The 71,668-nt window shown below is 40.4% G+C and overlaps 10 protein-coding genes across 10 annotated transcripts in view; 5 read left to right on the top strand and 5 right to left on the bottom strand.

Annotated features, from left to right (window-relative positions):
* The window catches only part of MELLADRAFT_67606 (uncharacterized protein), a gene marked incomplete at both ends in the record, with an annotated part of 445 nt that extends 438 nt beyond the window's left edge, over positions 1–7 (bottom strand). The window contains one exon of the mRNA XM_007415930.1: positions 1–7. This exon is cut by the window's left edge and continues 63 nt beyond it. Coding sequence (XP_007415992.1) covers positions 1–7 — 7 coding nt within the window.
* A 1,073-nt stretch (positions 8–1,080) lies between these two features.
* Positions 1,081–1,525, top strand: MELLADRAFT_67605 (uncharacterized protein; the record flags this gene model as incomplete). Its single annotated transcript, XM_007415959.1, has 3 exons — positions 1,081–1,150; positions 1,216–1,233; positions 1,290–1,525. 3 exons carry the CDS (start codon positions 1,081–1,083, stop codon positions 1,523–1,525), a joined length of 324 nt encoding a protein of 107 aa, XP_007416021.1.
* A 12,248-nt stretch (positions 1,526–13,773) lies between these two features.
* On the bottom strand, positions 13,774–14,258 carry MELLADRAFT_67604 (uncharacterized protein; the record flags this gene model as incomplete). The annotated part of the gene is made up of 3 exons (XM_007415929.1): positions 13,774–14,045; positions 14,106–14,123; positions 14,189–14,258. 3 exons carry the CDS (start codon positions 14,256–14,258, stop codon positions 13,774–13,776), a joined length of 360 nt encoding a protein of 119 aa, XP_007415991.1.
* A 1,776-nt stretch (positions 14,259–16,034) lies between these two features.
* On the top strand, positions 16,035–18,878 carry MELLADRAFT_93052 (uncharacterized protein; the record flags this gene model as incomplete). The annotated part of the gene is made up of 6 exons (XM_007415960.1): positions 16,035–16,163; positions 16,232–16,477; positions 16,567–16,722; positions 16,790–17,316; positions 17,432–17,641; positions 17,714–18,878. 6 exons carry the CDS (start codon positions 16,035–16,037, stop codon positions 18,876–18,878), a joined length of 2,433 nt encoding a protein of 810 aa, XP_007416022.1.
* A 16,465-nt stretch (positions 18,879–35,343) lies between these two features.
* On the top strand, positions 35,344–38,495 carry MELLADRAFT_117982 (uncharacterized protein; the record flags this gene model as incomplete). Its single annotated transcript, XM_007415961.1, has 3 exons — positions 35,344–36,429; positions 36,564–37,296; positions 37,394–38,495. 3 exons carry the CDS (start codon positions 35,344–35,346, stop codon positions 37,795–37,797), a joined length of 2,223 nt encoding a protein of 740 aa, XP_007416023.1.
* Positions 38,496–45,145: 6,650 nt separating this feature from the next.
* Positions 45,146–46,656, bottom strand: MELLADRAFT_93050 (uncharacterized protein; the record flags this gene model as incomplete). Its single annotated transcript, XM_007415928.1, has 3 exons — positions 45,146–45,767; positions 45,855–45,984; positions 46,050–46,656. 3 exons carry the CDS (start codon positions 46,654–46,656, stop codon positions 45,146–45,148), a joined length of 1,359 nt encoding a protein of 452 aa, XP_007415990.1.
* Positions 46,657–49,340: 2,684 nt separating this feature from the next.
* Positions 49,341–52,419, top strand: MELLADRAFT_39554 (family 90 glycosyltransferase; the record flags this gene model as incomplete). The annotated part of the gene is made up of 10 exons (XM_007415962.1): positions 49,341–49,852; positions 49,913–49,965; positions 50,045–50,209; positions 50,366–50,539; positions 50,635–50,760; positions 50,845–51,113; positions 51,246–51,409; positions 51,529–51,800; positions 51,884–51,975; positions 52,039–52,419. 10 exons carry the CDS (start codon positions 49,341–49,343, stop codon positions 52,417–52,419), a joined length of 2,208 nt encoding a protein of 735 aa, XP_007416024.1.
* A 168-nt stretch (positions 52,420–52,587) lies between these two features.
* On the bottom strand, positions 52,588–53,089 carry MELLADRAFT_111603 (uncharacterized protein; the record flags this gene model as incomplete). The annotated part of the gene is made up of 2 exons (XM_007415927.1): positions 52,588–52,880; positions 52,921–53,089. 2 exons carry the CDS (start codon positions 53,087–53,089, stop codon positions 52,588–52,590), a joined length of 462 nt encoding a protein of 153 aa, XP_007415989.1.
* A 241-nt stretch (positions 53,090–53,330) lies between these two features.
* MELLADRAFT_93048 (uncharacterized protein) lies at positions 53,331–53,745 on the bottom strand (the record flags this gene model as incomplete). Its single annotated transcript, XM_007415926.1, has 3 exons — positions 53,331–53,476; positions 53,558–53,639; positions 53,734–53,745. The coding sequence occupies 3 exons, from the start codon at positions 53,743–53,745 to the stop codon at positions 53,331–53,333; spliced, it is 240 nt and encodes a 79-aa protein (XP_007415988.1).
* An 8,932-nt stretch (positions 53,746–62,677) lies between these two features.
* MELLADRAFT_93047 (uncharacterized protein) lies at positions 62,678–63,234 on the top strand (the record flags this gene model as incomplete). The annotated part of the gene is made up of 2 exons (XM_007415963.1): positions 62,678–63,118; positions 63,220–63,234. 2 exons carry the CDS (start codon positions 62,678–62,680, stop codon positions 63,232–63,234), a joined length of 456 nt encoding a protein of 151 aa, XP_007416025.1.
* Positions 63,235–71,668: the final 8,434 nt, after the last annotated feature.

The raw sequence follows: 71,668 nt of genomic DNA, 5'->3' as shown, positions 1-71,668 counted from the left end.
ATTGCATTTTGGTAAAAAAAATCTGGTGTGATTGTTAGAACGTGGTAGATAGACCGAAAGTACTGAGTTTTGTGAGTGAGCTTGTGGTTGATGGACGATGTGATGGTCTGGAGAAACAAACCGCCCTCCCAGACCTCTCCTTATATACTCGAGCTGAGTGCGTACGGCCGGTGCTCGTGACTCCAGCATCCCCTTCGAAGTTGTAGCCCCTTCGAAGTTGTAGGGAGGATTGCTTGTCCAAGACCTTTCAATCGAGCTTGGTAATCTCCAGTTCCGTCCGGAGCACTGCCATGTTTCTCATGAAGGATCAGTCATGTTCCTTGGTCTGATTCATGACTGGAAAAGTCAGAGCAGACATATCCTGGTGACGCAAATCGGGCTTGATCTCCGAGATTTACATAACCGCCGTTTTACGGCTTCCCAAGTACATACTCATAGGGTATATAAAATGCTTCCGTCTTTCTCAATCAACTTTACCAAACTGGAGTCAATTGAAAGAGCTCATTCCGATCCGAATCATCCAAGAAAGCGTTGACACTCGCGAAAAGCCCTAAGCCAAGACATATACCAAGCGAATTCGAACATGATTGAATGAGAAAGTCAAGCCCAAATGAAAGTCCAAGAATGAGATGAGTACAAACAGCTACAAACCCGACCGCTTCTTGTTGACAGGCCCTTACTATACCGCACTCATTTTAAAGTCCTTTGACAAATATAAACTCAACAAAGGAGGCGTACGCGGATATGTCTCCTCTGACTTTTCCAGTCATGAATCAGACCAAGGAACATGACTGATCCTTCATGAGAAACATGGCAGTGCTCCGGACGGAACTAGAGATTACCAAGCTCGATTGCAAGGTCTTGGACAAGCAATTCTAGCTGCAGCTTCGAAGGGGATGCTAAGTCACGAGCACCGGCCGCACGCACTCAGCTCGAGTATATAAGGAGAGGTCGAGTAGGGCGTTTTGTTTCTCCAGACCATCACATCTTCCATCAACCACAAGCTCACTCACAAAACTCAGTACTTTCGGTCTATCTACCACGTTCTAACAACCAAACCATCATAACTTTTTTACCAAAATGCAATTCGGTCTCAAGTTCTTTACCCTGCTTGCTCTCGTTGCGCTCGTTGGCTCTACCTTAGGACAACGTGAGCCACCACTGAAGCTTTCTTTCGAGATTGTCCGGCTGATTCTTTCGTTTTTTCTTCTCTAGCTGTGGCCAATGAGCAAGGTAAGGTTGCATAGATTTGATTGTCGTGATCATTTACTAATCTCTTTACTCCGTAGCTGCTGTTGAACCCATCTTGGCAAAGCGATGGAACCAATGGGGTTCAGGTTGGCCGACCCAGATTAGCTTTGTCAATGGACACTACAGAGTCAACGGTCAATGGCCGATCGGGCTCATAAACAACACACCTTATGTGTATCGTCAGAATCAATGGTACACCTTCAACCGCGGTTGGATTGCCCCAGGTGTGACGCTTCCAAACTTCACCGGCTTCAATCGGCTCAGCTGGTTTTAAATCAAGCGATTATTGAGTTCCTTCGAAATGGTCGGAATATGTGGGTTAACCTCTTGATCGATATCCAACAATTGACGAACACTGACACTTGAATTGTTCTCATTAGTCTCATGTCCTTTGGATCTTGTGCTCGCAATATGAACGATTTCTTTTTTATTTCATTTCTGGTCGTGTTATTCGAATCTTGATCGAATCCAGTCATTGTTTCACGACCCCAGCGTGCATGTGTCCATTTCTTATGTACTGAGTCTTTACGATCATCTGTTGAATGTTTTTGTTTTCCATCCTGCTTGTTGTTCTACTGTTCCTCGAGTTAGCAATCACATATCACTGTGTTTGAGTAGTCACTACTTGATTGCCAGTAAAAGGTTGGCTGTCAGCCTGCCCAGCATACATAGAAGTGCCTGATGCTTCTCAGAAGTGTTCCAATCAAGTGCTTCCTCATCATCTCTTATTGCAGTTCTACTGTGAGGAGATCATGAGGACGTCAATGAGCTGGTCAAATATGTACCACACAGGGTAAGCCTCAATCGACACACATCCACATCTAAAAATCTTTCATATGATGCATGACCAAAATTAAACTAATTGAACCAAATAACTTTTCAATCCAATTCAGAAACCCCGTTTAAGACTGAAATGATCCTGGGTATTATCCGCGACCAATCTCTGCCCGTACCTAAAAATGCTGGCACTTGTGCATCAGTGACAGTCCAATCCCCAATCTAAGGCGGAAGGAAGGGAAAGCTGGTACGTGTTTGTGTACATAGTCTGTGATTGTTTGTTATGGTAAAAAGGCATTAGTTGTCAAGTGTAAATTGAGATCAAGTTATAAGCTTATTAAGTGATCTAATGATTCTTTGTTACATCATCTTACACTTGTGATTGTAAAAGAACATTGTGACGTCATAGTGTTTGATTTCGTTATATAAAGCTTTTGTGTGCTGTTTACTTTAGCTTTTTCTCTTTATCGAACTCAAACATCTTTTTGTTCACAATCTTCTTTACCATTAGATTGTTTTCATTCTGTTCGATCAGCTCCTCAGCTTCATAGAGCTGATTACCTGATAACTCACAGGTGTAGGTTATATTCTTATTTAGTTGATGATTATTGAAATCGAACTCAAACATCTTTTTGTTCACAATCTTCTTTACCATTAGATTGTTTTCATTCTGTTCGATCAGCTCCTCAGCTTCATAGAGCTGATTACCTGATAACTCACAGGTATTGTTTTCATTCTGTTCGATCAGCTCCTCAGCTTCATAGAGCTGATTACCTGATAACTCACAGGTATTTCATAATCATCTTTAGTGTGTATCACAAATTCAAGCTGTGTCTGGTTTTGACATGCAACATGGGTTCATCAAACAAAGATTAAATTGATTTACAAACTCTGATATTGTGAATGGAGTTTCAACCTAACAGTTGGTTTTCTGTATTTAAATGATCTTATAAGGTCAGATAATGTGTTGAGATTGTATGTTGTGTTTCAGAAAGGCAACCTCACAATGTTGATCATGGTTTAAAAAATCAATGTTGGTATCTTGAATCTTTTGAATGTTTTTGTGGTTTATTTAGCTATTTTCAAAAGAAGGCCAGTAAAATACTTATCAAATTAGTAAGGGCACATTCACTTAAGCACTCTTTTGTGACAAAGTGTGTTCTTGAATGTCCAGAAATCACATTCTGTGAAATGTGTTTGTTTTCTTAAATACAACTTCAACTCACATTGCCAGCCAGTGTGAAACCCATATGGGTAGTCAATCTAGTCAACTCAGTACATCATCAAATCCAAAGATTAAGATAAAAGTCTCCCTCGTACCTGATTTTCATTCTGTTACATCTGAAGACAATTATGATTTATGTGATGGACCACTGAAAGATCTAGATGTCCTTGCAGCATAGCAATGGTGACACAAATGTGAGTTTTAAATTTTGTTTTGCTTATTTTTACATTCACTAAAGGACTTTTTTTTCTTTCTATTGCAAAGTGGAACCAGAAGACAAAGAACCTGTGGAGACCAAAAAGGCCAAACCTAGTGAGTTCAAAATTCAGGTCTATCTGCTGTTAAAATTTGCTGATGCATTCCTTGCTCAGAAGGCCAAAAGAATCCACCAAAGAAACTGTTAGATCCTATTGAAGCTTAAGCCAAGTGCAAGGCTGCAGCGGCCAAGAAGTGCACCTCTGTGAAGAAGTTGGAGATATGGTATACATGTTCTGTCATGTTCTATTCTTCCTCTATTGATTCATTTTAAAGATCAATTTCCTTGGCTCTTGTTAATTTCCTTTGTATTTATTTCAAATTTCATGTCTCTTGTTGAAATATTTTTGGTTTATTTCTATGTCTTGGTATTCTTTTTTTATTTATCTATCTCTCTTGCCTGGTATCATTTTTCTTTTTTGTTTCCCTTCACTATTCATAATCCTTATTTATTTATTTATTTATTTATTTATTTTTGCGCTTCTCAATCTTTTGTTGTGGTAGTTATTTGTTTTGTTTCTTTTGGTATTAATGCTTCTTTGTGAATCATCGAAATTCATTCAAATTTGAAAAAATGAGTTGGTGTAAGAGATACAGTGTAAAAATACAAATACACAAGACCTGGACTTTTGCACCGGATTTCCTTACACTGGATCAACTGGTGTAAAAGATACAATGTAGAATAATTACACACCACCTTACATAATTACACACAATATAAGTACCATGTGTAAAATTAAACATCAGGGGGGTTTGATATGATTCTTACACCAGAAGTTTTTTACACCAAAACATTTGGTGTAAATGAGTTGGTGTAAACGTCTTCTGCCCCATAAATAATTTGTTGATTCTGTTTGCATTTGTAAATCTTGTTGGATTCCATTTGTCTTGTCAATGGGAACTGGCCAAATTGGGCGGCGGGCACTACAGCCATGATATGGGCTCAACTCAACTCAATCCAGATAGGAGGTAGATCCTATGTTTGTTCACAGATGGCTCAAGCAGGGTAGCATCATCAGTGGACGGTTGATGCGAATGCAGCATAATGTATTTCTTAACCTAATGAAAATCACTTTATCCATTCTGAGTAACACAGCACCAGACCATGTATATTGCACAGTCAAGGCAACTAAAAGTAGGTTGGTGAATTAGGAAAGGCTGTTAGATTGTTGCTGCTGGCAGCAAGCAACAGCAATGGAATGCTGCACGGCAGGGTATGTAGGCCACACTGCTTGTGAGCTCTAATTGTGGTGAGATCCAGGATTGGGAGGAATGATGATGACTTGAAGCAGAGGTAATGACACATAACCTTTGAGTGGGGTCAAAATCTCTATGCCCCAAGCCTAACCCCCAGCCCCCAATCTCCTAAAAGTGTCAATATCGGAGTACAACAAGTATCACTTTGTCTAATTGACAGATACTCATTTTTCACTGTCTTTGAATATATGGTTCTTTTTTGACTTGAAAGATATTAAGTATTCTAACTTTTTTACAATACTTTGTCACTACTTCAGCCGTTCCTTGATTGGTTGCTTCACTTACAACTTTTTTAAACTTGTTTAACATTTTCAACAAATTGCACATTATTTTTTTTTGTAACCATCTGCTCTTGTGTCAGGGATACCTCCTACAGTTCTTGAATATTCCGTGGGAGCATTTTAGTGCCACAAAAGTGCTTGTAACAATGAATTATTGATGTTAGCCCCAATAATACCTAAGATTTCCGTAGAGCATTAGCCTTCTAAGTTATTCAGTGACAGTACCAAGAAGTTTAACAGATCTCAAGCAACCAAAATAACTCAAACCTCACAAAGATAGATTGTACAACAATCCAAGAGCCTATCTGAGTACTTTAGACTGTGTTCAAGACCTACTGGGACTTAATTCAAAAAGAAAGAAAAATGCAAAATGTGATGAAAATGTCAAAAAAAGTTTTAAAGAGAAGCAACCAATCAAGGAACAGCTGTGAAATCTTGTAGCTATCATCTCTCATTGTTCTAATCTCACAAAATATACCACTGCAACCAGTTTACCTGTCAGTCTTTCACTGCCAGCATTAAAGAGATTCCCGGGTGGGAATATGGGTCCCAGGAACCAAATTCCCCATTTGTTACTGCTAAACATCTTCATAAGTATTTCCTCAGTAGCCATTGGGATATATGTAGTCAATTTTTTGGGCTGTTTGTTGCAATTGTGACAAAGTTACAGAACATATTACATGTGAATTTCTCAACCAGATGAGCAGGTAACTGAGCAGAGCTATATGTAGATGATAGCTGAGTATTCACTCAGATGGTTGCACATATGTAACATGTGCTTTCTGATCAGATGGCCACTGCAAGATGGTTTCATGACCCATTCTACTCTCAAAAATGTTCCCATCCTAGTGCTAATACTTATCAATGAACCTCTTTAATGCTGGCAGTGTTTACACCATGGGCATAAGCCTGTTTCAAAACAGTGTTGCGACAGTCTGTGGCATTCCTGTAGTCATGCGCAGTCACTGCGGCCAGCAACAGACTGTCACAGCACCTGTATGCAACATTGTTTTGCCCACGGTGTTAGAGAAGTATAGCCATTTAGCAGTGGGCACCACACTCTTATCTTCACAAAATTTCACATAATGCAACAATCATAGGATTTTATCCCTACTTCATTTCAAGCTGAAACTTTTTTGAAGGTATAATGTCACTTGGACCTGTGGTGCACAGTAAGAGACCCTGTTTCACAAAATCAGTTGCAGCCTTATATACAGTAAATTGGGTGAAGCAGAGTCTTTTAGCTTTGTGACCTGTTTGCAGATGTCGAGGCCTACATGGAGAATCCATGAGAATCCTGGCTTCAGTATCTCTTGGGATCACCAAATGTTAACCTCAATTCAGGCAGTTTCATTTTTCCAGTTGTTGTATTGTTGCTATGTGTGTAGGTGAATTCAGGGCGGCTTTTACTTCAATAAATAACTGTCAAGTTATCATGGAGATTTGATTGTGCAGTAATATTTGCCAATCAATAGTTGCTTTGTGGCATTGGGTTTTTGATTTCCAAATTGTGTTGAACAATCAATGTTCACAGTGGCTGCAAAAGGATGGAACACTTAACCTCATTTGGTGTGGGAGTCGGGTGAAGCTGAATCTGTTTGTTTGAGTTCAAATCACTGCTTGGAAAATAGATTATTTATGTATAGTGAATCAAGGAGTTGATGTCATTGGCTGCAATTGACATAGATGAAGGCTCAACAATTAAATTGATTTTTTGATATGCTGGCCAGATAGTTTAATGCTGTATTTGAGAATGCAAATTTCCAGAATGGTGATTTGCAATATTGACATATGCTGGCTAAGCAGTGATATATAATATGCTTGATCACAATAATCTCTTACTAACATGATAAATCAATTACGACTGAGTAGGATGAGTGATGTAAATATTAATGCACTCCTTTATATATTTGATGATCAAATTTTCAGAGATAGTCATTAAGGAGGTCAAGACATCTAAGCTGTACAATTGACCTATTAGCACAGCAAGAATTATAGCAGGGATAGTACATAATACACCTATAGCTCAATCCTGTATTTGGCTACAGTTCCATGAATACCAAGTTTTTATTTGCACACCTACTGATCCGTCATCTCAAGCTTGGGTCCAGATATGATGTCATAGCATAGAACAATGACATAACACAATTTCTTCAGCACATGGGCACTGTCGGCATCCACCACTGACCAAATGGTGGTGTGATACTTGTTGTCTGGGATGCCACTACATGAGAATTGAAGTTTTACTCTCAGTATTAGTGTGCATATATGGAAATAAACATGCACTAGAGAGTTGTTCTTCTGAAGAATGGGTGCTGCATAACTTGTGTTCCACATGAAAATATCCCCTGCCCTCAACCTAAGTGCCTTAACAATCTTAAACTGCTGCCCATCTTCACATCAGAGTATAACAATTTCTAGCTTGTGCCATATTCTTATTGGGTTTTGGAGTTTCTCTGAAGTTGTACTATTATCCTATTTCATGGTCTGATAGTTGTGGTAGAACATATATGGAATCAATTATCATTGAGTCAATGCTCATATGAAGACACACAGGAGTATAATCATCAGGTACACAATTCCAACAGTATGCACCATGACTGTATCCCTGTAGGACGTTGACGTGCACCCACAGAGAGTCTCCAAAAAAATATGGAAGAACATGTCTCAAGCTCATACTTGTGGATCACCTTTATGCACACAAACTTTGTTGGAACTCAATGGCCCGAGTTTCAAAAACCCACCCAATAAAGTCAAAGCCCCAAGACCTCTTTTGAAGCTCTTGCAAGTTTCTATCAAAAGTCTTTTGTGTGTGCAAGTCAACGTGTCACATGAATACAGACATGGTGATGACTGCTAATGTCAGCCTGAGTCTAAAAAGGGCTGTAGATCAGGTGAATAGTACTTACTAAATGTAGGCTTCTAGGAGTTTTACTTTTAAATCCTAAAGCTTGGTTTTCGATTTCTTAGTAAATTGATAATGAAGATTTATAGTTGGTTTCTATAAATGTCTTTGGTGCGGGATATATACCGCTGCCAGTTAATGATCGAGGTGCTGAACACTCGAACGTCTTCCAAAGTAAAATGCTTTTAATAAGACTTTTAACTTCAGGCCGCACTTCAGTGCTCGTTGATTTATCGATAAAATCAAAAGGGGAAATTTAGAAAGACTTTAGTCGAATAAGCTGCGCTTAACGATCTTTAACGCTTTCGATGATAAGAAAAGATAATAGAAATGAAGAGATGTTTTCGAAACGAAGAAGAGTTTTTTAAAAGCAAGAGTTCTACTGATATAGAAATCTAACAAAGGAAAAAGCTTGAAGGTTTCGAGAGTAAAAGGTTTTTTAGAAAAAGTAATAGATTTTAGTCTAAATTTGTAAGGTAAGAATATGGGAATGATCCTCTTCGTTTTCTCTGAACAGGTTGCCTTTTATCGTAGATTCGTTAAAGCGTAGTTAAATCTGAAAAAGACCCTTTCGTTTTTTAGCTGGTCTAGTTTCTATTCTGGTTCGTAGAGAGGAGGACCCTTGACCAAACCCCTCTTATCGTTCTTTGGCTAGTCAGGGTTTTTTCCTGTTAGACCCTATCTTTGGTTGTCATACTTACTGCTTTTCAATGCTGTTTTGTTATTTCGTCATTCAAGGGTATTATTTGTTTTCTCGGGCCTTTGATGGCAAAAAGATATAGATTTTATTTACACTCTTGATACTAGAGTGAGAGAGTTGTAATATGTAGTTTTCTTATTAAATTTAATTGTCAATGTTGGGAGTTTTTGCTCTGCAAAAACTCCTCTGGTTGACAGCTAAACCAAAGTTGATTATGTTCAGTCAAACCAGATGAGCGGTAAATGATATTATACCAAATACAACAGTTGCTTATAACACATTGCCACTTCAGTTCTTATTACACAATAAATTCTGACAACATGTGATGCAACCAGTTGAAGGAGTTAATTGAGTAGTGCATGTGGGGTAAACTTTGTTTTTGCTCATCAAGTGGTGATCAATCAGGAAGAGAGGTGATAGTTGTAATAATTGGACCTTTGATTCAATATCATCCTCTTTGAATAACAATTTTTCATCAAAATGTTTTCCTTTGAAGTTACTCAATCTGGCTTCCCAGAAGTTCACCAATTCTTGATTGCTTTTTATGCTGGTATTAGCACCTTATGCTGTGGACTTGGCTTGTATTGATTGTGTTAGATTTAGTTACTGGCTCAAATCTTTTGCAAGTTATCCTAAAGTCTCTTTTCCCTCTCTTCAAGACCTTTATCCTTTTTCACATTCAACTCATTAGAAATGATCATCTGACGGGCATGGTCTATCTTGTTCTCAATCTAATTCAAAATTGAGCAAACAAAAAGTGACATATTGAAAAATTAGGTAATTAGTAAGCTGAGAAATGAAGAGTTCATGATCTAATCAAAGGAGTGAAATCAAATGGAAGCAAGTTTTCCAAATCAACACCAAGTGATAAAGTGATGAGATAAAAATGTGAATTCCCTTTTTGCACTCCATGAGCAGGTGTAGCATTGGTATTCTTGGCCAAAGTGGATCCGTCATTCCCCAGTGTCTTCATCTAATTTGAAAAGTTTGGCTCAACTGTAGTTCAAAATCAGAAATTCAAAATGCTAATAAGCCCATATAAAGTCTATCACAAAGAGAGAAAAGAGAAAGACTGACGGTTTCAGAACGACTTTTTCTTCTTCTTCATGGGTTTTGGTCTCAGTATATATATTGAAAACAAAAAGAGGCTATCAAAGGCAGATTGAAAATTGGAGTCATGATTTCTATTGGTTTTAAATCAAATTGAGAGATAGAACAATTAAAAACTTTAAATTAACCCTATTGAAGGGCAGCAATTGCCAGGACAGGTTAACTAACTCAACATGGTTGGATAAGCATTGCACAAGTCAGTCTTGTTGTGGTAGAAAGGATATGCATCATTTTCAAGTCCTTCACAATCAAGACATATGTGTGTGTGTAACAATTCGAGTTCTGGTAGTTGGAAGGGAGTGTGTACATGATGTGATCAGAGAATGAGGGATGGTTTCAAAGCAAAGGAGTAAGGTAATCTGGATTGAACTGGATTCTCCGAATCAGGATGGTGGTTGGAATGTGAGATGGTCTATGTGTCTGAATGGAGCGTGTCTTTCCTCTTTGAGAATAGTTCCTTTATTTCCTGTGCGCGTTCAACTATGAAGTTGTTTCATACCCCTTGCTGAATTCTTCTAGTATGATTATTTGTGTGTTGAACTTTTCCACATATACGCTCTCTCTCTCGAGCTCTCTCTTCCTTCCTCACCGTTAGGAAAAGATAGCTCAAGAGTACGTATTTTCACTTCCCCTAACTTTATCACTGTTTATCTGGTTGTGTGCTCATCACGTCTCAAATAGTCTTTCCGTCCTTTTTTGTACTCCTGCTCATCCGCAGGTAGGGCGTTGAATTCTTCCGCCAGTCTCCTTACATCTATTCGAGTCTTTTCATAGAGCTCCGTACTTACACCTGTCTGTCCAGGGAAGGCGTTGAATTCTTCCGCCAGTCTCCTTACATCTATTCGAGTCTTTTCATAGAGCTCCGTACTTACACCTGTCTGTCCAGGTTATTCTTATGCTCTATTGCGTAGATTAAAATCCGCATCGAATTATTTCAAGTCTAGCCCAAGAGATCAATGGCTTGAGTGTATGTTTATGTTAAATCCATAGTTTGGCATGAGGAACTGTCTGCATCCCACAATGGTGCAATCAACCATCAACCTGAGAGGAGTAGTAACATGCAGATACCAAGACTGGTAGAGCTAGAGTAAAGGTAAAACAATTGAATGAGTCCAAGGATAAAGTGCAGGTTAGTCAAAAGAGATGAAAGTGCTTAACCAGAGATATAGAGGTGAATCTCTTTGAATAACCTTGTAGTCATTTTCACTCAAGACTGCTTCAAAGATGGTACCATTCATGACAGGGATAGCAGCAAAGAACTTGAGAGGATTGATATAAGGTAAACGGTTCTTCTTCAAATGATGTCCATCTACACCATAATTACCAAGAAAATTACCAGTCCAAGCTTTGTGGATCTTAATAACCATACCATACTTGGGAGAATCAGCCACAGCAGATTGAGCAGAGAGACTGAGTTGAGATGGATTTCAGTGTGCAGTTGGAGGTTGAAGACATGCAGAGACAGAACAATCAAGAACTTATATAAATCAACTTCAACCAAGGTTTCAAAGTGTAATTTAGGTTCTTGTTTACTGTCCTGATTCAGAGAAAAGCAATCAAAACAGTTGAGTCAAGTGATCAAGCACTTGAAAAGGATCAATCTTCTTGGAGAAATAAGAGTTTGTATGATATGTATTGATGAGATTTGAGGAAGTTTACTCACATTAGTTGCTGAAGTGGTGTTATCTATATTTTCCATCTTCAATATTCTTGTGTTGGAAATGAAGTTAAGTGAAGTGAAGTGAAGCGTTGATGTTGATGTTGATAAATGAAGTGAGTGGTATTTGATCAATCGGGGTTTCCTCAAAAAAAGAACAACAAAACCTGAAAATTGGATTAATAAAACTATTGAATGATCTTGTAAGTTTTGGAATCAAATGACTGATTCCAACAAAGCTTTTCTCTTGATCTGTGAACAAATTAGGTGATGAGTAAGTTGTGAGATGAGAAGTTGATGATCTGATTAAAGGAGTGAAAGTAAATGATACCAAACTTCCCAAATCAACACCAACTAATAAACTGATGAGATTGAAGTGCAAGTTTCTTGGAGTTCATTCTGTTGGGATTGTTCTAACCAAGTTTGACCAATTGAATTGAATAACATTACTGTATTTCCATTCCAAGGTGGTGATGCGAGTAAGTCTTTGCTTCGCGAGTAATGAGTAGATCTAGATTGTTTGGATGAGAAAAAGATATCGAGTGCTTGTAAGATGATGCAATAAGCTTTTGAGACCTTGAAGTTTTTGCTGTAGATTTTGAAAACAATGCTCAAATAGGAAGTTTTGATTTTTGAATGCTCTTCTAGCTAAGCAAGAGTCATTCCTTCAAATAGCTGAAGGTTGAGGTGAAGGTGGTGGGTAAGGCCGTTCAGATGAATAGACTCGAGGTAATGTGATACACAAAGAGCTCGATCTGAGTGGGGGAGCTTCGTTGGGTAATTTTTGATTAGTACGCAGCAAATTAAAAAATTCGATCATCACCAACCATTTCGGGACGTACAAATTCATATGGGGGGTCATTTGTAGCATGCTAAGATCTCAATTTGAATTGCGTCGTCAAAAGGAACCAATCCATTAGTTTCTTCAGGAGCGCACTCGAGTATCACATTACGGAGTGTACGAGATGTAGTTCCTATACTGCCATATGAGACATATATATTTATTGAGGCTGAGAGCGAGAGAAAGTTTCTAAATGGAGAGCTGAAATGAGTATCTCGTCACAAGCAAGAGCAAGTTTTGAAAAGAATCCTACTAAGCTCTGAGACCTGGGTAAATCCTCAATCTCAGGACGATCTTCACAAGTTGAAACCAGTCCGAGATTTTATCCAACCCAACAATAGCCCGGGGTGACCTGAGGCTCCGAAGGCGAGATTAGCCCAAACGAAACCCACATGAGGTTCGTGAAAGTTTTCATGAATCGACTTGCCGTTGCCGCAACTTTTGATTCCTTCATCATTGGATTGCCTTATGTTCTGATGATGACCACCATATTCAAGGAACAAGAAGAAAGATAGTTTACAATTCGTCCCCATCGATTTCCATCAACTTATTCTTAACTTCAATTTTTGAAAAATCTGAATACATGGTTAAAACAAAATCAGTTGCATAACTTCTGGATCATTTGAATGAATGAGATCAAAAGGTATTGACCAGAAGGAATCATTGTAAGCGTATTGTGAGAATATTATCTGTTGTTTTTGTTGATGATGATGCTTGTTGTTGACCGTTATTATGAAAATTAAGAATGAAGTTTTGATTCTATTTGTATTTCACTGCTTAGTGATTGATGTTCATCTGCTAAAGGCTGGACCTTAAACTCAATCGTAACATCTTCACCATTTTTAATAAATTGGTAAACTCGGTTTGATGGCTAACTTAGAAAATATCAAACTACTTCTCTCTGAGTCGATCCCGAGCATTAAGATTCAATCAATTCATTTCATCTTGAAATGATGAATGCTGTGGCACGTGCGGTATCTTATCCAGCATAATGAAGAGTTCGTTATGCGCCACAAAATGCAAAGACATATTCAACATGTTAAATATGAAGCGATTGACCGACACAAGTGAGGTTTTGCAAAAGATGCTAAAACATACTCACAGCTGAGCAACCTCTCAACACTCACGGTTACTTAGTGACTTGTATGGCAATACAGCACAATGATATCTGATTGATGGCTGAAGACACGTGAACAACACAATAGAACAAGTAAAAAACATTCAACAGACGACCGTAAGGATTCAGTACATAAAGAAGCGACAATGTGAACGGGATCGTGAATCAATGACAGGAATCGATAAAGGCTTGAATAACAAAACCAGAAGAAAATGAAGAGAAAATGTTCATATTGCGAGCTGAAGATCCAGAGGATATAAGCTCAGAACAGATGGACGCGAAGCATGACATACTGTTGGAACAAATTTCCATGTCAGTATTTACCCGTCATTCGAATTCAAGCAAGATACTCACAGTTTTCGACCTATGTGAAAGGAAGGGTTATTAAACGCGTGGTTTAGAACCAGCCGGCTGGGGGGCCGCTGTTAATGAAGGAACCGAAGTTTGGGAGAACGGGGTTCGTAGGCAGCACACCATTGGGGAACACGTTTAGGGGTACACTGTACCACCCCCCATTGTGCCAACCGACAGGTTGTTTGTTTATCAACCCGAGTGCCCATGGGATTGCTTGAGTGCCCACTGCCCAGTGTTGATTTCGGAGAAACACATTTCGGCCCCAGGCTGTGTTCCATTGGTTCCATCGTTTTACCAAGAGAGTTTCACCAGCAGCTACGGAGAAAGAGATTAGTAAATGATCAAGAGTCGACATTCAAATCTATGCAACCTTACCTTCCGCATTGGCCACAGCTAGAGAAGAAAAAACAAAAGAGTCAGCCGGGCAATCTCAAAAGAAAGCTTCAGTGGTGACTCACGTTGTCCTACAGTAGAGCCAACAAGCGCAACAAGAGCAAGCAGAGTGAAGAACTTGAGACCGAATTGCATTTTGGTAAAAAGGTTATGATGGTTTTTGGAACGTGGTAGATAGATCTAAGATACTGAGTTTTGTGAGTGAGCTTGTGGTTGATGGACGATGTGATGGTCTGGAGAAACAAACCGCCCTCCCAGACCTCTCCTTATATACTCGAGCTGAGTGCGTACGGCCGGTGCTCGTCACTCCAGCACCCCCTTGTTGTTTGTCGTCTTTAGTCAAAACATAACATACGCGTCCGAGACTGCCAAGACCTTGCAACCGTGTGGTAATTGCTAGTTCCGTGAGAAACCCTCTCAAGTGTGACCTTATGAATCAGTCGCGTTCATGTGGTCATGACAGAACAGTTCACGTAAAAGTTCAAGAGTCAGCGCTTGGAAGTTGGCTTTGAGTCAAAGATTCATGTTCAAATCCTGTCAGCACCTCTTGGCAGAAAGTCACTCATTGAAATTGTTGCATCGCTGCTCCGATCTCAAATTTTCCGAAGGAACACACGATAAAGTCATTTCACACCAGGTACAAACTCGACTATGCACTCGCCAGGAGTGAGCGTGGGACGTTGCTGAGGTAAGTTGTTCGTAAGCTAGACTAGATATCCCTTCGCACTGCCTCCACAAAACCGGCTTGACTTCTCTTCAGAATTGAGGCAAGGAGCATTAAGCAATGCGTAAAAAAATCAACAATCAAGATCCATCGGAGTTGAAGATCCGAGATGCTCTCGAATGTAAACCTAGATGCCTCGCAAGGGATATGCCCTCAGCCGGTTTTGTTGAGGGTTTTCCGTTTGAACAAGGGCCAAGGCTAGATGCCAGAGCTTGGAGTCATTTCTCGGGCAGGTGTACTCCGACTAGTCTCCGAGGGTACAAAACTAAGGGTCACCGGTGGTAAGGGCGCACACTGCAAAGAGGAAAACAACTCGGATCTATCCACCCGAGTGACGAGGTGTTTCTTGGCAGCGTAGAAATTTGAAATTGCTTTGTTCTATGGACTTGAATCTTTTCCTTTTCTCAGTCAATCAACTTTCTCGCCAAACTTGCAATTTTGATTCCTTTGCATAGTTCTTTCGAATCTGCATCATAACCGTTGCCACAAATCATCAACTCTACACTGCATACTTCTTAACTCATGTTAGACTCTGGTTCGTGATTTCTCACACTCACCTCTGAAAGTACAGAGTCACTTTTTGCGAAATTGTACATAGTATTTACTCACTACACGGTAAAAGTTGAGCAAAGTCAAAGAACATAAATCCAAAGTGTTGGGCCCTGATTCTTTTGAAAAACACCAATATAATAAGTTCTGAGAGAATATCTATTCATCGATTTATGAGTGGAAGAAGGCTTGATAAGTTGACTTAGTTTTGATCTTGATGCGGATTGCTCAAGTCTTTTTTTCGAAAATGCAAATATCGAGACATGTTAACAACTTCTGGTAAAATGTACTTGGCATCCGTTTTTTGGATTTTTAAAATCGAATTGACTGATCAGAAAGGGCTCTCTTGATCCTTTGCTTTTGACACCAACTGATGCTCAAGGCTTTAAGTTGTAGCATAACGATCGAAGTTATAAGTATCGACGTGTCAACTATGTGACTTTGAGACATGTAATTGATGAATTTGTATGTAGACTCTGAGCAATTTCCATTCATCATCTTCACCATCAAACACCTTCAAACCTCATTATTAAACCTCATTCGCCAAGGTCAACAGCAACATCATCAAACATCCAATCGAAATATAAATATCATCTCATCATCAAGCTCAACAGTTCATATTCTGAACGTCCTTAGCTATGCGATTGGCCGTCTATGGAGCTGCTTCAACCCTTTTCGCCACTTCGGCTATCTTGTCAGCCTTCAGACAGAGATCCAACTTTTATAGTGCATCTGTTTACTTGAGTAAGAGCAATGCATGTATGATGGTAAGCTGTTGAATAGATTTCTATCCTTGATTGATCATTGGCTTAAATCAGTTTATGTCGTATACCAGATCCTTTGTAACTTTGGAATCTTCTGTACCGTCATCCTTTCAAAGGTCCTTCAATCAATCTTCTTCGGAAACCTGAGGTCAATCGAAATAGGAAGATTGCATGATCGACTATGGTTCACCGTCACTGAGACTCTACTTGCCTTGGCGATGTTTCGGGATGAGTTTGATACAACATTTGTCGTCTTATTCATTAGTTTGATCTTTGTCAAATGTTTCCACTGGTTGGCATCGGATCGAGTCGAATGGGTAACCTACTAATTCTTCCTTATTCAGTCACTATTCTTGATTCTTTGATTTCACCTCACTGACTCTCAAACCCATTCTGTTTCATTCAGATGGATCAATCTCCCACTCCACCCGGACGATTATTTCACGCTCGAATGATTAGTGTATTGTCACTTATATGGATTACCGATCTATTGCTCATTGCCTATGCAACTGAATCTATTCTTTCTGAAGGAGCAAGTGTGATTTTGATGTTTGAGATGGAGGTAAGTCACATCAAACTCACATTTATTGACTGGTCAATAATCAATATCTGATGAAATGTGTTCTTAGTACATCATCATGTCTGTCACATGTCTATCGATTATAGCCAAATATCTAATCAACTCTTATGGTCAATACCGTGCCCAGGAACACTGGGAGGAAAAATCAACTTATGTGTTCTACATCGAATTGGGCACTGATTTTCTCAAACTACTCACTTACATCGGATTCCTCTCTCTGACCCTCACTTTTTACGGTTTACCGATCAACGTGATTCGGGATGTGTATTACACTGCAAGGTCGTTTATAACCAAGTGTAATAACTTGATGAGGTTTAGACAAGCTACCCGAAACATGAATGAACGCTATCCAAACGCTACACAAGAAGAAATGGATGCTTTGATTGACAAAACGTGTATTATATGTCGTGAAGATATGGAATTTCGTGCAGATGCGGCAAGACCAGCTAACGAAGCTCAGAATGCTGGCGCAGGCGGTGGACCCAACGATACTCCTAAAAAACTTCCTTGTGGTCACGTCTTTCATTTCCATTGCCTTCGAAGTTGGCTGGAGCGTCAGCAAACTTGTCCGACTTGGTATGTGGTCTTTGGACCCTTTGACTTGCTTTGTCGTCACCTTTCCTTCCCGCCACAATTGTCTAATGCATCTATACTTTGTTGGTCTTGGCACTTATACTGCATCTTCTTCTAGCCGACGACCTGTTCTTCAAAGTCAACCCATTGCTCCTCCAGTACATGCTGCAGCTCCACAACTTCCTGCAGCAGGTGCATTCGGTCAGCCTCAAGTTCCACCTGCTCAAGGTGGACTACCTCAGCCCCTCGGTACCGGAACAGGGCCTCGGCCCGGACATCTTGTTTCGAGGCAGGAGGCTGCGAACCGGGCCCGTGAAATCCAACAACGGTTAGTCAATCCGTTAGATACCATGGGTTATCTGACGCCGGATCTGAGGCTTACTGAGTATTCTGCCAGCAGTATACAAGCGATGAGACCGCCGATGCAACAGAACCAGCTAGCGGGCAGCTCTGGCCCTCTGCCTCCCAACCCCTTACTCTCATTCGAAATCCCTAACCCACCTAATACGCTCCCAAGAAGAGCTGTACCACCTGCATCTGAGCCACCTGTAGTTCTTCCCTCAACACCTCAACCTTCACTACCTTCACAGCCGTCGACCTATAGCACTAGTTCATTCGGTGAATATCCTTATCACATGAGTGCACCGACCCTCGGTCGAAAAACCCCACTAACTGATTACGAAAAGAAAAAGCTTGCAGATAAATCAGGTGCAGCAGAAGTGGCGCGAAGACAAGAAATCTTACTCAACCAACCACTTCAATATCATCAACAAATGCAACCTCGCAATGAATCCTTACCATCAGCTCCTATTTCTCCAGTTGTCAATCCTCTACATGAACAGCAGCCTTCGCTTGTACAGTCTAATTCCCTTAGTTCGGCCCAAGTACCTCGATCTACTGGATATCAGTATCCTTATCAGTCTGGCCCAGTACCACCTGAGAGCGCAAATACAATGAGGCCTTCACCACCGATCTCACCTGTCGATTCTTTGGGTGATGGAGATATCAGTAGTCTGCCGACGGAGCAAGCTGATAGCCAAGCTCCTACCAATAACACGCCTAGAGCTGCTACAGCCCTTGGCATCCCAGTGTCTAATCCATTTTCGACCAGCTCACTCAACTTGCCAAATTCATTTGATCCACTATTACCACGATCAACCTCCTCCTCAACAAGCACATCCACATCAGAATATAAAGCAAGAAAAGGATTAGAAACGAAAATGTTGGATCAAGAATTACCATGTTTGATTCCATTATTTGATACTGAAACTTACAAGGTACCTGAAAGTTTAAAACTTGGAAACTTAAATCAATTGATTTCAAGTGAAGGATTGAAGATTGATCCAAGTTCAATAGTTTTACCCACTAGAAAGTTTCAATTAGAAGAAAATTCAGATTTTGTTAAAGATGGATTAAGAGATCAATTGAGATTGATGATTGAAATTCAAGAGATTATGAATGGCTGTTCTAAGAGGTTGAAGAGAGCTTTAGGTGAAGATGAAAAAGATGAAGGTCAGAATGAAAAGAAGGGAAAAGGAAAAGAAAAAGAAACTGAAGAACAATGAAAGAGAAGTGATAGGTTTCTTTGAGAGAGTTTTTCCATTGTGCGGAGATGTGGTGTGTGTGTTTCTTTGTATGAGATGTGTTGTATCTAACTTTAGCTGAAATTGGATTTATCAATTTTTATTACATTCAAAATCAAATGCAAATTTAAATTACAGTCTTTTTTTATATAAAATTTCTGATTCTTTTTGTTGGATTTGTGGTGTTTGGATATGAAGAAGATTAGCAAACATTTTAGTTAAACCAATATTTTAATGAAACAATAGGGCTTGAAGATGTTAAAGCAGATTTGTTTTCATTACTCAAGGGTATGTTTTGTTGTGTTTTCTTTTGGTGTTTTTTTTCCCAAAAAATGTTGGAATTGAAGAAAAATCTGTCCGAGAAAAAATATAGTTTGGCAGCGGTTACGGGTCCACAAAAAAATGATTCCCGTCCCAAAAGGACTTCAAAAGGTCCTTTTGGAAAACTGCAAAAAATGATTTTTTTCCTGTTGATGAACTCTTTCTTGGACTACAAGGCAAAATGTCATCTCAACACCTAACTTAACTCAAACCTAACCTGGTTGCCAAAAAAGCTGGTCAACCCAGTTGCTTTTCTGATAGTAACTTTGTGTATCAAGTTAACATTGATTGACAGCTCTTGACATCTCCCAGCCAAAAGTTCAACCTGGTGTACTGGTTTTTTTGGCAACCCGGTTTGGTTCGATAACTTCTGTGATCATTCATTTCAATATCTTAAAATATCTATTTTTTGAATTATCCAATTACTATCTTTTTTCTTCAAGTTCTTCAATTACTGTTACAAGCTTGAAAAGTGATGATTGATCAGTTCAACTTCCATCAGAAGAAGATGAGCCATGGACTTTTAACAACATATTTTTCTCAAATGTACTGTAAATAGAGTTTATTTAAAAAAAAGCTTGATTTCAAAACAAAACTCCTTTGACCTAGGGCAATGTACCAGTGGTCAAACAAAATTTATTTTTGAAATCACAACCAAACATACCCTAAACAAGTGTCTGTGAAAATCTATGTATAGATCTTTTATCTTCAAATTTGCTTTACATTCTGTTTTTTACAATTCAAGGTTTGATTTTATATTTTGAGAAAAGAATCTTTTGATTCAATTGTATGCTGAGATTACTTCTGCAAAGACAAATAACAGCCTTTCTTGATTATTCTTTGAGGTACGGTGTTATTTATTTACATCACTTTCTAGATCTACATACTTTTAACACTGAGAAGTGAACTATTGATTTCAAAGAATCTTTTTACTTGGTATATTCTTTACATTCTCAAATTTTTAGATGGTCAGAATCCTTCAAAGAAAATGAATTCCTGCTTAAAAAAACTGTGTTTTAGAAACATCAAATATTTCTCTTAATTGATTTCAGACCTTGGATTGAAAATAAGGAAAATCAACAAATCTGAAATTGATTTAGACTATGCCTTGATAATCAGAGTTAGAAAATGTATACCTGAATCTATAGGAAGAGTTTGAAGTCAAGACCAACTTCTGTGGTTCTTAATGTGGATTCAGAAATCACATGCCCTCTTTGAAACATCATAGTCATTTTGGTATGATGATATTGATGTGGGGTAAATTGTTGTAGTTCAGTCTTGATGGATAGAGTGGGAGATTTGTGTACAAGAGTTATATCAATTGGACAATGGTGAACCTGCAAGGATCTTTGGGTGGCCAATCACCCAAGATCAGACATGCAAGTTTGCAGAGGATCAAGGCAATGACTTGACTCCTGTAGTGCCGGTGTGCAAGAAACTATCACCACCAGCATTAAATAGGTTCCCGGGTGGGAAAGCAACCTAGGCTGGGAACATGATTGAGAGTAGGTCATGTCATGAGACCATCTTGCACTGTGCAACTGAGCCATCAAGCATATGCTACACATGTGCAAACATCTGAGTAAATTACTAGCTATTGGCTACATACAGATCAGCTCACTTATCTGTTCATCTGGATCAGAAAGTTACATGTGATACATGCTGTAATTTTGTTGAGATTGAGACAAGCATCTTGAAAACTTGACTGCATATATTACAATGGCTACTCGGGAATAATTTATGGGGCTGTTCAACAGTAGCAGAAGGGGAATCTGGTACCCACTTTCCCATCCAGGAACCTCTTTAATGCTGGAAGGGTATGTATTTGCCACCATGTTGTACACATACTCATTGAAAAGATAAAGTCATTCTAACAACAGTTGGTTTATTTTTTCAAAACTTTCTCTTCTGCAAACTGGTTTTTTTTCCTTTCACAAAGCAAAGCAATATGGAAGGAAGATGGTCCTCCAATGACAATCATGTGTCCTTGTGACCATTCATCTGTAAATCTTTTGCAATACATTTGCTAAACCCCTTATGATTGTTGTTCAGCTTTCATGGTTAGTGGCAAGAACATCCTTTTATCATCAGTCAGTAAGATTTGACATAGCCACTCCGTGGCCAGCACACACATCAGGTGCAGTCAAGTTGATGCTAGAGACAACTGGCAAAAAATTTAGCAGGCATTTGCAAAACAGCTCCTTTGTATACAAAGAACTCTCAGTTTCACAATAGGAGCAAAGATTCATCATTATTTGATTACACAACCCTTGGTGTGTATGTCAACGTGCTACAGCCAAATGGAGATTGTGAAAGCTCAAGATCAAGATGATACTTTGAGGATGTACAATGTATGAGAAATTTATGTAGATCATGTCAGGAGATGGAAGGAAGTGGACCAGATGATATGTTCAAAGAAAATACAAATACAGTGACAACCTGGAGAGGAATGTACAGTGGGTTATTTGTTTGCAAGACAAGAAAAGATAAACCATGTATGTAAGGAATTTTGGATTTCCCATGCCTTTCCACTGCCAGGGCAAGAAAATTGTGTTCTGTTGCAGAGGGAATGGATTTCAAAACAGAGGCCAAACCGGATAGAGGTATTGGAAGAGAAGATTTGGCTAATCATTTGCAATTATTACCAACTTTAGTCAACAAAACGGGATACAAAACAAGTGTCAGTCGCATTGCGGTCATATCTCATAGATGGGGAGGGTAAGTTTTTTGAAAGATAGAATTATCAACACACGCATAACTTGCGCGTTTTGGCATTGAACCGACTCTTTGGTAGCAAATTTTTGGTAGCACTCGACTGTTGATAGACATATATGTAAGTAAAGATAACCCGAAAGAAGTTGTATGGGTAGAAGATCATGAGGTTTGAGCTTTTGAGAAGCCTGACTTACACACTGCCCCATAGCGCTGATAACCTCCAGGACAGATTGTGTCCTTTATCTTTCCGCCATCTTTAGTACAATCGGTACCCGCTTTTGATGATCAAGATGTAACACAATCAGCCTTTGATTGTCGTTAAAAAATAAAATATAGCAAAGCAAAACCCAATGAAGGTTTCACTATACAGAACGTTCTGTGCTACATGGAAAGAACTTGACTGGGTGCCCGTTGTTGCATATCTTCAAATGCTTCAACTGTTTTGCAGGTGAAAGCATTATTTCTGTCTATACAAACTGGTGTAGAAAAGACCACGGGATGTGAGGAGCTTCAGCACTCAATGAGGTTCTTTGAAGCTACAGACAGACACATCAGAAAGGGTGTCTTACTATTCGTGCTCCCAGGTTTGGTGTTTGAATTTGCCCCGGCAGGGAACCATGCTACACTGCATTTGTCTAGACGGATGTGAAGCGAGTTATCAAAATGTGTTTTTATATTTTACTATTTTACCACATAACACTAATAGAGCCGTGTTGAAAGAAGAGGATCTAGAGTTGCTGAGAGGTTCAATCAAACAATCATGGAGAAGACTCGTGCCCAAATGATTCATGCTAACCTACCAGCTCATCTATGGGGTGAGGTTGTTATGGCAACTTCTTACATTCTCAATCTATCGCCATCTTCTGTCACAAACGATGCTCCCATCAACACATGGATGAAGAGTATTGCTGATGGTGGAGAACATTTGGCTGACTTGTCTTTTTTGAGGGTAATTGGTTGTGCTGCATACGCACATGTACATTGTGAGGATAGAAAGAAGCTGGATCTGAATGTGATGTGTAAGGTACTTGTGGGTTATGAGGTTGCGGCAAAAGCATATCGTCTATACTATCCATCCAACAGACACGTCATGATATCAGAGATGTAACTTTCATTGAGTCACTGTTTCCTCTTAGCCATCAACAACGAGATGAAACACCAATCGACTCATCTGATTCTATAGAAGACTGGTGGTTTCCTAATGCCGAAGAAATTCCATCGATTGATAATGGTCTGTCTGCCAATATTCCCACCAACCCGCCGACAATTACCAACAATATCTCCAACTCACCAATCAAATCACCTGCACTAAAGACTTTAAAACTCCAACCATCACGGACTATCAAACCTGTTGTCTGACTTGGTAATTCCAAGACTTACACTGTGGTCGTTTCTGGGAAGCATGATCCCGACAATCCAACCTATGAACAAGCAATGAAAGGTGAGGATAAAGATCGTTGGATGGAGGCTATGCAGGAAGAATACTCATCTTTTGTTCAACATCGAGTTGGAAGACTGGTCAAGCGGACAAAAGAGATGAACGTTGTAGGTGGTATGTGGAGACTAAAACGAAAACGCAACACCTCGGCGAAATCACCGCTTACAAGGCTAGATGGGTCATTCTAGGTAACAAGCAAATTCAAGGAATTGATTTCACTAAAACTTATGCATCTGTTGGTGTGAAGGAGTCGCTATACGCTATCTGTGCTGTTGCTGCTTCCGATGATCTTGAATTTGAAACGTTCGACATCAAGACTGCTTTCCTCACCGGCAGCGCCCGAACCAATCCGACACGATACGACTTTTTGGAGGTTTTCCATGTCGTATCAGCCAACCCACATGTTCAGACCGATACCCAATACGATATGAGGGCGAAAAAAACCAGTCGGCCATATTGTGTCGCTGAAGCGATACGAGCCGATACCATAGTTAAAGATTGGTTGCAAGGCTTTTCAAGTAAGAAAAAGGCGAATTGCCAGGAATTGCCTCCATCCTATATCGTGTCGCCGATACCCGATATGGGAAATCCTCACTCCTCATATCGGGTTGGCTGAACCGACATGAGGAAAACCAATGATTTGGTGTTGGGTTGGCGACACGAAACCAATCCGATACCAACATCCAGGCCGGATTGGTTCGGACGTTGTCACCAGATCTAATGATATTCCTGTTCATACATGCCAACTACGGGGATTCAATGACGGCTCGGGTGACATTCTTGTACTCAATGCAGCGGTACAGTCAAGCCCTTCTAAAGCCATACCCCGCGGTGGAAAGGCGAACCTATGGCTATAGAGGGGTTATGTCTTTGTTGGGCAACCCCTCTATAGGCATACATTCATAGCTATACATTGAGATCCCGCTAAAGGCATGAAAGACATGGCTTTACGGGGTGGTCTCTCTACAGCCATCAAGAATATCCCTCTAAAGACATGAACAACATGGCTTTAGAGGGTTGTCTGAGCAGGAAGAGACAACAACATAGATTTGATTCCCAATTTGTGTGATGTAAGGTGAATTTGCATTGTCAAACAGTATGCTTACTATGCCATAGTGCTCTGGTGGTGGTAAACTTAAAAGATTCTCAGAGAAACTCGTAGAGACTTTCACAAGTGAATGCTGCAGTATGGGAAGAAATCACTGAGGGCACAGTGTCTTGATTAGACTACAGCTTCACAACAGTCTAAATCAAGAACTAAGAGACCAAGCTGAGGGCACAGTGTCTTGATTAGACTACAGCTTCACAACAGTCTAAATCGAGAACTAAGAGACCAACCTGCGAGCTCGAAGTAAATGGAAGAGCACACGTAAGGAGTTTGAACACAAATGAAATGAAAATAGTTTGATTCTTGTTGACACCCACTAACCTGAGTGCACAGTGTCTTGATTAGACTACAGCTTCACAACAGTCTAAATCAAGAACTAAGAGACCAACCTATCAAACAACCACAAGAAAACAATTGAAAAGAAAACGGTTAAGATGAGAAAACTCAATATAAGATGATCAAAAGAAATCTGTCACTACCTGCGAGCTCGAAGTAAATGGAAGAGCACATGTAAGGAGTTTGAACACAAATGAAATGAAAATAGTTCTAAGTTTGATAGTGAAATGTTAGTATTGAGATAGGAACAAACTTAGGATGAAGTTGAGAGAGAAACTCACTGATTCTTTTCGACATGAAAAGAATCAGAAAAAGGGAGGAAAGAGAAATTACAAAAGAGAACTGATATCCCAAAAGAAAATTCTAACACCCCTTGATTCAAATCTACCATTACCCCTTTGTTCACCCAACTGCTTTTCCACTAAAACACTGCATTGCATCGCTAATTTACCAATATCACATTACTCACTATTCTAACCATCACATTGTTCCAACCTCCTCAAGATCCCAAAACAGGAAATGATCTTTGACCCTCTAACCAAGATAGAATATCTTAACAAAACTGTCTTCTTGATCAGTCATGGTATGTATCTAATTGGTGCAACAATACTCAAGAGCAAGAATTTAAGAATTCCTACCTCTCTACTGACCACTTTTCTATGGCTTTGCATTGAAAAGATAGGCCTTTTTCTGAATTCTGGGTATGGGTTAATGCGTTAGGCAGAAACTATGGGATTTTATTGAATTTTGGCCCCTCCCAACTTGGGAGAACCAAAAAACCATGCCTATAGACGGGTTAAGGCTTTAGAGGGGTACAGCTTTAGAAGGGTTTGACTGTATATGGTGAACAACAAGCACATCAACAGTTCAATGCCACCTTGAAGCAAAAATACGCCTCAATTGGACTTCATTCCTTTGAAGTTGAAGACTTGCGGTATTCTTGTTGGGTAGGAAAGTCATTTGTGCACATCCACATGCATGTTGATGATGGATCCGTCATTTCAAACAATGTCAATCTTCTCAAAACGGTTCGGGAATCACTTTGCAAACTGTATGACATCAAATGGCATCATAATCCGACTGAGCATCTGGGTGTTTGCATCACCAGGAATAGGGCTGCTAGGACCATTCACCTATCTCAAGAAAACTATCTCACTGATGTCCTAGAGAAATTTGGTATGTCAGATGCTAAGCCTGTACTCACTCCAATGACTCCATCCGCCAATCTTGTGGCAGCTTCCCCAGAAGAACATGCTACACACCGTGGGCTCCCATACTTAGAAATCAATGGCAGCTTGAACCATGCAGCGGTCAACACCAGGCCGGATATTAGTCACGTGGTTTTGTGTCTACCACAGTTCTCATCCAGCTACGTAAATGACCAGAACATTGCTGTCAAACACCTTCTTTGATACATCAAAGGCAATGTTGACAGGGGTATAGTCTTTCGGAAATCATCAACTGAAAGTCATGTTCTTGAGGCTTACACAGATGCTGATTATGCAAATGATGCTACCACACGGTGTTCCGTCACTGGTTACACCATCACCCTTGGTGGTTCCACTGTCTGTTGGAGGACACATTGTCAGAAGAGTGTTGCTTTGTCCACCACCAAGGCCGAGTACATGGCTATGGCTGATTGCAGCAAGCATGTGGTATGGTTTCAAAAACTGGTATACATTCTCAGTCACTCAACACCACTGCCTACCGATATCAAATTACCTCCCTCATCTCTTTTCAACAACAACAACGGGGCAGTCTGTCAGCCTGAGACTACTAAAGGGTGTAGACTAGGATGAATTTACTTACTAAATGTAGACCTTGAAGTGATAAGATCTAAAGAGATTCTTATTCGAGGTTTGGTTTTCGATTCTTAGCAAGTTAGAAGGAACTGTAGTTGGTTTCTACAGTTGTCTTTGGTGCGGAATGTTCACCGCTGCCAGTTACTGATTGAGGTGCTGTTCACTCAAACGTCTTCCAAAGCGAAAGCTAAATGTAGCAATCTGTGCTTCAGGCCACACTTCAGTGGTGGTTGATTATAGTTGAATCAAAAAGGGGATTGTTGCAAAAGACTTTAGTCGGATTGGCTATTTGAGCCAAACAATCTGTAACACTTTCGACTTAAGAAAGAAAGATAGTAAAAGAAAACGGGAAACTGGTCTGAGAAGGGATATTTAAAATAGGATTCTAGTTCTGATAAGAATTCAAGTAAAAGTATCAATCTAAGAGCAGTTTTTGAAAAAAAGAAAAGGTTTTTATTCTAAAAAGGTTTTTCGAAAAGAAAAAGAGTTTCTAAAAAGGTGGATTTGTAGTAAAGGTTTGTGATAAGGATTCATCTTCTTACTCTTAGATGGTATGAGTTCTTTATATACCAAATACGTGAACTTTCTTTATGATGTCATTTAAACCCTGCTTTGTTTTTCGAAAGCCTTGGTAAGTAGATTAGATTCTAATACTGGTTCGTAACGAAACAGCCCTTTTCCTGTTTCTCTTGCCTGGTTGGGTTATTTTGGTTACGAGATCCTGAGTAGGGTTTTCAATGTATAATTGTTGAACTCGTACCAGATTGGTTTTGTTCTGGTACGAGTTCTAGTTATTTTTTACAATGACTTCATGTATTTGATGTAATACAAGAAAAGGTTCTTTTGACCAAGGGACTGTTGTCTAGACCCTTGGTAAGAGATAGGGGTATGTTCTTGACTGAACGAGTTATTCTTTTTACACTCTTGAAACTGAGTGATAGAGTTGTAATTATTTTTATTAGTTTTGTTAGGTGTTTTTAGGTATTTTGTGCATACCTTGGAGGTTTTGCTCCGCAAAAGCCTCTCAGGTTGACACAGTCTTTCTAGCAAGAGGCTGCTGTGAACTCGCGGTCAAAGCACATTGACGTTCGACATCACTACATAAGGGAACTTGTCAACAACAAAATTATTCGGCCAACTCAAATCAACACCAAATCGATGCCAGCTGATTACCTCACCAAGGCAGCAAACAAGTTGGTGATTGACCACTGTCGGGAATTGGTTGGGAGCCTGAGTCTCGACGAACTCACAGAGTCAAAGTACGTTCCTCCCAAAGTATGCACCGCCAGGGTCATCTACTATCCAAATTTGTCAAAGCATCACCTAGGCCACGCTGTGAGCACACAATTGTTTTTGGGCATCTCTTCCATCTTTCAGGTACTTCAATATGAGGCGCCGTGGTTTCTTCTTATTTTTTTTCTTCTCTGTGCTACTTTATTTATGTTTCATTTTTTGTTAATTTTTCTTTCCATTTGTCACTTTGTTTTTGTTTTCATTTGTCATTCTCATTACACTTTAACTATAGGATTACTTTAATCAATCATTGTTCAGAAATGCTTGGAGCAGGGGGGCCTGTTGACATTACATACTCCTACGTATTTTAAATCACATTACTCACATTATCAAATTCATTATATGCTTATACTTAATTAGATACTTGTACTATTTCATATATAATCTCGTGTTCTCCATAGCCTGTTGTTGTTTGGGTGTTGATTCTTTTCATTCTTCTCTCAAACACTGTCCTTTGCATATCATTCTATCTATCTTTCATCATACACAATAGAGTGCTGACTTCTACGTACAGGTTAGTACTAGTTCTATATGAAATACATGTTGATTCTTTTCATTCTTCTCTCTAACACTGTCCTTCACATATCACTCTTTTTATCGTTCATCATACACAATAGAGTGCTGACTTCTACGTACAGCTTTCTTGTGCGTTATTATCTCCCACGGAGCTAGATTGTTTGGGGGGAATTTATAGACATGTTATAGGTAGTTTGAAGCCTCAAGCTACCTTGTGATCCCAGTGAAGATTCCTCGTCAACGGAACCTTTAAGTTACAGTAGAGTTGTCAACAAGCCTGCAAAACCATATTGTATGTCACAGGGATATTGGTATCCAGTGGTTCAGCAGATTGGAGAATACATAGCTCAACCTGAGCCCCGACCCCGGCGCCCCGCGGGCACCCCGTCCCCGAGCCCGTCCGGGTTAGGGTTCGGGGGGCGATTTTGGACCCTTAATGCATAGGGTACTGTGAATATATTTGGAGTCTTGAACCACGGTCTGATAAAAGGTGCAATGTGCACGAGTGAGCTACTGTCCTCTACAAGATGTCTATACTAAAGTCTCTGACCTGATAAAAGGTGCAATGTGCACGAGTGAGCTACTGTCCTCTACAAGATGTCTATACTAAAGTCTCTGACCTGAAAGGAAGGTACAGATTTCAAGATAGACGTGATTAGTTTTATCTATCGAATGCGATAGGATCTCTGGGTGGCTAAAAGAGCAAAAGTTTCTCTTTCCAAAGATAGATTTTATTCACCTGATAAAAGGTGCAATGTGCACGAGTGAGCTACTGTCCTCTACAAGATGTCTATACTAAAGTCTCTGACCTAAGACATTGAACAACAGAAAAGATCAGTCAAAAAGAAATAGAAAAGAAATCTAATAATATTTGATCTACCTGAAAGGAAGGTACAGATTTCAAGATAGACGTGATTAGTTTTATTTATCGAATGCGATAGGATCTCTGGGTGGCTAAAAGAGCAAAAGTCTAACGGAATTATAACAGTTCAACAACCTGATAACATAGTGAAACGAAAAAGGAAAAATGACTTACTTCTCTTTCCAAAGATGGGAAAGAGAAGTAAGATTGGGAAAACAGGAATCATATAAGTATCTCTTGATTCGTCTTCATAATTTTGATTGGGGTAATTGAACTGAACATCTTCTCTCAAAAACTAAAACGAGCACTCTTTCTTAAAACACAAACATCACTTTCTCACAACTTTAACAGAACACATTTCCATACTGTATACTGACCCTCTTCATGTTTCGTCGATTGGAGATTTCAACAGGTACCCTAGGGTCAGGGGTCAACCTTGGAATAATAACCCTACCCGCGGGGACCCCCGGGTAAAAGTGTATGACTCGGCTGTCTGAGGAGTCAGCATGTTCAATCAAAGGCGAAAAACAGCTTTAAGTAATGATGATTCAAGAAAAACTCGGTAAAGACAGACAAGAAAAGGTAAGGTATTTTTTTGAATAAGTTTTCTAGAGACAGTCGAGAAAAAGGAAATGAGCAATCAAAAGTAGAAGTAGAAATCACGCATAGGAAGCGAAAAACAAACTCTTGATAAAGACAGTCAAGAAAAAATAATAGGCCAAAAGGATCAATAAAAGCTAATCATCATCAATTTGTATGGGATGATTCAAAGATGTAAAACAACTTGGAAAAGAGAGAGGACCAAAGATACGGTACCACTCCTTGATGCACAAAAGTATTTCAATACTTATAGACGATAGTGATGACCTTTGAGGCACCACTATTCTCTTTGTCTTGCTAAAAGCACTTTCGGATGAAGTACTTGTAGCAGGAATTGCTAAGTACATCTTTGCCATTTGAGAAAGGCCAGGGAGAGATTTCTCGCAAAGTTTCCAATAGTCAAGAATGTGTCTTCGACGGCGCTCACGAATCTCGTTCAAGTATCTGTTGATCTCGCCTTTGATGGTGGAGGTTTCTATGTCGTCTTCGGGTCCGTAGATTGCATCGTCAAGGTAGGATTTACTCTTCTTCTTCTGAGTTTGTGCAATCGAAGGAGCCGAAGAGAACTGTGATGCTTTCCTAATGAAGTGTGCCTTGAAATCATCCGGAGTCATGCCATATCGGCTAAAGAAAACAGCCCGATCCTAATTATACACATGATTTTGTACATCAATAGAGCGTAAGAGCTACACATAAATAGACTTTGCTCACTTCAAAAAACTTCATCTTGAGACGTGGATTCAGGATTGTTGCACACACTGGTGCCGGTTTTCGAAGTGCATCTCGGAAGTATTCTTCAAGTTTGACCAGCATGTTCCGCGCAGCAGGTAGAAGTTGATCATGGTCATACTTTCCTTGGACCTCAAGGACATATAAATAAGAGATCAGCCAACTTGAAATCGTATAAGAGAGGTGATGAGATGAGTAAAAGGGGTCACACTTCTATCAAACCCTCGATAACAACTGTATATATTGGAATAACCTCTTGCATTGTCGGAAACTTTCATACACACAACATATTGGTGGCTTCACTAAGGGGTTCAAGGAAGTCACACATTTGTTGAACATAGTCCCACTCAAGCGGGGTAATAGCATATCGAGTTGCTTCTCGACGTTCACAATACTTCATGCAGGCTAATTTCAGTCTCAATGCTCGTTTAAGCATGAAGTATGATGAGTTCCATCGTGTTGGAACATCAACAGATAGTCTATCAACACGATCGGTCAGTTTGGATTTTGGAGGCACGGCTTCTTGTTCATCGGGGTTGACCTGTGCCTCATTGTGCTGAAACACTTGAAGAGCTTCTTCTTGCAAATTGATTTCTTCTTCGTCTTCAACATCCTCGATTTCAGTGTTTGAATTGAGGGACCGAACAAGTTTGACTACACTAGCAAAAGCTTGGCTTCGTTGCGGAGTCTTTTGCGTGTAGATGGCCAGACCGCGGACACGTGCGTAGATTGTGCTTAGATTGACTGAGGCGTTGTCCGGGGGATCGACAAGCAATGATAATGTTGAAGGAGCTTGATCTTCATCCAAATCATCTTCGCTGCCAAAGACCTGAAGGCCCTCTTTTGCAGCTAGATTGATTACATGACCACAACATCCAAGAAGCTGATCTTCTTCAAATTGTAAATCGGGTTCTTCCGAAAGCAAACGGCCAATCTTCTTATTTACGCTTGCGTTGTCTGCAGTCAAGGCTGATATTTTGTGACATAGGTTAAATCTTTTTAAATACTTGAGGAATAGATTGGTGAAGTTTTCACCATCATGTGCACCTGGATTCAAGCAAGGAATCTGTTAACATCAGATATCAATCAATAAGACAATGTTAAACAGAATGACCAACCTTCAATCTCGGGCATTCCAATCACAACATCCATCAAATTCCAATCTTTTGAGATATAATGACTTGTAATTCCCAAAAACCGGTTATTATTGGGTGAAGTCCAGGCATCTTGGGTGAAGGCCACGTAGTCCGCTTCAGCAAAACACACATTTTTTATGTAGTTTTCAAAGTTTTGATACACTTTTCTACAGTGCTGAGCAATCGCATGGCGCTGTACAAGCATGCCGGAGATCTGTGGATTTACAAGTAGAAGAAGATTTCGGAAAGCTGGCTTGTTTACAATGGCGTACGGAAGGTCACAGTCAGCGATGAAGTAAGAGATAGCCGTCTTAAGAGTATTGACGTTGAGAGTATCTACTGGCTCGAGCTTAGATTTTTTGATATATCCAAAAAGACTCGATTGACCCTTCAAGTCTTCACTATTTTCTGTAATGTTGTGACCGAGTAAATGAGTTTTCATCGACTTTGTACTTCCAGTAGCATCTTCCTTCATCTTTATGCCACATGTCTTGCCAGTTATGGGGTCACTGAAATTGCATCGGTTATAGCCAGTTCCTCGTTTTTCTCCTGGAAACTTTGTAAAGTACTGCCAAACATAACTGACCCGACCACGTTTACATCCTTTGGTTGTAGTAGATGATGTAGTATCTTCATCACCAGATGGATCGAGGACAGATGATGCTTCAGCAGAGGTACCACCAGGCATTGCAATAAAGGTTGGAAACAACCAAGGTATTGAGTGACTAGTCAGAAGTCTCGACTCTTCAATCAGGGAAAAAGATACATCATAACGTGTCTTTTTACATCAATGTCTTTCTACTACTTATATCTCACATAGGAAGCAGGACTGTCATTGAGGCCCGTTTCTCTTCTCACATCGTCATCTTTTGAAATGCTCAATTCGGTTCATTTTTACGTAATGTCAATTTTATTATCTGTTCAAATTTCTCTTTGAACGTTGACGGGACCTCTTTCATCGAAAGGATTTTTTTCGGGGCCCCGCGGGCTCCCCAAGGGTTTTTCGGGGCCCCGAGGGTAGTAGGGTAGGGTTCCGGGATGCCTGTCAGCCTCTTAGGGTATGAGCGGGTAGGGTTCGGGTAGGGTTCGGGTAGGGTTCGGGTGCGAATTCAGAGGCTCGGGGCAGGGTCGGGACGATGATTACCCGCGTTTTTAGGCTCGGGGCTCAGGTTGATACATAGCTCATCTCAGCCCTCACATGTGGAGTACTCAAAAGGTGAACAATTACCCAATTATCATCATGTACATAATTCTGGTCATGAAGGAAACGGAAACCTTCGTGGTCAGTTGGGGGCAAATTACACCGTTGAACTCGAACTTGTGCACCTTGATCCCACATCTTACAAAGTGGACAGTCACTGAAGATTTATGACCTCTTATCTAAGTGTTTATTGGTTTCATCACCAAGAAGATGACATTGGGCTCCATAGAAGTGAAGACTTGTTGTTGAACGTCCAAGAGCATGACAACCAGTCGGATGACCCTGAATATCATTCCTTGACTCGGACTTGACTGTTCAAAAGTCATTAAAACACCATGAGTCAGGATATGTACTCAGAGTCATGATGAAGCCCACCAAACGGAAAAGTTTGTAATGTCAGGATTAACTACAGTCAATTTATAAAGGCTTGGACAATGTGGCCCGCAAAACTCCAGCAAATTGGCGGGGAATTTGTGACAAGCTTCTCTGATTTGACTCTACCATCTGTGGAAAGGAATCACAATTGCAGGTCTGAAAGGACCAGATGATTTCGTTTGATGGGAATCCTCGGTAAATATTTCCGTGATGTCAAACAAAGATCGGTCAAATGAGTACATATCTCTGACCTCTCAGCAATCTCTTCCACTACCGGTTCGTAAAGTTTAATCATCACATGTCAAATGAGCATGATGCTTGGGATGAAATCAATCAGATTTTGAAAATCCACATTATCCACATGATGATGTCTCCATGAGGTCGATAAGGGCTAAATTGCTTCCCATCCCCCTCACTGCGACCCAAAGTTCGAAGTTTAAGAATTTCCTCGCCAACTTTACAGCCTTGAGAAATCCCGAATGCCAACGAAGGTTATTGCGCTTATTTTTGTAACACATAAGTTATAACACGATGACGAGCGGTGATTCGAGAGTTCGGAATTTTAATCTATCCTGTTCATACAATTCAAAATCAAACCTGAGAGCATACATGACTATATGCTATGCTTGTATGTACTCATTCCCAACATCCACCTGTCTCTTGCAAACTTTCTCGCATTTAAATTGTGGTTGTGCGATGTGGAGACTAGATGGGAAGGAGATGTCCTGAGATGTCATATTGAATCGAAACCAAAGCATGAATGAATGGGCTGAGTTCTGATGGGGTTATGTGTCGCCCATCAATCCAATTTGAGGAGACGGAGAGTTATTGTCATGATGTTCAGAATTTCTGAATGGTGGATGTGTGGATGTGTGGATGGATAGTCAGATGGATGGATGAAAGATGAGAATTTCACGATGAAAGCTTTTTAAAATTGCATAAACTTGCCTTTGACCAGTCCCTTCAAAATTCCTCCATCCTATAATAATTCTACCCTTGATACATATATGGTGCGCTTCTTCGAGTCATTCAACATTATTCATACAAACATCGGTGCATACCAATATCCTCAAGATTGAAAGTGGTTTTATTTTTACAATCTTCTGAACTGATTCCATTCACCTATCATATCATTTACTTATCGAAGGGTCATGTTCACGTTTTCCTCACCATCGATGAGAAAAAAATTGTTCAATTCATCTATTTTTCTTAAAAGTTTTCCCTCAAGACGCCCCTTGATTCCTCATCAACTTCCTTCCCGTCACACATCGTCGATATTGACTTATTCTGGTCTCGGCCTCGGTGTACTATCTACTTCTGACGTCTCATTAATTCAACCTCTCACATCTAACTCAACTACCGGCGACATCTCGACATTCAATTCGACTCCGATCGAAGCGGATGAGAAATCGGGAGGCTTGCGATCGGTCGAGTTCACATTCCACTTGCCCAATTCCCAGACTTTCCAATTGCAATCAGAAATTGAAGAAGATGATGAATTTGAAAGCGCAGACGAGGGCGATGATGCCAATTGGTCCACGTCTCTCGAGTGCTGTCCTCTTCGGCCGAATTCTTCTTCACTTTCTTCCCTCGAGCATTTCCCCATCACCTTCAATCGAGCACATCCCATTTCAAAAATCCAAGTCTCTTTTCCTGGAAAGCCTTCTTCGGAGCAGGCCTCACTTCCTCAAGCTTTCACTGCCTTCTCTCGTCCTCCACGGTCGGAGCATCGCCCTTCAAACCCAATTCCCACAGCTGGTCTCAACAAGCTCACCCCAAATTCATCGCCAATTCACCCTAGTTTTGCGGGCAAACAGGACAAGGTTGTTGTACGCGAGCGCAAGACTTCTGATATCACTTCCATTCCTGTCTGCTTCGGTCCTACTCCGGAAACGGTTGCAAATCCCGTCACCTTCCAGCCGGTCAAGCGCAATCGATCTTTGAGTGCACCACCTAGTATATCGCGTCTCAATCGGCGTCCTCGTAGTAGTACCACCAACTCTTCCTCAACCAGGATGGCTTCCGGGCATCTGAGTCTAATAGCTGAAATAGACCTGCCAAATGAGAACCGTAATCCTTTCCGCGCTTGGCGTGGGCGTTCACTGTCATTGTTGGAGCAGATTGACAATCCTCGTCCTATGACAAGCATGTCTTGTATGCCTTTGGGCACGCATTCATCAATCCGATCTTCAGTCTCATCGCCGCATCCTGGCTCTGAACTTGGTACTTCTGATACAGACATCACCATTCAGCCAGGTGGCGAACAAACCATCCGAGTCGAAACACCAACACTTCGATCTTCGAACCACAACGCGTCAAATAACTCTAAGAGTACTCGTTCCAGTTTCCAGAAGCTTGTGCAGCTCTTCTCACCTACCAGCACTGGGCCTAACAAGACATCGCCGGACTCTGATCGCGGCAAACCTCGCAAATCGATGTCAGTTGATCGAAACGATCGACGGATAACCGAACCACCTGCCCCGGACCTGAAACCTAGGGTTATGGGTAATTCTGCTAATCCGCATCGAGCCGCCGCAACCAGTTGGCGTTCTACAGTCAGTGAGCGAGATTATCGGCGTGTCCTAAATGATCATGGTCCGGATGAAATTCGCCGTCAACAAATCATATGGGAACTTATCACCACTGAGATTGATTTCGTACAAGATCTTCGCAAGGTTTTGAAGCTTTTCGCCAGCCCTCTTAGACAAGTATCGAATGGAGCTTGGATCAGTGGAGTACCTAAATCAGTAGGCGAACTATTTGACGCTTTGAGTACGATCCTGGAATTACATGAGGAAATCGACTTGGCACTTGAAGGGTTATTACAAGTTACTCCTTCGCCTCCTATTCTTCAAGTTGCACCTACGCTTTTACCTCTGATACCACATCTTCGAATTTATGAAAGGTATTTGGTCAAATTTGAGTCTGTCACCAAACTTTTAGAAAAGTATCTTCTTACAACACCAGATCAAGATTCCCCGTTTTTTGGTGAATTTCTAAGAATTCAATCATTGAAGTTGGATGAATCAGATAAATTGAGCTTGCTGAGTTTCTTGTTGAAACCTGTACAACGCTTGATGAAATACCCGTTATTCTTTCGTGTGCGTGAAATTCTCATTCAAACCATTGTCAAAACCTCTCCATAACGTATAATATAGCTGACATTTCTCTTGATACTTTTGTGGATCGTGAACTACAATCATTAACCTACCTTTTCCGATGATGGGATAATCAGGACCTGAGCCAGCGAACTTCTGTAGTTCATCCAGATCACTTTGCCACATCCGAATTATCGAAAATCATCGAAAAGACCATTCGCCAAGTTGAACAGTCAAAAGTCAGAGAAGACGAGCAGCTCGCGCTGAAGATGATCGAGGTCAATCTACGAGGTCTCCCTCCTGGGTTCGTACTAGCAGCGCAAGGTCGTAGCTTATTGCGTGAAGGTGCTCTGGCTCGTTTGTCTCCTTTGGTCACCGCCGTGGCTATAGGTCGTCCCACAAGGAGAAGCCGAACTTCTTCTGAAGTACCTAAGATTTCGCCAGCCACTCGCCCGCTCTCTCAGACCTCAGATTTCAGTGAGAAAAGTAGGAGTACGAGGTCGATGCGGAGTGGTTGTAGTGCCTCAACTTCCTATAACACCCCTTCTGAGCACGAGGACGTTCGTGATATCACAGTGAATGACACATCTGAAATCGGCTTCCATCCTATCACCCATTGTAACCCTTCACCTCGTCCGCATCGCGCCCTCAGATCTCGAGCGTCAGAAGGCGCATCTTTATCAGCATCTTTCAAAAAAATTGCAATTAGCTCTCCATATATGTTTGTGATGAACGATTTGGTCATCTTTGCTGAACCTCTACGAAGGCTTAGGAAAGCACCTTTGTATCGCATTTTGGACTGTATTGGACTATCACGCGTACTCAGGGTCATTGACTTGTCTAAAGACGCATCAATGAGACTTGGTGAAGGTCAGTGATTTACATATTTGTATCAGTCAAAAATCAACAGTCGGACAAAATGATGATTCACCAAGATTCTGACGTGTACTTGTTTCTTGATTTCTAGATTTCACGCATCCAGCTCATCTTGAACTACACCTTGAACCAATTCAACTCTCGAAGGACGCACTAAACCCAAAAAAACAAGGATCAGGCCCAAAGTCAACCACGATTGTTCAAATCACACTCCCAGATCCAAGTTTGATTTCAGAATGGTTTCATGTATTAGAGTCATCAGTTTATTCATCTCCAGTCATATCACAAACCATAACAGATCGAACTTTGATTGAAAAGGGTCAGAAGAGAAAAACTTTAAATCGAGATACTAGAGTTCAATCTAGATCATTATTTAATTTATCAGCTGAATGGAACAAGAAAAATCGCTCTGGTCGGCATGCTTCACACCAAGGGATCACACCGCCTGTACCACCTTTACCATCAGTCCACTTTCATCCGAATGTATCAACTTAGTTCATTTTCGTCAACATATCTTCCTCACCATTTTTTGATTTTCTCTCCTAGGCCTTGAAGTTTCATCGACAATTCTTTTCTTTCTCTATCTCTATATCTGTCTATCATTACTAACCATTTTCAAATGATTTGTATCCCTTCATCTTCTCATCAAGAAACGATTATCTCTTGAAAATTCACTCGTTTATTCCACTCCGTCAAAGAAAATGCAAAAAGCATCAACTATGCAGCTAACTTAAAGTCAACACCATCATCAATAAGAAAAAAAATAAAGAAACACAAAAATTCAGCAAGAATAAGCACATCAATTATTTTTATACATCTCTCAACTTTCAAAAGAAGACAATTGAACAATAACCAAATTTGTAAAGTTGTAAATATGAAAAGTAGTTTGAAAGTTTTTAATACTGTTTAACTTTGTAAAATCATCTGATCTTTCTCTTTCATCCGTCATTCTCGTTTTCTTTTCTTTGATTGACGTACGTTATCAATTTCTTCTAAAGCCAAATTATTCATCGTATCTATTTTATTGTTTTTTCCTATTTGAAATTTTCTTTTTGTCCTGAATTTGATTTTTTTTAATATTCACATACACTCGTTATTCTGATTTGTTTTGTGTTTTCTTGTAAGCTCGTCACTCGTTTTGATCCTTTTTATGAGGATTCGATAAAAATCCTTATTGGGCTTCTTTTTGGGTTTTTGTTTGATTTTTTGTGTTCTTTGATAGCTTATCATTTATTTTCACATCTCTATATGTCAATATGGTCGCTAGTGCTGAGAAGCGTAAAAGATGGACCGGTATTTACAAAGAACCCCACTTCAAGAGAAGAATTTCTTGTGGTGTGGAAACCAAGTAAGAAAGAAGTTGAAATATTCAATTTATTGACAAGATATCCGGATTGCCACCAATGCCAGGAATCCAATATTACCCTTGGCTCAGATTGGATGAGTTTTGTAGCTTGGCTTCAATTTGTCAGAGAAAAACTTGCTGGTCTGACATTTATGATTTTTGACACTAGAGACTATACATAATTACAGTCAACTCTCGATGTAAGCATATCGACCGTCGACAGATTTGCTGTGCTTACATCGAGCGATGCATAATCACGAAGTAAGCATAATTCAAGTTTTGCCTTTTTTGGCTTGAATTATGCGTTTATGGTGAGAATGGGCCCCCGCACTGCCAGCATAGATGCCTCGGGTTGAGAAATCCGAGGCATCATCGGAGGCAAATCCTTGGACAGACCTTGTCCGAGGTTTTTGCCCGAGGTATTTTTTTGCCCTGAGAATTACATCGGATCAAAACCTCGGGAAGCTTCTGTCCGAGGTTTTGCATCCGAAGATACCTCGGATTTTGTAATCCGAGGATAAATATGTTGGCGGTGCCGGCGCGCAAATATAAGCCCCGCTTTGAGCGGGGCGGAGCCAGCCCGGCCCCGCCGAGTCAATATGGTACCGCCCAGCAGTCGGACTTACCACACAAATAATCACCATAAAAGCATATTTTTCCTCTCCTGTGAGATTTATGCTTGTATACACAGAGAAAAACTTGCGATAAGAGCATTTTTTTGCCAATCTTATGCTTTAATCATTATGCATCAAGCAATTTGATTTTGGCGGAGCACTCACGTATACCAAAAAAAATCGCGCGGCAACCCTTGCTTACATCGCGATATGCATACATGGGGCTTGCTTATATTGAGAGTTGACTGTATTGTTCATTTTCCTATAGTAAACATATCCGCTAACATTTTTGCCGGAGAAACATGTATTAATTTCACAATTCCTTCATCTACACACTGACATACAAAATGATACCTTGTATGAATGTGTTTTGTCCTAAAGTGATGTGAAGGATGTTGAGCTAGAGCTTCAGCGCCCTCATTATCAATGCACAACTTGAAATATGACTGTTCTTTTGAAATATTCAGCTCATGTAAAACTTAAAGTGATACTAGCCATCTTGCTTCTCTACAAGAATTGCTCATAGCCATATATTCCGCTTCAGTGCTTGATAAAGAAGCTGTCCTTTGCTCCTTAGATATCCACGAAATAGGACCAACTCCCAACATAAACACATACCCCGTTGTTGATCTTCTCTCATGATGATCCTCTGCCCAGTCTGCATCTGAATACACAACAGCTTTTAGATCAGTACCACCCAAATTCAACTTTAAATCCTTAGCTCTACACAAGTATCCTAATATCCTCAACACCAAATTCCAATGTTCCACCAATGGCTTCTTCAAAAATTGAGACAGTCTATTTACCACAAACGCTACATCCAGCCGGGTGAACTGGGCAACCCACAACAGGCCTTCAATCAGACTAGAGTATGGATCTTCTGAAAGTTGATCTTTGTTTGATGGAGGACCTGATGTTTTGAATGAATTGACATTTGGATTATATGAAAACTTGGCTTTATATTTCCCAAATTGCTTCTGAATATTTGTTCAGAGGACCATAGACAAATTGCAAGAGTTTGTTGGTTTTGATATTGTTCATGTCCAATCAAGGATTTTGACAATCTTGGTCACCTTGAAAACTCAGTCACATTTGGAATATATATTTCATTGTTAAATTCAGGATTTGGTCTTTACAATAGTCACCACTCTACTTTTCCTCGTTGAGCTTTCCTTCCATCTCCTTTGCCCTGTGTTGTATTTTGTTCTATGTTTCCAATGTAACCACTAATCCCAATGTGGTGAATGAGAGAAACAAAGCTGATGATATTGCTAAACCTCTGTATTGAAGATTTGTTCACTATAAAAAGACTTGTTGTTTGTGTGTTCATTTTATTTTTCTTCACTCAAACACTACTATGTCTTTTTGTCATTACCTTCCAACAGATGAACCTCATCTTCCACATCACTCTCTAGTGATTCCCAGCTCAGCGCTTTTACTAAATCACTAAACCATGATTCTTTCCAGATTACGTCCATCCCGTATTTTATCATTCATAACATATTCAATCTCATGATTTTTTATTCAGCAGAGCTTGGCACTGGACAGATTGAAGATACATAAGATACATCACATTCAACTTGCCCTTCTTTCAGATTAGAGTTGTGAGCTCCATAAAAGCTTCAACATTGTTTCTTTTCTTTGTTTGTTAACAAATGGTTGTTATCAACATACAAGAAACAGTGTAGAAAGTTTCACACAACAGATGGCTGCTCGAGCTGTGATTTGTTTCTTAGTCTTTGAGAGCCTACATCTTTGAGAATTGTTATGAAGTGTAGTAATCATGAGAGTCCTTGCTGAATCCAATTTTCTTGAGTAAACCCATCTTTATTGATTGGGCCAATGAGGCAATGGTGAAGTAAAGGTGGGTGATGGACCAACAGATTGGATGTGCCACAGCTGACAGCACCCTAATTTGTCTTTCTCTCTGCTGCATTGTGAGTGCTGTGGTGAAATTCTGGGTCTAATTCTGTTTTATTTTTTCTCAATTGGGCCAAGATTTTTAGCAAAATTAATACATGCATATCAATCAATTTGAGCATCATGTTTGTCCCATCTTACATCAAAATTTGCCTCAACACAGAGAACTTCAGAAAATCCAATTTCCATGTATAATCAGCAATTACGTATAGAGATATTACCCATATTAGACAAAGGCTGCAGGAGACAAAAATGTGGAGAAACATATTGTGGAAAATAATACATATTGATAATGTCAGCTCGAGACTCTAAACAGGCTATGACTGGTGAAGTTCCTGAGTTGAATGATGTTTACAAAATGTATTTCTTCAAGTTTTTGAAAAGGTTTGAGAGGAATTATTTTTCAAGGTCTTTGTAAACTGAAAGGTTTTTGAGATACAAACTATAATTGTTACTTATAGTTGTCTGCGGTGCGGGATAAAAAGACCACTGCCAGTTTATTAGCAAGTGCAATCACTTGATAATCTGCCTAGGTGAGTTTGTACGGACATATAATGATCCTAGGTGACGCTTTAGCGTTAGTTGATAAAACAGGCTTTATCAAAATAGTTTTAATAGAGGAACTTTAGTAAAATAACTGAGTAGTAAACAATCTTTAACGTCCTGAAGATAAAATTGAGATAGAAGAAGGAAAAGTATCTGAAACAATAAAGAGATAAGTTGGAGTACAAAAGAACAAATCTAAATGAGATTGTCTAAAGTAAGACAAGATTTCTTTTGAAAAGATATAAGGCTATTGAGTTTAGTGATCTTTCTAACAGAAAAGGATTTCTAAAGGTGAGTTTGTTAATTGGTAAAAAGATGCAAAAATCCCTTCTTTGTTTGCAAATCGTGGTCAGTATTTAAACCAATCTAATCTTGTTGATAGTCCTATCAGGATCGAGTAGTTGGTTAATGAAAAGGAAGGGTGTGACTTTCCCTTGATAGGAATTTCATTCTAAACCAGTCCCTGATATGTCACAGGGCTGGTGATTCATCTGGATATTGCCACACTTGGTCAGGGTTCTAATGAATGTTTTGTTACTGCCTAGTTTAGTTATTCTTCTAGCTAACAACCTAGAGAGAAAGGGTTTTTCACTGTACTTGACTTACATTGGTTTTGATTATGTCATTTGGTTTTAGATTAATTTTTTACTTCTAACTCAGTATTTGCTATGGTGTATTTTTGTGTTCCACTCTTGAGACTAGAGTGTAAGAGGTGTAACCCATTCCTCAGTTAGTTATGCGTTATGTTCATGCTTGTGAGAACTGTTGTTCAGAGAGTTGCCTCTCATGTCTCTTGAGGATCATCTATCCTTGAGTTAATTCTATAGAATTAACCCAAAGCCCGGAACATATCTTTCTTATGTATTATTAGTCAGATCATGTTTGTATGCGGTAGCGGCGGAGCCCGGCCGTCTCTGGTTGGTTCTGCCAAACCAATTGGTTTGTCGGAACCAACAAGACTCTCCTAGCTGGGCTCCCACCGTTGGGTCGGCGGGCGGGTCTAATTTTTGAGTATTACTGTACTCTTACCTATTACCACTTCCCTTTGAATTTCTAGGGTGGGTGGTGGGTTTTGAAATTATGGAAATATGAACTGTTGAACGCTGCACAACTTAGTGCCTTTGAGGATGTGACTTTAGCTTGAAGCGGGTGAGAAAGTGGTGATGAAATTTTCTAACATAAAATTTCTCACTGGGAACTGTACCAGCTTCCCCGTGGGACGTTATGTGCAGTCTCTTATGTTTCTCACTTAACCACTCACTAAGTCTCCATGGGCCTTGGAACCAAACGTGCCTTATTGGTTCCATCAATGATTATTTTTGTATAGGTTTTTTAGTTATTGATAAGTAATGAAAGTGATGGAGTATTTTGTCAATACACTAGAGGGTTCTTGCTCTGCAACTTTTATCCATGGTTTTTGTTCAAACCTCAATGACTCAGTAACTTTACAGTAGCATGCATAAAGGATGAAAAATCCTCAAGACAAAATTGGTCTACTGGTCTGTGCGCTCTGCAAAGTTGGGAAATTTTGGACCACAAAATATTGCCAAACTTTTGATATCCATAGCCATCAACTATGGAATCTTTGCATGCAGTCCTCACAGATACCCCCTCCAAACTATTATACTGTCAATACAGTTCACATCCTCACATATCCCCTGATATACTCCAAACCACTATTTATATCCCCAGCACCTATCCTTGCCCCGCTAACCTTGATTGATCCGGGCAAAAATACAACTCCAATTCAGTCACCAACTCCTTCCAAGCAACCCTTCCGGCCATTCATCTTGACCACAATCTGGCCTTTCACCTTATGAAGCATAAGTATGGGGCATGCACTGTTAAGGTAACAGTGCAATGCTTTCTAGTGTGCAACACGATGTGTTTTACAAATACACTACGTGTATGCCATACAAGTTGTATGGGGTGTGGGGGAGAGTTTTCTTTGCTGTTCTCTTGAGAATCTGCCGCCACCAAAACAAGCCATCTAAGGGACCGACAAAGAAAGTCTGACATGTAAGGCAAAAGCCTAAGCCTAGGAGAATGCACCAGGGGGGGCTTAGCAATACACCCTATTGTGCTTTGGCCTAGAAAATACACAAAGGCAAAAGCATAAAAAACGTAGGGATCAAGGGAAGGGAAAAGAAACAACATTGTCAATGCTAGAAGGAAAAGAGGTACGGAGAGAGGTATCCTAGGAGCAGATATGGGAGTCAGATTCTATTGATGTGGGAAGATTATCAATACCACCATCTCTTACTCAATATATAGATTGTAACTCCAGGTCCCAACTGTGCTTGATTAGGTGATCAAGAGATCACCTCTTGAAATTCACCATGTGCCTGGATTAGTAGCCTTCCGGCTATATAATACAACCACTACTGATCTGTATTGGGCGCTTGGGACCCTACCCCAAGCTCTAACTGACCCAGTACAGACATGGACAGGAGCAACCTCCCACATGCCTTGTACAGGTACGAGATATGAAAAATCTCCACTGTGTTAGGTGAGTGGGAATTTGGTAATATGTTTTTCCCACTTGAAGATTGCCAAGTTATAACTCTCCTTCTATTTCCACAAAGAATTCAATTGGGCTACCTTTTCAAGATTGTACCAAGACATTTTGAACTTGTTCTTGTTAACAAACGAGTTCATGGACCGTAATTCATCATTGGGACCAAGGAAGGCAGTTCATTAATTATGACCCATTTGAAGCTGTTCCCGTTTGTGACAACCCCCATTGGACTGTTTCTAAGTGTGGGAAAGAAAAATGCTAGAGAACCTGTCATATAATCTGCAAAGCCCAAAGTGAACCTCCCCACACAATATGAGTTATTCATTTTGTGCTTAGCCATTGTTTGGGGAAAAAACTTATTGAGCCAAGATACCCAGTCTTTTCCCATCCGCATATTCAAGCATTTGAATATTGCTCTCATTCTGTGACATCTGCAATAAAGTCTTGGAGTGATCAAAGGCAAGCATGCATCAGGTTTTAATCATTTTTATTTGCATACTCTGCCTGGATTTGGCATGCCATGCTCGAAGAAAGAAATACTCTCCTAATATCTCTGCCTCTGTTTGGAGTCAACTTCATAATGTTGAGTCAGCGCACGCATACTTTACAACTGATAAGCAGATCGATTTGGGGGAAGTACAATGCTACATTTCAGATATACAGAAGCCCTGAGAGGTCCAAATGGTTATCCATACAACAAAGTTTCCCTGCAATTACAGCTTGCTCCTGCAAAGCGTTGATGGTGAATCACAAAAGACACAGGTAGAAAAACAAAGTCTAAGATTAGTCAAGAGACAAGACTTTCCTTTAATCTCCAAAGGTCAATATTGGGACAATAACTTGTTAAAAGAACCCTTCCTCTGGCTATGAAACACGCACATTGTGCCTGGTAGTGTTCTCTCACCGTCTATAGCCACGCGGCGGGTATCCTCGAGGTGGCTCGTCATAAAAGGAAGGTTCTGGTCGAGCGGCGGGGCGGGCTCGGCTACGGGGAGGTGACGCGTCTTCCCGACCTCCGTAATCTCGTTCACTACCTCCCCTCTGACTTCGAGGAGCACTATAATCATCATGATCTCCGCCATAGTCATCGGAGTCAACCCGACGTTCGCGAGGTCTAGCTCGAGATGTTTGAGAGGATGGTGGTGTGATTGGGTTTCTAGCAAGTCGATTCCGTCCAACAGGTGCTGGAGTTTCAAATTGTTCATCTCTTCCATACTTTCGACGATTAGGTGGAGGACTAGGTCCAGAAGCATATCCAGAGTCAAATGAAGTATTATTTCTAGGTGATTTTGGATAGCCACGTTGATGACGCTGATGAGCTGGCTCAGGGACCGAATTGTAGATATCGGCAAGTGCTCCAGGTCTAGGTCTATCTTCTCCACGTGGGGCACGAGGTGTTCCTCTAGGCTCGCTTTCTGGATTATTTGCCAGTCTCCTTGCTGAATCTGCAAAATTGATTTCTTCTTTGGAGAAAAGCCAGGTAGGCAAGTCTCTCGCTGATTCCGCATTATTGGCATAGTATCTATAGAGTCAATATCAAATCAGAACATTGAGCTTGATTTTCAAAGTGTGAGGCATGGGGTTGATGAGAAGTTCGAGGGATCCTTACTCTTTCATGATCCTGATCAAATGACTATCACCATCATAATCGGTAGCGTCACTTTCGTAGCCTTCGTCTACCCCGACAATCCTTTTCTGGATTGTTGTTGTTACTGTGGCGAGCTTGGCCCATATAGTATCTGAAAGGTTGACAGGATGTCAATAACTTTGATAAAAACTAAAGAACAAATCCAGATTGACCTACTTGACTGATCATCCGGCTGAGCTTCGGGGGTTTCCGCAGATTTTTGAGCCTGTTGCTTTTCTTCACCCCATACCGTCTTTTTAAGCGACTCCCAACCCCATTTAGATGGATTAGTCTCAGGCGCCTCTACTTCAGGCTCCTCTGTAGGCTGATCATAATCGTCATAATCGTCGTATTCTGGCTTCACGCGACGGCTTGGTGGTGGTGGATTTCTTCGAGGACTAGGGAAATCTGGTCTTTCCGGACGAAGACTAGGCGGAGGTCTCCGTCTATCGCCATAGTCTGAGGCTGCGTATTCTTCATCGCGACTTCTTCCAACTCTTCTCGATGGTGTGCCGTATCCTGCTTCGGATCTAGCGGGCCTTGCATCAGGTCTAGCATATCCTGCGTCGGGTCTGATAGGGCGTTCCACAGGTCTGACCGGCCGCCCGATAGGCCTTCGTGGCGGGGGATCACCAGCTGCACTTCTTGCATAATTAGGAGTCGGTTCACCTCGACTTGAGCCACCACCTCTATAAGGTCTTGGAGGAGCACGTTGGGAGGGATAAGCGTATGGGTCACTATCCACAGCGGATCGGCCTCGGGAGGAGTAGTCTGAGTAAGCCATCTGTGAAATATAGGTGGGAGGGCGATGAAGGATCGAATATTCGAGATCCCAGAGCTCAAGGATATGAAGTCTTTGATTGCTGATAGAGTTGAAGTGTACGCCAGAGATACCTTGGTAGAGGGACCTTAGGCGAGCAAGAATCCCACCCAACTGGTGACTTTACCAAGAAGTCGCAGTGATCTAGACAAGGAGAGCGCGCAAAGATCTCCTATGTGCGAAACTTGCGGCTCGAAGGGAGAAAGTGATTGACCACGGGGTTTCTGATTGAGTTGGTGATAATTGGTATGATGCTGCAGATTGTTTCAGATGTTTGGGAAGGACAGAATAAGCTTGCGTTCAAAATTTGACTGAAAGGGAGAGAAGTTGAAGAAAGTTTGTAAGAACAGATGATAGAGGCTAATCAACTGACCAGAAGAGCGTTGGTAGTGGTGGTATCGAGGCTTAAATAACTGCCCACGAGGGTTGAGGGTCTTGAGCAAGGCTCGCTTCAGCGGCCTTGGTTACTGATAAAAGACAGGTTGAGTCAGATTTCGAAGTCGATTCGGTCTTTTCGATTGCGAACAAGCTAAGCTCTGGGCTATAGTGTGAGTGAAGTAGAATAATGAATAGGTTGATCAACTGGTCTTTGGCACAAAATCGGATATTGGTCCAACTCTGATAGATAGCCTCTGTGGATTGATGATATATTTACGGGCTTTAAGTTTATTCGAAGGCTAGATCAATTCTATGTGACGTCTTTGATGAGACCTGAGTTGATTGAATATAATTTATTGAAATAGTAAGAAGATCTGCTGGCCAGCCATGAGGGTGAATACGGAATGATGATGGGCGGATGTTTTTGAGAGACTGTCGATCCAACAAGTCGAAAGTATTGGCTGAGCGACAGAGTATCTTATCGCAGTTCAACATATATTTCCTCTCATCGTCTGGTCCACTTCATGATTCACAAGTTATGTCCAACTATTCAGCCGAGTAACTCTAGCCGACAGTCTGTTGCCAACCGGCCGGGTCCTTCACTGAGTAGACCAAACGACTGAATCAAATCGGTTGCTATAGGTTGCTATGCCTTGGTCAACTCATGCCCACCTGAGTATTCCTTGCGATCAGCGACTTGGCAAACACCTTCACACGTTTTCGGAAGCCATGAGCGCAACCATCATCGGTGTCTCTTCACTTTTCGCTGCATCACATACATCTGCTCACAACTCCTGCACCAGAGCTGAAGAAGCCGGTTTGAAACAGATCCCAATTCGTCAAACGAAAGAGATCTTGGAACTTTTCTCCACTGTGTTTAATCGGAACTGAAGCATGAACACTTCGACAGAAACGATGAATCTGCGAAATTCCTGCGAAAGAAGCAGATTACAATGTAGCATAACTTTTCAAGGCCGTACGTTCGAGTTCAAAGTGCACAAATTCAACCGTAAAATAGATATGAGTTGAGGCTGATTGTAATTGAAAGTTGTGACAACAAAACGCTGAGGTCACTTCATCCAGCCAGCTCTTTTAGCCGCATCCTGTGCTCAGCAATGGACTCAGCGATCCAACCAAACCAACTCGGAAACTGTGTTGAGTGACATCTGAAAGTGCTTCCCAGGTCAGCCCTCAAGATAGAGTGCGACGCAATACACGAGACCTGAAGTTCAGATGACAGTCTTTTAAGAGGTTGACCACTCCACGACTCAAAAAACAATCGAGTAAAGCTGCCAACCGGACTCGGGAAATGATTTAATCAAACTCTGCTCCCAATCGCATTGCAGAGTCGACCATCATTCGAGTCAGAAGAAAAAAAGAAACATGCTCCTGCTGGATATGTTTTCTTTTTCCAACGCGCATGTTGCATTTCTTCCTTTCCAGTATCGATCATATATTTGCGTATAAGAACTTTTTTCATCTCCAATTTGGTCCACATATCAAGATCTGAATATTAAAATGGGAAGTCATTTTGTTGAGGGTAATGCGCACGTCTAGCATATGAGAAAGAAGTGAGGACACGAATTTATAGAACTTGTTATGCACACCACAACGCGCGCGTCAGTCGTGTCATTTACCTTATAAAACGTTGATGAAATAAAGACCACACTTTCTTTCAAACTTGAACGACCTCTCGCAACAGTGTTTTCAGAATAAGACATCTCCATAACCATCCCTTCTCTTCAAAAGCCTTATTTCATTACAAGTATCAATTGCATCCCTCCCTGTTTTGAATATGTCGCAAGAAGGGAGTGAAAAGCAGATGCCAACTCAAGATGATCAACCATTTGAAGAGAAACAAACGAGAACCTTTGAAGCACCAATTCCATGGAGGAGCCCTTCAATGATCGAATCCGACATGTAAGTCAACTTGTCTCTAAATTTTCACCTTGATTTCTCCCAGAAGAAGAATGATTCTAAGACTCAAATACTCTATCTTTGCATATACGTCAAGTTCATTGGATTCACCAATGATGACCACCAACACTGAATCGTTAATGATCGGTTCTTCAACATTCACAGATGAAACTGGACGTAGTCCAGAACTTATACCATGGATTCCTATTTCACCTTTCTTATCTGAAGTTATTGGTCTTCCAAAAAGACCGACAACTCAACCTCCAGAACCAGTATTAAAATCAGCGTTTCAATTTCAAAGGGTTGTTAATGATCGACCAATCTCACCATCTAGTAACAAACGAATCTTAACTATGAATCAAACTTCTACTTCGTTTCCTCTTACACCTAAACTTGAATTGAACGGGCATCAATTCTTCAAAGAAGCTTCTTTTAAGGAACGTTTAACTTATAGAGTCAAACGTAAAGTTAGAGCAAGCTTTGAATTGATAATTGAAATAATCAAATCATTTACGATTTCAAGTCTTGATCAAAAACTTCAATTTATAAAACCAAGTAGAAGATCACGTACAAGAACTCAAAAATTATTGACTTTTATTTTATTAATCATCAGTTTGACTACTTTAATTAAATGGGCTTTTGGACTCTTCCAACCTGGAATTGATTTTCGACAAAATCTCAATTTCAAGCAGCCTCAACTTGCTAAGAAATCATCTTTACTTGGTTTCGGGAGTGACGTATTGATAACTGATTCAAAGCCTCATCCGATTGAAAAATTAATGGATCAAGCGGGTCAGTCTTGGAAAGATAAAGTTGACCGACAGAGCACTACACTGACCATGGCTATAGCTCAATATCGCGAACGGTATGTATGATTTATGGATTCACATAAATGATGATTTAGTCTGATATTTTTTTCTTTTAGATATCAAATGGAACCACCAAGTGGTTTTGATAAATGGTTTCACTATGCGCAAGGTAACCATCTTCATATTTGAAAAGAAATCTGGAATAATCTCGTATATTGAATTACTTTGATTCGGACTTGTTTATATAGACCGCAATCACATTCTGATCGACGAATACGATGCTTTGATGAAACAACTAGCACCCTTCAGAAACCTGACCAAATTTCAATTGCAATCAAGAACAAATTTGCTGGGCACTCGAAGGGGATTTGGTCTAGTTCAGATTGCAGATGGACAAGTCGAAGCAGATTTAAGTGAATTACCTATCAGATCACTATACACGAATCTAGATCATCAGAATCCTCACTTTGAATACGAGAATGAAGAAATACTTCAACGTGCATTGCAACTTGAAAGATCTAATGAAGAAGGTGACAATGATGATGATGAAGCTTTAGGTGAGAGCGAAGAACTTAAGGAAGAAACAAAGACTCAAACTTGGGCGTTTGCTCAAGTGATGAAAAAAGTCATCAGTCTTGATCCAAAGCTAAGATTGAGCGAGATGAAGTTTGCAATAAATGAAGCTTCAGAGCCTAGAATTGTACTTCCATGGCAGTTGAATGTTGAAGATGAAAATCTCGAAGGTAAGTCACGATTCTTACTCAATTCTTACTACACCTCAGTAAGCCAAAAACATTTCAAATGTCTGACCACCGTCTGTGTTGACGGGGCGCGAAAGACGTATCATCCCTTGATCACGCCTTATCTGATTGGGAAGATGTCAGTGATCCTGAATACGGTGAAGTATGGGACGAATTCAGAAAGAGTTGTCCACCCCAATCGGAAGCTCGTAGACTGTTTCTTCGTGCGGAAGCTCAACCAAAGCACCCTTGGAATCAAGTTCCTCGGTCTACTCGACTTCGTCATCATGCTAATCTCCATTCATCAGCCAAGAATTTGAATGCTCAGCAAATTAATGATGGATCTCATATGACTTTGAACCGAACAACAATCAATACCGATCGCCATACTCGATTTGTCAATGATTCGCTCATTCCTATTCAAGAGATCTATTGTACACAGACCAAGAGAAATGTCGAACAGGGCCTCTTCTTTAGCGATACTCGAAAACTCACTGGTCTATTTCCAGTCTTCTCTGCGTCCACTTCTCAAGGTTTTGGTGATATTGTCATCCCAAGTTGTGAGTGTTTCAAATTTGTGAAATTGAAAAATCTTTCAAATTATCAATTTATTGAATTTCTCCCCTTCGTTGCCTTCATGGAAATTATAGATATTTATACACAAGACCCTTATCGAAGTAGAAAATATGTGCATGAACCTGTTCACAAGGTCTCTGATGAAGAATTTGAAGGGAGTAGCCCAATTCGGTTGAATGATGTTGCTCAGTGGATGGATTGGCAAGTAGATTGGGCTTCAAGGTCTGACAAAATTCATTGGAGAGGCTTACCGACCGACGGAGGTAGCACTCCATCTGCCTATCAGCCCAGCTTCAGGTGAGTAGCTTTTTTCAAGTTGATCAAAGCTGGAATGCTTTAGCTGAAGTCAACTCCGAGGTCAGTCGACACAGGGTCGTAAAAAAGTTTGGCACATGGGTATCAAAACAAAGCGAAAGAGTAACCTGGATGATACGCCCAAAACATCCAGTACTACATCGACTTTTAAACTTCTTTTTCATAAAAGGAGTTATCACTGGACAAATGAAAATGGAATCGATCGTCGAACGTGGTTTGTTAAACAAGGAGATTTTGGACGTTGGTTTCATCTCTGAAGAAGGATGTGGGGTTGAGAAGGCTTGTGAGGAGTTGGCTAAAGGAGATTACCAGTTCTCGATCTGGCAGCCATTTGCGGCTGTGAAATATTTCAAGATGGTACTTGATCTTGATGGTAAATTTGCTATTGAGAAGATATATAATGTAGACATTCACTTCAAGTTGACTGATGAGCTCATGAATCACTTGCTTATTTAGGTATCGGACACTCAACGCGCTTCTTGGATTTGATGGCCTCCGGTACGGCCGTAATGAAGAATACGATTTATCGCGAATATCATACAGATTGGGTCAGTGACTTGCTTTCATTTCTATGTGGAAGTTCAATCACTGACAGTCTTTTAAACTGATAGCTCGTGCCATGGGTGCATTATATTCCACTGAGCCTCGAATCTCACGAGCTTTATGATATCTGGTCATATTTCTTGGGATCTGAATCAATCCTGACCAAATCAGTAAACAAAGGGAATCGAACTCAAGAACAAGATCATAGTACTCCATTGTTGTCTATGGGTATTGAGGTTTTCAATCAAGACCATAAACTGAAGGAGATAGCTGAAGCTGGATTCAAATGGTCAAAATCGCTAGGGAGAGAGGTCGATTGGGAGATATACTGTTATCGGGTGAGTTATATCACCTTGATTGGTGAGATGTCACATCACAATAACTGTGTGGCTTACATTGGGTTGGATACTTTAATAGCTGATGTTGGAATGGAATCGAATCTGGAATAAGAATGATGATGAGATGATGGACTGAATGGTAAACAAATGAAGACATTGTAGTAGTCCAAATTTTTGTATTTTTGATAATCAGTCTGCTAAGAAGTCAATCAGTTATAACCCTCAAGTTACTTTGTTGCCAAAAAAAAATGAACAGTTGAAGGGGGCACAACTCTCAATTCATTTTATAAAATGGAGTTTGCCATCTAAAAGCCTGATTGTGTTCTGTGTAGCGTTGATCTTTTCAATAGATGCGACAAATCGGTCGACACAGGCCAACGCACATCTGAGTGCCCAAACTGCGATGCCTCCGCAAGTCACAGAAATATTACTGAGACCTAATTGTCTTCTGAGTGTAGTCTTGGTGAAAATCCCGAGAGTAATCACAGGTCTAGTGTTTGAAAGAGGTCGATGACTACATTGTGTTGTACTGTCGTAGGACATCTTAGTCATAAATTGAACACGTTCACAACCTGCAATCCCGACCCCGTAACTCAGCAAACTGATGCATACAATGAATAAGGCATTCCTGCTGCATGTTCAAGGCATATTGGGAAAGAGCGATAATATCATTCGTCACAGCTCCAGACTGCCAAATCGGAAGATAAGAAACCAGACCAAAGGCTACAGGTCGCGTCACTATCTTTCTGACAGACGTTCCTGAAGGCTTGATACCACCCATTCGAAGTAGGAAAAGCAATCCGTACGTCTACTTATGTTGGCAGTGATAAAGAGGATAACGTTTTGGGCACGTTATCGAGGCATTCGACGGATACACCCGGTTGGCCGAACATTGTTCATGTATGTGAAGAAGAACAATTCGACTAGCAATTATAAGGTTTCAAGAACTTCCAGTACGTTGATATTGGTACAACATTGTATTATAGATGCATGAATTTGTTGATAAGTAGAAGTCATACAAATTATGCTACTTGATCAACTATTTCGCTCTTCTTAATTTCTTTTCCAGTTTTAGCTATTTTTTCTTTGACAACTTCAAATGTTGCAGGGGCGATTGCAGAAACCAGTACAGTTTGGGATTCAAGGGAAATTTCAACGTTGGTGACGCCTGTACAAAAAGTTGGACAAAAAGATGAGATTTTTGGCTTAGAAATGGCTATGTAAAGCGAAATGAGTTTGGACATCTGACCTTCTTGTTTTTTCAAAGCTCTTTCGACTGCACCTGAACAGCCGGAGCAGGACATGGCGACTTCGAATTTAAATTGAGATGGCTGATAGCGAGAGGAAATCCAAATCATAAGTTTGTAAACACATCAATGCAAATCGCATGTCCCAACGACATGCGGATATCAATGAATTATTTACCTGTTCAGACATGACACGAGACGAAAGCTTCCACGAGATGACTTATGCTTGATTGGTGGTTCAGTGAAAGTTCAAGGTTAACGTTGCTGGGGGAAAGGCGAAGTGTCAAAATGAGGAATTGATCAGGCTGTGGCAATTTTAAGAGATGGTGACGTACAGCCATTCCGATATTGCTTGTCGCTCCGTTTTGAAAAAGAAAAGTTGAAACCTAAGTTTTTACTCGATAAAACTTCAAACTCAGCTGTAATTCAAGGCAATACAGCCAAACTTCAGGTTTTAACCGGTTAAAACTTAGGTTTCGAGCTCACAAACTTTTTCTTTTCAAAAAGGTGCGACAAGCAATATCGGAATGGCTGTATGTGTATCCGGGCGTTTCCATGAGCGCGTCAAGTCCGGTTGTTGGCATGTCACGAGGCTGTTCCGATAGCTAACATGGGATAGGGCTGTGACTCGGACTCGGACCCGGCCCTACCCGACGGCTTTCACAAAGCTGACGGTACGAGAACCCTGACAGTACTGTCAGGCCTTTCAGCCACCTGTCCCTCAGTCATGAAAGCCAGCACAGATCTTTCACCTGTTCTTTCAGCCACACCACTCATGTGGTGGGTGGGGCACAAAAAGCGCGCCTTTTGGGCGCGCCCAGGCGCAGGCGTGAGGGCACTCCCTTTGAGCAAGTACTGTTAGTCTTGGGCTTTCTCACCGTTTTCTCACACCCCACCACCTCCAATCATGCCCAAGGACAAGACCAAGACATCAACTGAGTGGGTCCAACCAACTGCAAGCTTTGGAAAACAATGGACAGGTATCCTTATGTTGAAAAATCAACATGGCACCAAAAACCGGAGGCTTGCTCAATGTCAGTTGTCAGGAAGGGCATACACGGACATAGCCGTATATCTCCTTCCTCACAATCAAACCTTATTACATACATATAACTACATGTAATTCAACATTCACACGTAGTAATAAGCTGAAAGAACTCGTAACAAATGATTACATGAAGTTACAAATATGTAATCATCAATTACACGAGTAATACACATATTACTTTATTTCTACTATTCTTTTTCACTTATCACTTTCTCTTAAACGTCAATTCAGTTGATATTTTTCTCTATTTTCATGTACTCAAAAGATGGTCAATATTCAATAAACAAAATACTCACGGATCAGTTTGGAAGATGATCCTAAAGTGATTTGTTTTATAATAATCTTTTTAATAACCACGTGTAGACCTAGTTCAAGCAACTAAGTTGGATTGGGAACCCAATTTAGTAGCTGTTCATCTAAAACTGATCTTCTTGGCATGTGATGGCCGCCAAGAAGGGAGGTCTAGGGCTCTCGTGCTAAAAGGAAGAGTTGTAATAGAATGAATTACAAGGGTGAATCAGGGATCATGGGAATTAAAGATCAGCAATACCAAAAAGTAGATCATTACACGCGCAGATCTTGTTGTAATGATCATATGTGATCATCTACAGATCCTTGATCAGTTGTTAACAGGAGATGTTCACATTAGCCCCCTTGCTTGTATTTTCTTATGTTGCTGTGCACTTTCTGCTTGTTCTGACGGGTAGATAAACCCTTGTCTTTGTCTTATTTCTTTTGTTCCTCATCCTTTACAATAACCAATCAAGTTTACCAAGCTTTATAAACCAATCAATCCGTCCATAACAACCTCCAAAAGCCCTTACAAGTCCCTTATAAGCCCTTTTAGTGTTAGTATCCATGGATCTGGTTTTATTCTGCTATTTACCTCTTGATTACTATTGTCAACTGCTGTCCTACATATGTAAATCATATGTAATTAACCAGTAACAGTTATATATCAACTATTAAACGGTTATTTCCTTGCTCAATAAGCTTCCTTATTGACATCAGTATTGTGAAGCCGCAATGAATTGTAAGCCAAGTAGCTTAGCCAATGATATAACAAAAAAATGCTCTGGTGTGTCAATCTCATAGAAGTCAGAGTACAAATTGATGATTGCCAAGATCAATGAGAAAAGAGCTGAACCAATCAATAAAGTCAATTCATCAACCACCTCAACAGCGTCCAACCTTCCCCTTGTTCCAATATTAAAACTTGTCCGCAATTTCAGTATGCTTCATTGATTTTCAGAACACCCACCATCAAAGCTGGCTGAAATTGAGGAAGAGCTCCTCAAAACTTTAATTTTGGGAAGAGTAGTATTCAGATTCCTTCACAATAGATACTTTATAAATTTTTAGAAAATGGTGTCTGTTGTTTCATCCAAGCCCACAATTGATTTTGCATGATGGAGACAGTCTTCCCAATATTACATGCAAACACGAGATGGTAACCAAGGAAAGTTTGAACAGTCAAATCTCACCATCTCACTTGATGGCTGGACTAATATATCTAAAAAAGCATCTACACTGTTCTGGTTTTAAGATACACTCAAGTTATACCCTTTATTGTTGTTCTTCATATAAAGCACATGAAACAAATTTTTCTTCTGATGAAGGGCTGATTGGAGTGACCTGTTACTGCTCTAATAAGTTTATAATGATAAAAATGATTAAAGCTGTGTAAGAAATGAAGAAGAAAGGAGACAGAAGTTTGCACAAAGCACACAAGTTTATATACAAACAATGGAGTGGTAAAAAGCTCTTAAAAACCCTCTTTACCATCTAAAAAACCAAAAGATGACTAAAATGTTGGTAAAAAGCTATGATCTAATGATTCAACCACTATCCAAACTCCTAAATTTTGCCACCAGTAGCGCATTAATCCATTATGATTATTACTGTGATGTAATGTGATCTTCTATTTATCATCTGATAAGATTTATTACTAATTTGGCCAGTAAAACATGACTAATCCCTATTTTTATGATCAAATGCTGTGTATATGCTGTGTTTCGGATGTTCTAGAATGAATATTGATTTTATCTTATGATTATTCAGTGTTTCAATGATGTAATTGCTTGTTATTAATGATTTGTGATCTTGTTGATCTGTAATCAAATCCTTTGATTCGTTATACCTTTTGTCTTGCACCTCTGTTACTAATGGTTTAAAGGTTGTACATTATGAATTTAATGATTCTTTGTCGAATGAAATATTACTCATCATGTTCTGACATCATTTGACACATGTAATCAGCTGAAAACCTTCATTTTTGACTATTTTCACCTATTTTCACCACTTTACACACCTTGTATAAGCTTTTCTTTTCTTCTGTGACATTAAACAGCAATCTCCAACCGTGAAGATCCTTTCAAACACTCTTGGCACCCTTAAATATTACTAATACCACTGTTACATATGTAAAACTACCTGTAAACCCTTGTTTACCAACTTTGACTTCTTCCCATTTCCTTGGTAACTTCTATTTTCTCTTATCAACCATCAAGATTAAAGTTGTTACTGACTAATATAGTGCTCCTATTTATTATTATAACCCTGCTAAACCCATAAACCTGATAATACTACCTGAAAAACCATTTCTCAACCTGTATACCTATATTTTCAAGTTTTTCTTATGTTTTTTCTTTCTTTTCTTTTTTTAATTTATTTGTGAATAGTTTATACTTATCTTATTAAGTTGGTTTAAATGATAAAATGATGTAGATATTCAAATATATGTAATATAATTGATGTAATTTAAAATTTGATTTTTTTTATTTCATGATTGGTCTCATAGATTGATTACCACACCGTACGGTTGTTGGGCAAGATCCAGAAAGTCCCCAACACCAAGCCTGCTCTGTCGGTTTGGAAGCCAAGCTGAGGTATCAAGATCCCTGATTTTCCTTGGAGAACCAAGTGCTGCAGGCAGACTATAAACATATAATTTTTTTAATCAAGTAAGGGAAGAGCCAATGGATACAGTAAGTAAATACAAAAATTGCATTTCAAGAGTGAGTAGAGGAAGTGAGGCCAATAAAAAAAGAATTTATCAATTGTTGAAAAATTTGGGTACAGGGGAAAAATGATTGAATATAGCAGATTGTAACCCAGAAATGCCTTGGCCAAATTGGAAACTTGCGCGGATTCAGCAGAAAACCGGAAAATCAGTGGGACAACAATTTTTCAGTGACGGGGGTTGGGCTAGGGGTCTGGGTATAAATCATTGCAAGGGCAGAGCCGGCTCGGAAGCTGGCCTTTGTTTTTGCTTTTTGCTTGAGGGGTTGGTCTGGGTGGTCTCTGTGCCCGACAGGCTGGGGCTCATCCTGACCTTTAAACCATGTGACCCACTGGTGCAACAGGCCCTGTGTTATTGTTCATCTGTCTTTGCTACAGATGGCCAGCTTGGCTGTGAGGATAGCAAATCAAATGAGGTTCCACACATGAAGTGTTGGATTGAGCTCTGGAAAACCCTGGACAAGGATATCCACAAATTCAGAGAGGAGTATGATGAGAGTGACGATTTGAAAATTGGGTGAGAAAAAAAGAGGAGGAATGGGGTTGAAAGAAAAAGTGAAAGAAGTCCAAAGTATTCAAAATGATGAGGTGGAATGTTTGAAAGATTGTCAGCAGGACTGTTGTTTGCCTGTTGACCGGTGTGGTGATCTATTTATGGGATCAATCAAGAAAATTAATCATTATAACTTTATCAAATTATTAGGAAACTTAAGTGTAGTAGAAAATTTGAAATGAAGGTTTTTAGATCAATTGAAGCTCTTAGAGGCTTATGTGTAGTTATTAACTCAATATTATGTCATCTTATTTCAAATATATTCTTAAGATCATTATAGTTTACTTACAAAGTTATTACAAAAAGAAAGAAAGAAAAAACATAAGAAAAACTCGAAAATATAGGTATACAGGTTGAGAAATGGTTTTTAGGGTATTAATAATTAAGTTATGGGTTTATTAGGGTTAGAATATGAAAGAACAACATTTTATTACACAGTAAAAATTTTAATCTGGGAGGTTGATAAGGAAAGACAAAAGTTATTAGCAGAAAGGTACTTTTTTGAGGATGGTAAACAAGGGTTATACGTGTAGTTTACATATGTGATGGTGGTAGTAGTGGAAATTAAGGTTGCCAAGAGGATTTTCCGGGATTTTAAGGTTGTAAAAGATTATTTCATATTACATGAGCAAGGAAAAGAGAGTAGCAGCTGTGAAAAGTGAAGAAAATAGGTGAAAATCGTCGAAAATGGAGGTTTTCAGCTAATTACATATGCCAAATGACGTCAGAATAAGTTGGTAGATAGCTCATTCAACGCAGAAGAGTGGATTACATAATGAACACCCTTTAAATCATTAGTAACGGAGGTGTATGTAAAAAGTTATAAGGGAAATAAGAAATTGGTGTGAATCTCGAATTTACAGTCACAAGTCACATGTAACACCAAAAACCTTAACTTCACAACTCAATATCTTACTCATCACTCATCAGAAGTAGGTCATGTAGGTGTCAGAAATGATCAGTAACACGTGGGCTACAAGATGCACTTTAGTAATCAAAAATTGGAGCACATCTGAAAAAATTCGTAATCTCAAAAATTGGGTTTCAGCTAGTTTACAAGGAAAAAATCACCTGTATTCATCATAAGAAGTGCTGTACATTACATCATTGCGTCATTGATCACTTTTGGCTGTGAAAATTACATCATACATTAGTAAGTTAACAAGATTATTACATTGCGTCATTACATGGTTTTTAGGGTTATTTAGGCGGATTTGATTGGTTTTTTGAAGTTGTTGACTGTTGTGAAAGTTGTTACATGTGGATATAAGTACTCCTTGATGATTTTAGGATTGTAGCGCCCTTTTCTGCATCTTATACCTTTGGTGTTTTGTTATAAATCATCATTTATTTACTATATTTGTACTAAGATCACTTAAATCCGCCCCTTCAAAGCAAGGAGAAATTTATTTACGTGTGTTAAAGACTACAAGTCTAATTGGGAATAATACTTACAACAGTATTGCTAGTAATAAACATAGTGTGTGATTTTTTTGCGCTTAAAATCTGGGAATAAGACTTAACAAACAGTATTGCTTTATTTCTCTGGTGCCTTTATCTTTTTCTCTGTTATCACAAAGTGGTCAGCAAGTGCCCTTGTGCTGGTTTCTTTGAAGAAGGCAGTCTTTAGGCAACTTCTACTATATTACACGTAGTAGATTATCCCTTCTTAGGTGTTGTAAAGCTCTTGTTGAACTTTAAATACTACAACGCTAGTCTCCTACCAACCCTGGTCAGACCTTCAACTCCAGGGCCTAGGTAGCTCCACTATATAGCGGAGCAAATACCTGTGCCCAGGGGTACAGTCTGGGTACAGGGTTGGTGGTAGTGACTTTGTGACTCTTCTCAATTCCACATTGACAAATGCCATTCGTTGCTTCAAAATGGTTGACTTGCCCGTTTTAACAGTCAAAGCTACCCCCTGTACATTTATTTGGTGCTGGCTAGCTTGTGGTTTGTATATCACAAGGACTCAAAAGGTTTTTTTCAAGTGAGTACATTTTGTTTTCTCATTGATCTCATCAGAGAACTAAGAATTGTTCTAACCTTTGATTTCAATCTTATTACTTCCATAATAATCATCCATTACAACCTTTTCTTCCATTGATCTCAACATGATTTTTATGGCTCCTTCTCCCAGCCTTTCTTGGAGCTTCAGTCAAAGTACCCTCCAGGTACCAGGTAAGTCATCCGGTCAAAGCCTTTGACCAGCAAGCTGGGTTTGTACCTAGTCTGAATTTGTTGCCACTCCAACAGACTCACGGACTTCTCAAAGCATATCATCAGCTGCTGAAGACAGCTCACCTGGCCCACTTCCTCATTGTGCTGCATCACCCCAACCACCAACTCCAACCAAACAAAAGACCAAGGCTCCAAAGGCTAAGCTCACTCCTTGAGGAAAAGTAAGTCTAGATATGTATCTATCCACAGCCCCCATCCAATGGGATCTGGCCTCCCTGAGCCTATCACTGACTCCATGAAAGCCTCATGAAATCTTCAGAAAGATTTCGAAATGACCTCAACCTAAGATTGTGTGGGGCCATTTGCCTGTCATACCACACCGCCAACATATTTACCTCGGATTACAAAATCCAAGGTATCCTCGGATGCAAAACCTCGGACAGAAGCTTCCCGAGCTTTTGATCTGAGGTAATTCTCAGGGTCCGAGGATTTGCCTCCGATGATGCCTCGGATTTCTCAACCCAAGGCATCTATGCTGGCAGTGCCACCAAAATTGCGGCAGCATCATATGGCATCATAAATCTCTACACGCCTGCTCCTGTATTCACACATCAATAATATATAGTCTATTAAACTTTATCATGTAAATTGACTGGGTAATTGGGGTTTGAAAAAAGAATCACAGATGGAAAATATTATTTTTGTACCATAGTTAAGAATGGGATTGTGGATATCTCAGATCTTCATCAATATACATATGCAATAAATTTTATCTTCCACTTCACAATACACTTTTCTACATTTTTGATTTTTGTAGCCTGTGTCTAAAACTCATATTTTTATGTGAATTCTACATGAGCAGTACAATCTTTCCTTGATTTGTTGATTCTAGGAAGGATATGAATATAAGATTGATGGCAAAAACTTTTGGAAATCATTATTTACATGCACCCTACATTCAATCGCAATTGGCCTCAAGGTCAGAGAATTTCAGAAAATTCAACTTCTGTATATAACCAGAAATTACATACAAAAATACTACCCATAGACAAAGGCTGTAGGAGACGGATATGTGGAGAAACATAGTGCGGAGTATATTATCAAATTTAATCTATATGTATTATGAGAAAGATTGAAGTTATTCAAGATCCAAGTCTTATGTATAGTACCAAAGTAGTATTTTTTATCCTTGATTTTTTTTTCAAACCTCAATAGCTCAGTCACTTCACATGATAAAGTTTATTAGACTATATATTCTTGATTTCTGAATACCGGATCAGGTGTGGACAGATTTATTATGACATATGAGACAACAGAATTTTGGTGGTATGACAGTCAAATGCCCTCATACCACTGGTGCCTCATACAATCTTATGTTGAAGTCATTTTGAAATCTTTCTGAAGCTTTCATGAATCTTTCATGAAGTTGTGGTATTCTCTGGACTGCCAGAGCCTAGTAGCTGGGAGCTGCAATCATTATATCTAATATAAGACTGACAATCAACTTGATTATACTTTCTAGACTTGTTTTTCTACCAGTAAAGATACCCGTTTGCCATGACCAGTCCAACACAATGTCCTTCCCAATCATCAAAGAGAGCCCACACCAATGCTGGCTCAGTTGCGCTGAAGAAGCGGTTAGCGTTGCTCTAGCGCAACTGACCTTCGGTACCAATTTTGCACCTTGGCCGGTAACTTGTCCGGAGTTACACTATCCCAGAAAACCCAAATTGGGTAACGGGTACTCAGTACCGCTTCCCAATTCTGGGGATGGGTTAGGGTGGTACTCAGTACCGCTTCCCAGTTCTGGGGTCAAAGCCACACCAAACACTGTACAGTATCGTACACCGATCTTTCCATCCATCAACTCAAGCCTCAGTACACCAATCTTTCCATCCATCAACTCAAGCCTCAACAAACTCACTCTATAGGTCACCAATGTTCTCATCATCTCAAGCCTCAAGTCAATCGATTCACACGGTGGCGGGCGTAACAATTTCCAAGATCCTTGACACCTTCTTTGACTGTGCGCTGTACGATCATGGCGAGAGGCATGGACGACCATTATATGATGGCGGTCATGTAGATTCAAATTGGTCAGTATCTTTGCTCATATCATTGCCAGTTGTTGACCTAATCTTTTCGTTCACTGACCTGCTTCTTGGTTTTTTCATATTATACTATCACTGCTCGTCTCAAAACTCACTTAAAAAACTCGAAAAATTCCTTTCAAAATAATTAACAAATCGTATCTTTCTCTCTTTCTCATTATATTGAATAATCTTTATCTTGATATTGAAAATACTATAATCGTTTCCTATGGATCCATCCCAAAGCACTCTGCCCTTCAACTCAGCCTCAGGTTACGAGACGGATGACGCTGCTCCCCGTCGATCTGGCCGGATTACTACTCCGGCACGTCTAGGACCTGGTATGATTTGTCCTCCATCTGACAGCCGCCAAGCGCTCCCCAGCTTGTCTTTCACTTTTTCCATCACCAATCAACAACTCTTGACATCAACCAACACAAAGGACAAAGGCAAGAGCAAGCGTGCCCGCTCTTTGTCAATTCCTGGATCTACAATCAACACTGAAGCTGAAGATGACACCGACACACCTGAAGTCATCAGTGGACCCGCTCAAAAGATTGCTCCAGCCCCCAAACGAAGTACCCTAGCCGGTCCCAGCAAAGGTAAATCTAAGGTTGTGAATAAGAAGAGTGGACCCCGACGTAAGGATACTGAGGCCGAGTTGAACTTGGTAAGTCATTTCAACTATTACACCTCTATCTCTAATTCTTTATCTCTTATCTCTAACTCACTATACGTCTGATTTTCTATTTTAGGCTATGGCGGCTGAAGCTGGTGTCACCCTGAACCTCGATCAAGACTCTGACGATGACAACAGCCGAGTACGTAAGCGAGTCCGGGGAAACAAAGACCCCAAGGATGATTACGATCCACCAATTCTGTTCTTTGGCGAACCGTACCATCGCCCACATGATGTAAGTCCGGCTCATCAATGTCAACTAATATTTATTTATTTATATTGTTGTTTTTTGCAATTTTGTTTGATTCTAGGATCGGTCAGAGCCACCTTTGACTTTGAAGTGTAAGTATTGTCAAAAAGAGGTGCGCATCAGTGGAAGCTAGAAATCGAATCTCCGTGTTCATCGAGACGGATCAAGCCAGGCTGGCAAGAACAGCTCGGGCTGTCCACGCCGCAATCAAGCAATCAGAACTGGTGCGAAGATACCTCCGACTCAAGCTGAAATCAAGGCAAGGAAGATTCAGAGTCAACATGCAGCGTCAATGGACAACTTTCTTCTGCCGGTTCCCGAATTCGATAATCTGGTGGTGAACCAGATGATCAGTTTATGGCAGGTCACAAGTAGTCTCCCTTGGACTATCATTGAGCACCCAATGCTACGTACAATTCTCATGTATCTTCGACCCGGCATCCAAGTGTACAAACGTAAATGGTCTGCTGAGGAGGCCAAGCGACTTTACGTTGGACTTCGCGAATCCGTGGTCAAAGAACTCACAGTAAGTTCTCTTCGATTTATGATCATCTTTTTTTAAGAAGATATGCTTACATATCTTCTACCATTTCATCCAGTCTCTCACAAGTATGTTCACCTTGATTCAAGATGTATGGACTGTTTCGCGCAATCGACATGCGTTCATTGGAGCGTTGGTGGCTTACGTCGACAAGGACTGGAATTACGTGGTCCGACATCTTTGCTTGAAGCTGGTGGCATGGCATCACAAAGGTGAATGGCTTGCCGCGCCACTCGCAACGGTTCTTAAAAAACACAATCTGTGCTCAAAGATAAGTCTTTGTTTTCTTTTCGTTTGACATATTTAATTTCTTTATTGCTAATTTTTATATCTTCTTTCTTTCTTTCATTTTCGTTCACCTTAATTTCAATCCCAGCACATGATTGCTATGTCATCTGACTCCGGATTAAACAACATGACCTTGGGGACCGAGCTACAACGTCAATTTCTCGAACATGACCCGACTTGCCACTGGAAACCAAAGACGATGCATGTCTTCTGCATCTGCCACAAGACGGGCCTCGTTGTTCATGCTGGACTGGACGCCCTTGGAATTAAACCAAAGCGTCATCAACATGCAACACTCGCCAATTTCCCTAACATAGACGCGATGGAATCTGTGGCCGAAGAGGACGAAAGTATTGTGCTAGATGTCGAAGAACCTGTCAAATCAACATCTAACGATCTTGAAAGTGAGGACGATGCTTGTGATATTGGACTTCTTCTGGATTCTGATGATGAGGATGAACCCGAGGAAGAATGTGTGGAATTTGATGATGAAGATCCTGAAGATCCTGAACCCCCTCGAGCAACTGCTTCCCGTACTAAGAAAGGTCTTGCACGGACTCGCATGGCTCGATTGATCCAAAATGTAAGTTTTGGCTTTCTCAAGGGCTTTGCTCTCTTTTGATGAAGTCATATGTGCTGACTTTTGTGGTGATGTAGCTCAACATAGTAAATAAAAAACTGACTCGATCGGCAGCTTGGCGGGAAGACTTCAACCACCGCCGTGTGATTGTCAACAACAAGCGCAAGGAAACGAAGGAAGGTCCTCCCCTACTTGCTCTCTTGGCTGAATACGGTATACGATGGAATATCGAACTCGATCGATGGGAACGTATGTATGCTGCAAGAGATGTAAGTTCTTTTGTATAATCATTCCTAATGATTATACACTGATGATCCCTCCCCTACTCTCTTCAACGTCTCAGATTATCGATGAGATGATGAAGGAGGATCTGGCCAAGGTCCATGCCAAAAAGCGTCGTTCACGAAAAACTAAACTTGGATATTTTCGAGAACTCGTCTTTTCGGTTGGCGACTGGGAATCACTTCAAGAAGTGATACAAGAGTTGATCGTGAGTTCTTCAATACTTGAGCTGTATTAATATTAGATGGCTAATAACTGTTCACTCCGGAACAGCCTTTGCGAGGTTTGTGTCGCAGGATGGAGGGTGATGGTCCTACTGGTTGTATGGTCTTGCACGAATATTGTGAGCTCAAGCATTCACTTGAAGCTCGACTCAATGGTCTCATGGACGACGATCCCATGTATCCAATGATACATGAGATGCTGCGGCGAACCAACAAATACTTGGACAAAGCCGCAAGTTGTGACTCCTTAGTCCTGGCTACTATCTTTCACCCTAGCTTCCGGCTCGGTTTCTTTTCTTTAAGCTTTGAAGATCATTTGGGCATGAACGGCCGTGCCGATGAATTGCTACGAACCCGATACAAGGAACGTCATGAGGAAATCTCTCGCAAGCCCATTCCATCTAGTTCAAGTGATGATGATGATATTATCTTCGTCTCAAATCCTTCAGTCAAAACAAAGCTACCAAAGGTCTTTGAGCTCTACAAATGTGCTAATACCTCAAGTGATCTTGGCGAGTTAGATCGCTACCTCCAAGGGTTAGATCCTTTGAGCTATGATGATCCTTCACAGCTCTTGAATCCACAATGCGCCTTGGACTGGTGGAATGTTAGTACTTTCTTATTTTGATTTTTCATTATATCTTTCAGGTTTCAATCTTCCTCAACATGTACTGATATATGTGATTAACACAGGAGCACGAAGGCAAGTACCCTATCTTGGCGACTCTTGCTCGAGACTACCTCAGTGTTTCAGCCTCCTCAGCTCCAGGCGAACGACTTTTCACAGTGGCTGGCGCGGTTTGTTCTGCAAACCGAGCCTCTATGCGTCCCCAAACAATCGAGACTTCTGTCGGCAGTAGGATGTGGCGTCGGCAAGCTGTGCCTTTACCTCAAGCATTTAGCAAGGTGGAAAAGGTCATCGATTACATAAGTAAGACCAAAGGTGGAAATGTTTGACACTCTCAGATCATGAAGTTGTGTAGTTGGTCCAAATATTATTTTTTGTCTTTCGTTTTCTTTCTTTCTCTCAAATTATTTCCTATGCCTATGCCCCATCTTATCACTCATCTATGCCAATTTATGTCTTTATGCCTCCATTTTCAATGTTAATTTCAAACTTCGTTGATCGTTTTTTGACCAAGGTCAAGTTGCGTTTTCCCTTTCTGAGGACGTAAAATTACAGTTACGTTTTCCGTTTCAGAGGACGGAAATTGTTCCGTACCCGCTCCGCTGCCGGTAAATTTTGAGCACCAGTAGCTGCCGCTAAAGCTAGCCAAGAATGATTAAAAATGATCTTGCTGCGCTATCAAAAAAGCTTAAAAAAGCTTTGCGTAGCGTAGCGAGCCAGCATTGCCCACACCAATGTAAGTTCATTTGAAGATTGAATCATCAACTCCATTCTTTTGATTCACATACCAACATTTTCATCTTTCTTTCTTATATATTTGGGTCTTTGTCTCACACTCAGGTCTATGACGTCACTGACATCAACTTGTCTCAAGATTTGGACATTGAGATTGTTGGATCCACCAACAATGTTGGCTATAATAAGGCTTGAGTGCTTGCTGTGAAGGACCTTCTCACCTTCTTTCATCCGCCTAAAGTGAGTGTGTTATTTATTATCTTGATACATTATCTTTTTTTGTATGTTTTACAAGAACCCTCACACCAAAATTCCATTTAGGGTCTCAAATACAAGTGTTGATGGTGTCTCAATGACTATTCACAAGGAAAAACTTCTGATTATGGTCTATGGGGGCATCACAATGGAAAAGAGAATCAGCCAGTATGCTCAATGTGTCACAAAGCCATAGCCACTGGAGTGGTTCTTCCCCGTTCCTATAACGAGCAGCTTGAATCTCAAAGCCAGCTCAAGAAGTCAACATTATCTTTGTACCTCAATGGACCCACATTTTCACCAGACCTCTTAAACATGATTCTGGTGATATGGGTTGTTAGACATGCATGCTCCACTGTGGGCACAATTTGAGGGTCCATCTCTTTGCGCAGAATTATAAATTTTCAACTGTGGTGGAGTGGTTCATTCAAGAACCTGGGCTGCGCAACAATCAGCCATATTATTTTTGGCCTTGCACAATCAGGCAATTAACAATGTAAAACTATGTCTTAACTTTGTCTTATTTTTTTCCTTTCTTAAAACACTATTTTGGGGTTCTCCTTGCAAGACCCATTGAACAATTTTTGTACCATTTTCATTGCAGTTTATGTTTCTTTTTCTTGTTTTATGTCTGCATCTGGTTTTTTGCCTTTATTACATGGTGGCGCAGACCACTGACAGTGGTGGTAACAATTAACCTATGACTGCTGAAATGGAGTTGGTGTTTGCATCAGCTGAAGACCCGGCAACCTGGAATGGAACCTCAAAACTTTTCAGCTACTATGCCAATAAACTCAACCTGGTAGTGGGCATGGGCTTAAATCACTCGGTCAAAAGGTTAGTACTGCAAAGCCAACCATTCCACATGGTGTTGCTCTTCCAGTTCCAACTCCCAAGGTCACCAATGGGGATGATGCAGAAGTCATTGATGACTCTGCCTCTGACAACAAGGATCAGGATAATCTTCCTGGCCAGCCTGATGGTGTCAACAAAGATGATACTAATGACAAACCTGGGGAGGAATGTGATAAGGACAAGTTGGTGGCCCTTGCCCTTGGAAAGGTTAGTACGACTTTATGTTTGTCAATTCTTTATTTGGTGCCATCAGTCTAAGCTGATATTCTCTTTCCTTCCACTAACTGTTGATTGATACAGTCAGTGGCCAAATTGCCACTGGTGCAGCAGGGTGAAACAATTTTAAGGCATGTGCAACTTGACTGGGTTACAAGAGTTGCATGTTGACACGCCCTTGCAAGACTCGGTGGAACAGCCACTACAAGAGCCGCAAGGTAGCTTGCAAGACATGGGAGGTTGGTGTTTGCATTATTGTATTCAACTAAGTACAATCTTTGACTTACAGCTTCTTCTTCTTCACATACAGCTTATTAGCTCTATGCTTGCAGCTGATTGGAAGGCCACCTTTTTCAAGGCGGTCATATCACCTGCCAAATGGCCCACAGGTGGACTGGTGAAAAGGTTTTAAAGGTAAACTGTTTTTGCTTTAATTGATTAGACTAGCTCCATACTAATCAGCAATGGGCTCCAAACCCTTGTCAATGCAACAGCTTGAGTCAAAGGAAAAGGACCAACCAGTTGGCTTGTATCAGCTGAATACAAACGTGTGATCACAGAACTCAAAGCTCATCCAGCAGACACTTCAGATTTCCCAAGCCTTGACAAGGCAATTGTTGAGATGATCAAGTGGCTTGTCAAGTACCAGGATGAGGCACTTGTATCAGAGTGCATCATTCTTGCCACCAATCTCAACCCTTGGGTTTGCAGCAAGTTCTTCACAATTTGCTATCCCAACCACAACATCTCTTCAAAATCTGGTATTGTCAGGGTGGCACTTACGCTAGGGGTGAAATAGTTTAGTCCAGACTAGTGATACTGACAAACAATCCTATAGGGTACGTAGGATTGGTGATATCTGTCCTAGATGAGTGAAAGACAGATACTAATGAGCTTTATGTTCAATTAATTTCTTTAAAGACAACTGTTAGCACTCGAGCCCTTTGGAGTGACCAAAGAGCCATAAGTACCGCTCTAAGCAGGAATTACAAGATTAAATTATATAGGTCTAGTATTTGAAATGTATTACTTAAATAATAATATAACAATAATATCAAAGTGCAATTGTATGGGCGACTTCAAAGTGTCCCTACGTGAAATAAACAACTTGGTCCCAAAGACATCCAAGAGGCTTTGGATAAACCAAAACCCCAACAAGCTCTTCCAAAAAGAGATCAATCAGATATCAAAGGATGTTTAACCCGGTGAAACATCATTCACATTGAACTGATAAGAGAACAGGACTAGAAGACAGATAGTTACAGACAAGCTTACTCAATCGCGCCTCAGAGCTATTCAGAAATCCAATAGAATTCAACACTCGATTGTCCTCTCAAAAAACAGTGGATACATGCCTTGAAGGTTGAGCCTAAACCTATCAAGATTAGTGGTAGTCTAGATACGCCTCATGTAACACATGAAGTTAAGAAGAATACTTCAAACAAGAAGTGCTTTGGATGAATCTAATAAGTCATTAATAAAAGACTATAAATAAAGAGAGTCTCTCTAAGAAAGAGAACCGGCTCACCTTCAATTACTTTAACCAAATTTCCACATCCTTTTCTGTTATGAAAGTCCAGCTAGATTGGTTATGTAAACCAAATCTTAGTTCCACTTCTTCTCCTTAATAGTCTCTTGAACTATAGTCCATACTTTTCTTTACTCCAAGTAAATTTATTAGTCCCATTGTATTCTTCTACTTTCCGGCTGATAGCTTAGATTATAAAATGTTATCAATTTAAATCAAGAACCTTTCTACGTACCTAAAAGCTACATAGATCTCTTTGGTCATTACTCAGTTCTTGAAACCCAACATTGGCAAGATCCCTGTTAGTCTTTGGACGCAGGCTACTCTAGATTTCATATCTCAGAGATTAAGACCAAGCTCAAAGGCTGACCACCTTACATCTGTTAACTTACAGTGGGCCTTGGATTCCTGTTTCTTGGATACATTTTAAAAGAGCTTGTGATGTGAATACACACCCATTACCATTGTCTTCCTCAGTTTAAGATGAAATGTCATAGTTAAGATCCCACATAACCAGAAGGAGCTCTTGTCAGGACCAAGAGTTGAGTAAAGACTAGACTACTCAACTCTCTAGATAGTAGCCACCCTGACAACAACTACTGTAGCTATTGCCATGGCCTACTTCTTGAGTTGCAGGACAGAACTAGTCAGTTTCTAGGCTGAGGAAATTTCTTGAAAGATATAAATATCAATGAGATGCCTGGGTTTAGAACCGCAGGCAACTTCTCAATGTTGGGTTGCAAGCACAGTGGTACGTGACCAAGTAGAGTTTTGACTGTCTCTGAACAGGGACAATGAAAAGGGAGGGGAGATTGAAGATTACAAGTAACGCAATACTCAAGGATGCTGCCGGGCAGCACCGGGCAGGCCCTGGCTCGGACCATCCCCTTGAAAGCGTGTTTGAGAGCTCGGGAAGGATGCTTGATGACGTCAATTTTTCCAAAAGATTGCCTCCATAAAGATTTTTTGCGACGGCCCCGGCCCCGAGTAGCCCTGTACCGGTGCCTTTTTTTCTATTCCCAGGCTGGACTTGAGGCCCCGGGCTCGGCCTCGACCTCACCTAGAAAACGCTCGGGCACACTCGGCCGGTCAGGGCCAGGGCCGGGTCATAGCCCTAGACCAAGTAGAGTTTTGACTGTCTCTGAACAGGGACAATGAAAAGGGAGGGGAGATTGAAGATTACAAGTATCACCTTAAGCTAGAAGTAAGACTCTTAAACCTGATTCTGCTTGAATAACTGATAGTAACTTGGGACAAGCGGAACTAGTTGATCATGGAGGACCAAATAGCTGGACTGTGAGGTGAAGGTACTAGTGAGAGTGTTATTTGTGGGAAGGTTCCCACTCTTCAGGTATGAAAGTGCCCTCTTCTTTTATATCTAGTCTGTTCCTTTGGCTGACTTGTGGTTCTCTTTGGAGGTCCTTATACTTCCCTGTTGGTAAGCTTATCTCGGCTGACTTGTGGTTTTGACCGGATTGGGAACTCTATTTGTTCCCTTGTGGTAGTTCCCAATTGGAAGCTAATGCTGTGTTTGTTTTGGGGTTTCTCTTAGTGCTTAGGTTTGAAACATTTCACACAACCATACCTCATAATCCATTCCTTTGCAATGAATTTAGCTACAGCTGCTGATGTTAACTTCTGTAAAGGAGCTGCTTCAACCCACCCAGATAAATCATCTCTTGCAATAATTGCATACTCATAACCACCCGCCTTTGTATGGACAGCATCCAAACTTACTCTTCCAAATATTGTACTTTCCACAGTAGCCCTTCCAACTTCTTTCTGCTTCCTTCCACTTTTCTTTTGACAAATTTCACATGTATTACCCATCTTCTTACAGATTCTTTCATTTCAGGCCACCAGAATCTAATTGAACACCTCTTGTAGGTTTCCTCAACTCCTCTATGTCCAAGTTCTCCATGTAATTTTTTTGGTATAAAATTTTGACCAAGTAATTTTGAAATCACCAACCTTCCTTGAGGAATCCCTCTTGTCTTTAACCTGTCTCTTTGAAGTTGGTACGAGTATTGACTAAGGGGAATGGGGCAAAGAGGCGGACCGGTTCTGAGAAGCACACGGGTCACAACCTTAGAGTCCATTCCTCTCCAGCGGGGATACTTCTATCCTCACGTGCTGGAAAGGATGGACAATAAGATGCA

This window comes from Melampsora larici-populina (genome assembly GCF_000204055.1).
Source record: "Melampsora larici-populina 98AG31 unplaced genomic scaffold MELLAscaffold_55, whole genome shotgun sequence".
Classification (NCBI taxonomy): Eukaryota; Fungi; Basidiomycota; class Pucciniomycetes; order Pucciniales; family Melampsoraceae; genus Melampsora; species Melampsora laricis-populina.
This window is presented reverse-complemented; position numbering and strand designations above follow the sequence as displayed.